The sequence below is a fragment of the Lactuca saligna genome, chromosome 7 (genome assembly GCF_052625555.1).
Source record: "Lactuca saligna cultivar CGN05327 chromosome 7, ASM5262555v1, whole genome shotgun sequence".
In the NCBI taxonomy this organism is placed as follows: Eukaryota; Viridiplantae; Streptophyta; class Magnoliopsida; order Asterales; family Asteraceae; genus Lactuca; species Lactuca saligna.
The window spans coordinates 38,819,899-38,891,987 of NC_136423.1; the positions used below are offsets into that span (position 1 = coordinate 38,819,899).

A 72,089-nucleotide genomic window follows, 5' to 3' on the forward strand; every position below is an offset into this window, starting at 1 on the left:
TCCGATCTTCAAACCATGCGATAGAAATCCATCTACGCGATCAGATTCAATATATTCTTTCTTTAAGTTCCTTCACTTTTCTTTGATTCTTAAAACATCACCATGTGACCCAGTCACATCATGTATCAAGAATCTCAAAATAGAAACTTAGTAGAGTTAGATAGTGGACTTTACCTGAAGTAAAGTCAAACTTATTGACTTTACCATCCTTAGGTAAGTTTGGCAGCTTCGTAACCAAAGCCCCTTCCTTTGACAATAGAAACATATGGTCCCTTAGGTAATAGTACATGGGACTATCTCGGACTTAGCCTTTCTATTTACCATTTGGTCAACCAATTTGACTATGGCCAATCCTTTTTCATTGGGAAGAGAATGCTTTTCTGGATTTCCTATGTCACTATTGTCCCTGTCCATAAAGTTTTGGGAAGTTGATCTCCTAATAAAATTTGCTTTACTAGTACACCAAATCATTTCTGATTTAGCTGCACCAAGCAAATAGATAAGATTATTAAGGGTCTTATCATAGTCTATTTCATAGGATTCCCACAGGAATTCACTATGTGACTTAGAAATTGATTGAACATCCACTTCCTTTAGACTTTGACACTCAACTCTCCCGGCTTGTCAATACGTGACTTCATCTCCAAGATGTGATCACACATAGACCTTGCTTGCCAATAGGGATTGAGTAACCTTAAAATTTTCAAGAACTTGTGGGTTAGGGAGAATAATTAGAGGAGGTGAAAGAAGTAAAGTTCCATGAGATTTGGGAAGATCATAGATGTCTGAACTTCGACATCTTTTGGGAGATATTCAAGATACCTCATCTAAACTCCTTAATATGACACCCAATATGAAATATCAAGGCTAGGACCCAACAAACTATTTTATAACTTAGAAGAGGGAATCCGTAATCCAAGCTATAAAATATTTGAAGGTAGGTGAATGACGATTCACCAATTTCCACCAAGATAAACGAAATGTATTATTAGGTTTTAATTGGATTTGAAACTCCTAGATCTTTTGAGATTCACTGAACTTTTCAATGCCATGTTTCAATCTTGAGTGTGCCCTTCAGGTTTTTTGACTGGGATGTCGAGGATCACAAAACAAGGTGTGAAGTAACAATGCAAATTACCTGGTATCCTTAAGTGTTTACCCCTCAATCGATGTGCCGGTTAACCACACATGCTCCATCGATACTATGATAAACATTAAGTTACCCTTTTCCTACCTTGTTAAATACGAGTTAGTGTGCCGGTTAACCACACACGCTCCACTAACCGACTTAAACAAAGTGCAAAGTGCAATTTCATGGATTAGCACCTTATTCACATTTTCCTAAGTAACTAAGATTGGGTATTTATAAGAGTTTAGTTACTTAGTATTTATCATTAATACTTTTAATGAAGGGAGAATTCTAGTCCTTGTCCTACCCGTTCGACTAACGACCCTCCACCGGTCAAAGAAGCGGTGGGTGAGAGTGGACACCCATTAAACTGCCATTTTATAGGCAGTAACCTTATACCCCCCTTATAGACCAGCTTCGTAAATGAGGCATATTAACGGTAAGACTGACTTTACTCTTATACATATATATATATATATATATATATATATATATATATATATATATGTATATATAAATATAATTAACTTATAATATTATAAAGTATAAGGGTTGAGTTTTAACTTTTAAAATTCTAAGGGCTTAATTTGGAATTAAAGTATTCATGGGGAAAACTTTACAAATTCCAAAACTTGAGGGCAAGTTTTGAAACTATTCAAAACTAATTAATTGCATAACTTATGTGTTTAAAGTAGTTTTAATTAAAAGACTCTTAAGTTCCATAACTTGAGGACAAGTTATGGAAGACTTTAAACTAATAAAAGAATGTAACTTTTCTTTATTTTGTAACTTATGGAATTAATTAAGGTTACACATTTTTTTTATTTAATGAAGAGACTCTTGAACCTTCATAACTTGAGGACAAGTTATGGAGTCATAAAACCATTTAATGAGGACAAGACTCTTCATTTTGTAACCTATAAAAAGTTTTATGAGTTTTAAGAAAGTTAAGTGTGAATTTTCAAGTAACTTGAGGACAAGTTACAAAAACACATTTTAGAATCAACTCTTAGATTAAAATGGATTGAAAACATATTATCACATAATTTTCTATTAATCTAAATCAACTCATATGATCAAAATAATTCAAAATAATAAAAAACTTTTGGATTCCATAACTTATGGAGTTTAATGTTTGTTCAATGATGAAACTTTTCATGTTCCATAACTTAAGAACAAGTTATGGAATTCTTTAAAACATTAACACAAATTTTTGTAACTCCATAAAAAACTTTTAATCATTTTATTTTTAAAACCCTTTCATATCCATAACTTATGGAGGTTTCAGAAAAACTCTTTAGATCAACCTTTTAAAACTAATAAAATAATCATATCATTTTATCTTTTACTAAATTTGACATAATTTAACTCATATAGCAAATTATTCAAATTTTACAAATAATTAGTTTTTCACAAAAGCAAGTAATTATCTTAAAATTTGGCAAACATCAATTTTTTTTCCAACTTTGAAAATAAAATATTTGCATCAATATAACAGAAAACAACCTATGACTATGTTACCACTGTTGGGTTTTGAGCATTCTAACACTCCTAAGTGTACATGCAACCCTAAATACCTTGGATCTATGTTTTCTCTATTATACATGCAAATATGAACATCTAAGGTATTATCCTAATCTAGCATACAAAACAATGAATATAACAAGATAGAATACATACCTCTTTGATGTAGATTATTTTCATGAAGCTTGAGTGCCTAGTGCCCCAAGTGTGACACCTCAAATGGTTAACACAACATCATATTCACTTGGAAAGACTTGAGAGAATTCCACACTTCATGAAAATCGGCTAGCCCTTCTCTAGATGATACTAGTGCCGATTTTGGTCAAGAATAAGATGCATATATAGTTAGGGTTACACCATGTAAACCCTAATTGACATGGCCTTTCATTTCCATGATCCATGGGTACAAATACACCATGGAGCATCTTATGGGTTTTAGCCAAACTTGACAATCCATGAAGCATTAGCCTACTATATATGTATGGATGATTTACACAATCAACCCATATATTTAATTAGTCTTCTTTTGATCACTTAATTAATTCTAATTTAATTCTTGATCAATACTAATTAAATAATCATATTAATATATTAGAACTTATAATAAATTAGTAATCCTTAAGTGTTATTTCTCTCATTTTAGTCTATCCAAAATGCATGATGCCATGCAACCCAAATGGACCATGCCGATTCGGGTCAAATCTTACCAATCATAGTTATGGATTTAGACATTAATCTAACAGGACCAGGGGTAGGTCAGCCATTTGACCTAAGGGTATTTAGGAGTGACTAATCTATGTTTATGGATTTATAGCCGGAGGATTGCCGGTGCAACAGTCAGTCGTCTAGCAAGCAAACCTTCAGCAACTACTTTTCGAGGTGAGTTACCTTCCAGTAGCGGTGGGTCTACGGCCACAATGTCGGCCCATTACTAGGAGTTGTATGATTAGATGATTTTCTATGTGATATTCATCTAGGTTTTCTACTACCTGATATGTTTACATGCTAGTATGATATGATGCTATGTGCTAATGATAGTAGGGGAGATAGTCCCAGTATCTGGTCGAGAGGATCGAAGGGGAGACCAGCACCCATATATGCTAGTCAGTATCCGGTCGAGAGGACCGAAGGGGAGACCAGCACCCAGATATGCTAGTCAGCATCCGGTCGAGAGGACCGAAGGGGTAGGTCGGGCACCCATATATGCCTGACAATATATGTATGTTATGTGGTACGATGGGGGAACTCACTAAGCTTCGTGCTTACAGTTTTCAGTTTTGGTTTCAGGTACCTCTTCATCGAAGGGGAAGGAGCTGGTGCGGTAGCGGCACATCATACACACACACACACACACTGTTTTCCGCCTTACGAACTTGTTCTAGGATTTGTATTATGATATTTGGTTGTTTTCATATTTTGGTTTTAGACACGATGTATATTATGAAATGGCTTGATCAGACAATGTTTTATTTACAAATGTTTTCCAAAGTATTGATTTTAAAACAAAATTTTGGACGTGAAATTTTGGGTTGTTGCAAGTTGGTATCAGAGCCCTGGTTTGAGGGATTCGGACGCACCTTCGGGGGTCTGAACTCAAACCGAGGGATTAAAGGATTTCAAAAAAGAAAAAAGTTTTCTAAGTGATTCAGTAAAGAGTTTTAAGAAAGAATGAAGTGTGTGATGTGCGCGACCGACCGAGCTCAAGTAAGTATTAAGTACCCATACAATTTTATGTTATGTCTATCAGTTTCAGTATAACAGCATGCTAGAATAGGACTAAGAATCTAGGAGTGATGCCTTATGTGCCTGATTTATGTGCTTCATCTTATGTGAATTGCATGCTAGTATTGAGTAGACAGCAGTAGAATAACCTGTTTAGATTATGCCTGATAGTATGAGCTTAGCATTGTGTGCTAGTACAGTTTCTCACTATGAGAGCAGACTTGCTTGAGCAGTTTTCCTGCATCCAAATGTTGCTTGCTTTATGCTTTATGGGACTCTGAGTGATGGGAATTAACCATTAGGTGAATACGTCACGTCACATGTGGTCAGGGTTGGATAATCTCAGAGTGCTGGATTTGGCCCTATTGCGCAGCTCTTGTCTGAGTCTAACCGTTGTAGGGACGAGTCTGTTACTCGAAGGATTATCTGAGCCTTATCACATGTGATGGTATTCAGGTAATGGCTAATTGGCATTACAAGGAGGCCTTCAGCAGCTGAGGACCGGTTTGGGTAGGGCCATAGATTTTCCTTATGGTAAGCCTAAGATGAGGATAACAGTGGTAAAAAGGGATGTGGTGGATTCAAGGCAGTCCTTGAAGAAGGTACGGATAGATGAGGAAGGTAGTATGGGCCCGTACTACTGAAAGAAGAGGCTCCGTACCCGAACTGAGGAAGGTTGAGACGAGACCAGGAACTTGTAGTAGATGTGATCCCTCAAGAGGTATCAGTATCACTAACGGTTGGTATTATGTATTGCAGAATGGTGGCACTACGTCCAAAGCCAGCAGTTGGCAGTTCAGGAGAGGGATCGGGTTCGGGATCAGGTTCTGAGCCAGTAGACGAGAGGCTACGCGAGTTCATCGCGTCTGAGATCACTAGAGGCATCCTTGAGTCGACCCCCATCATCTTTGGGTCGATCAAGGAAGGGATAGTTGAGCTGATGAAGGATCGCCTCAGGGGATTCAGGAGTGACCTGAAATCTGGCCAGTAAGGATCTCGCACACTATCCTTCAAGGAATTTAGGGGCAGTGGTGCGCTGGATTTTCATGGGGAGAAGGACCCCATAGCTGCCAGACAATGGATTGCAGACATCGAGTCTGCACAGTTGACTAGCTTCTGCCCCGAGGGGTCGAAGGTGAGGTCTGCAGCAGGATGTTTGAGAGATAGAGCTAGAGACTGGTGGGAGTCTGTTGGTGACTCATTGGGAGCCTTGGCTGTTGAGGATATGACATGGTCAGACTTCGTGACCGAGTTCCGAGCAGAGTTTGCGCCAGCTGTAGAGCTTCAGCAGCTAGCCAGGGAGTTTTTGGATATTAGGCAGACCACGGAGACTGTGGCGGAGATCACTGCCAAGTTCCGGGAGAGGGCGTTGTTGGTGCCCCAGTACGCGGGTGATGATGATATGAGGAGGATCCGCTATCATGACATGCTACGAGCTGATATTCGGGAACATATCAGTTTTTCCACTTGCCCTACTCTGGAGTCCATGATTGCCAGGGCCAGGGAAAGGGAGATCGACTTGGAGCACATCCGGAAGAGGAAAGCAGAGGAGGGGCACGTTACAGGGGCTTCGGGGAAGAAGCCCAAGGGACCAGACACAGGGCCGAAAGGCCAACAGGGGCAAGGCTGCTGCAGGAAATGCGGCAAGACGCACGAGGGAGCATGAAAATTGGGCTCATCAAGCTGCTATAAGTGCGGCAAGATGGGGCACTTCCACAGGGATTGTACCTCCCCTGCACCTATGATATAGACATCAGAGTTGTTGTGTTTTCACTGCAACCAGAGGGGCCACAAGAATGCCAAGTGCCCCCAGTTGACAGCAGCAGTGCCAGTGAAGGTGACAGCTCTAGCAAACCTGCAGATTACTGATGGCCGACAGGGAAAGGCAGAGGCTCCAGTGGTGAGGAGCCGGACATTTCAGCTGACTACCGAGGAGGCATGCGCCGCACCCGATGTGGTGACAGGTATGATTCTTTCCCTCTGTTTTATTTATATGATTTTATAATATTGATATGTGCCCTGTGTATATGTGATTAGGATCATTCCATGTGAGCGGTATCCCGGTACAAGTGTTGTTTGACCCGGGTGCCACCCGATCGTTTGTTTCTCTTGCGCTTAGAAAGAAATTCACTGAGTCTTCAGGCATGTTGGATTGCCCTTTATAGGTAGAGATTGCCGATGATCGATCGGTGCGAGGGTCTGTAGTGTTACGAGATTGCGTTCTGAGGTTATTTGAGGAGCGCTATTTGGTAGACTTGGTTCCTATTCCATTGCGTGGGAACAAAGTGATTATAGGTATGGATTGGTTGAGCCCTAATGGGGCGGTTATAGATTGTGCACAGAAGTTGATGCGGATCAAGACCCCAAGTGGGGGAGAGCTGGTGATCCACGCCGAGAGGCCACAACATGGACCCACAGTATGTTCAACAATGAGAGCTAGGAGCTACTTTCAGCAGGGTTGCGCGGGATATGTTGCGTATGTCATGGATACCCGAGAGACGGGTAAGGCGACGGTGAGCGAGGTTCCGGTGGTGCGGGACTACGTAGATGTGTTCCCAGAGGAGCTTCCTGGGATACCTCCGGAGCGACAGGTGGAGTTCAGGATCGACCTAGTCCCTGGTGCGGCTCCAATATCCAAGGCACTGTATCGGTTGGCTCCTCCTGAGATGCAAGAGTTGTCTACACAGCTGTAAGAGCTATTAGACAAAGGATTCATTAGACCAAGCAGTTCACTGTGGGGAGCCCCGATCCTGTTTGTAAAGAAGAAGGACGGGTCGCATTGGATGTGTATAGATTATCGGGAGCTGAATAAGGTAACGGTGAAGAACCGTTACCCACTCCCGAGGATAGATGACCTATTTGACCAGTTACAGGGAGCATCTTGGTTCTCCAAGATCGATTTGCGTTCGGGTTACCATTAGATGAGGGTCAGAGAGGAGGATGTGCAGAAGACTGCTTTTCGGAAATGATATGGTCATTACGAGTTTGTGGTGATGCCTTTCGGGCTCACCAATGGTCCTGCCATGTTCATGGATCTCATGAATCGTGTGTGCCGACCGATGTTGGATCGGTCCATGATTGTTTTCATTGAAGATATCTTGGTTTATTCCAATACGCGAGAGCAGCATGAGGAGCACCTGTGTGAGGTTCTGAGTACTTTGAGGAGGGAGAGCTTATATGCTAAGTTCTCTAAGTGCGAGTTCTGGTTGCGCGAGGTGCAATTTCTGGGGTACCTTGTCAACCAGGACGGGATAAATGGATCCGGCCAAGGTAGAGGCCGTGATGAGATGGGAAGTCGCGAGGTCTCCATCCGAGATTCAGAGCTTCTTAGGATTGGCGGGCAATTATCGGAGATTCATTCAAGGCTTCTCCAAGATAGTCGTACCCCTGACCAGGCTAACGAGGAAAGTTGTGGTTTTTCATTGGGGGCCCAAGCAGCAGGCCGAATTCAAGACATTGAGACAGAGATTGTGCGAGGCGCCAATCTTATCCCTGCCAGAGGGCATGGAGGATTTTGTTGTGTACTACGATGCATCTATCTCGGGTTTGGGCGCAGTGTTGATGCAAAGAGGGCATGTTATTGCTTACGCTTCGAGGCAGCTGAAGCCTCATGAGGCGAATTACCCGATGCATGATTTGGAGCTGGGGGATGTAGTGTTCGCCCTCAAGATTTGGCGTCATTATCTCTATGGGGTTCGCTGTACAATTTACACGGACCACAAGAGCTTGAGGTACCTTATAGATCAGCCGAATCTGAACATGAGACAACATCGGTGGCTTGATGTGGTGAAGGATTATGATTGTGAGATCCTTTACCATCCGGGGAAAGCCAATGTGGTGCCTGACGCGCTTAACCGTAAGGCAGCGCCGATCCGAGATATCTGCCTAAGGATGACAGTGGTGACTCCGCTGTTGGAGCGGATTCGGGAGGCTCAGCAGGAGGCTATGAATGAGGAACATTGGAAGAGTGAGCGGATTATGGGGCAGGTTTCCTCCTACGACTATGATAACCGAGGGCTATTGACTCTTCACCGTAGGGTGTCGGTCCCTTATCATGGAGGCGTGCGTCAGGTTCTAATGGAGGAGGCGCACAAATCCCGGTTCTCCATTCACCCCGGGGCGGCGAAGATGTATATGGATCTTAGTCTGGATTATTGGTGGCCCTGCATGAAGCGGGATGTGGCATGGTACGTGGAGCGGTGCTTCACCTGCAGGAAGGTCAAGGCCGAGCATTAGAGACCACGCGACAAGATGCAGCCGTTGGATATTCCGCTTTGGAAATGGGAAGACATCACGATGGACTTTATCACCAAGCTTCCCAGGACCGTACGGGGGGTGATTTCGATCTGGGTCTGTGTCGATCGATTGACAAAGAGTGCCCACTTTATCCCGATTCAGGAAAGCATCTCGGTCGAGAAATTTGCCGATATCTATATCAGGGAGGTGGTGGCGTGGCACGGAGTGCCAATTTCGGTGATTTCGGATAGGGATGTGCGGTTCACATCCAGGTTTTGGAAGAAATTCCACGATGAGTTGGGTAGTCGTCTGCATTTCAGCACCACCTTTCACCCGCAGATGGATGGCCAGAGCGAGCGGACCATCCAGACTCTGGAGGACATGCTGCGGGCATGTGTTTTAGACTTCGGAGGTAGCTGGGATACCTACCTTCCGTTGGCGGAGTTCTCGTATAATAATAGCTATTATGCGAGTATCGACCATCCTCCCTTCGAGATGTTGTGTGTGAGGAGGTGCAGGACCCCGATATACTAGGGCGAGGTTAGCCAGAGGGTCATGGGGAGCACTGAAGTAGTGATCAAGACGACAGAGAAGATTCAACAGGTCCGGAACAGGCTTCAGACTGCTCAGATTCGGCAGAAAAGTTATGCTGATAAGCGCCGATCAGACCTGGAGTTCCAGTTCGGGGATATGGTTCTCCTGAAAGTGTCGCCTTGGAAGGGCGTCATCCAATTCAGGAAGCGGGGCAAGTTGGGTCGCAGGTTTATTGGACCGTTTAGGGTTGTAGCCCGGGTGGACAAGGTGGCGTATCGGCTGGATCTTCCAGCCGAACTCAGTCAGATCCACAACACTTTCCACGTCTCCCAGCTGCGGAAGTGCCTGGTGGACGACGCAGTGGTGATACCCTTGGAGGACATTCAGGTTGATGACAACCTGAATTACATTAAGCGGCCTATAGCGATCCTTGACCGGAAGTTGAAGGATCTGAGGAACAAAAGAGTGGAACTCGTGAAGGTGAAATGGTAGCACCAGAAGGGGTCAGAGTGGACGTGGGAGCCGGTGGACAAGATGATGGAGCATTACCCCGAGCTGTTTCAGGAGCGAGCAGTAGACTTTGAGGACGAAGTCTAAAATAAGTGGGGGAGATTTGTAGCACCTGATTCTTGGTACGTATTCTTATATTTAATCCTTTTATTGATTTTCAATTTTGGCCTTGGACTCGGCGTGTCGAAGGACTAACTCACCGAGTAGAAGTGGGATGAGACACGGAGTTTAAGTTGCGGACTCGGCGAGTAGCCACTGTCTGGAGAAAAACCGTAATCCAGGGGTTTGCACCCTATTTAAACACTCTAACTCGGCCTCCCTTGCCCATAACACTTCCAGAGAGCTGTTGAGCGAAACCCTAGCCCCCCCCCCCCCCCCCATTGTTATTGCGAGTGATTCTTGGCTTTGTGAAGGAAGTTTGGAGCTTATAAGAAGAAGGAGGAGGTTGAAGAGTTCAAGGAAGGGAAGTAGATCCGAAATCTACACTGTGAGAAGCTTCCATTCAGGTAGAAAAGTTCCCACCTTGATCACTAGTTCATTAGATCCCCTTTTTGTTCCTAATTGATGGTTTTCAAGCCCTAAAACCTCAAACTCCATGTGGTTATGCTCTATGTTCTGAAAGGACTTTAGATATGGGCCTTATGGACACCTTAGAAGTGTAAAGTCTCTGTGGTTGAAGTGATTGAGGTCCCTATTGAGCGTATGACCTCATAAAGAGCTTGGATTTGCCTTTTGGAGCTCATAGGGCCATGCATGCACATAAAGTTTGCAACTTTACGTGATAAGCATACCCTAGGAGCTTAAATCTATGGTTTAGAACCGTTGCATGTCTCAGATTTGGTCTGTATGGGAGGAGGGTTGAAGGGACTCAGCGAGTTCCAAAGTGGACTCGGCGAGATCTATGAAGGTGGTCTTAGACTCGACGAGTTGGATGAACAACTCGACGAGTCCTTTGAAGATTGCCTGGAACTCGACGAGTTGTTCTTCAAACTCGACGAGTCATATGAACTCTTACTGAGTTAAGAGGGGTTTAAGTGTAGAAGGTCCAACCCTTTGTAGCTGCACGCGAGATTAGCAATTTAACGTGTAGCAATAGTCCCAGAAACCCAAATCCTCAAGATGGATGCTCTGGTGAGGATTTGGAAGCAAGTAGGAGATCTGCTCGGGGGACTCGGCGAGTCGGATCGCGAGTCGGTCTAATCGTCCCAAGTAGTGAGTTACGAGTGACTCAGTGAGTGGGAAGAGGGACTTGATGAGTTAGTAGTAGGAGAGGGACTCGGCGAGTCTGTGCCATGACTCGTCGAGTCCAGTCAACTAGAAGTTGACTTTGACCAAGGAGTTGACCTTGGACCAGGGGTAGGTCAGTCATTTGACCTAAGGGTATTTAGGAGTGACTAATCTATGTTTATGGATTTATAGCCGGAGGATTGCCGGTGCAACAGTCCGTCGTCTAGCAAGAAGACCTTTAGTAACTACTTTTCGAGGTGAGTTACCTTCCAGTAGTGGTGGTTCTACGGCCACAATATCGGCTTATTAGTAGGAGTTGTATGATTAGATGATTGTCTATGTGATATTCATCTAGGTTTACTACTACCTGATATGTTTACGTGCTTGTATGATATGATGCTATGTGCTAGTGACAGTAGGGGAGATAGTCTCCAGTATCCGGTCGAGAGGACCGAAGGAGAGACCAGTCGTGAGGTATGGGGACTGAGTTTGATTTTTAATAAGAAGAGCAACATTTTTTAAACAACTTCAACTTTGGGTCTTAATTACTTTAGGACTCGTTGTGCTTCGCGGTGTTTATTTATGACTATTGAATGTTAATCGCGGTGTTTATTTATGACTATTGAATGTTAATAAAGAAGTTTCTAAACATTAAAACTGAAGAGGTGGAATTAGATAAACAACAAAACTTAAGGTATCATGTTTCTGTTAAAAGCAATTATATTAGATAAATATTGAAAACCTTAAGGTATCATGCTTCTGTCAAAAGCAATTATATTAGATAAATATTGAAAACCTTAAGGTATCATGCTTCTGTCAAAAGCATTTATCTAAACAGAATAATGGCGTCTTCGGTAAAACTAGCTGGTAGCTGGTGATTTGTAGCGGATAGCTTGTAGCTTGTAACGTTTTGTTAAACGCTACATGAAGTAACATTTGGAGTTGGAGCGTTTTGTTTAAACTAAACGTTAGAAGCGTATAGTGTCGAACAAGGTTTTTTGTTCAAAACGGAGCGTTTTATCAAACGCTAGAAGATAGAAGTTTTCAAATGCTTCCAAAAGCTACGTACCGAACACGCCCTAAGTCATAAGTGGTACTTATTACATATCATTAAAAATGATTTTTTTTTTTATATAAATAAAATACATTTTAAATAGTTTTATTCATAATTAAAATTATATTATTATATGATTTAATAAAAAAATTAAATATCTAGGTAACCGAATCATATAAATTAACGCTATTTGTTTAATGTATGATTGAACTTTTGTCATTCTTTTATTAAACTTTTGAATTTTATTGTTTATTAAATTGATTATGTTAACATATGATAGTAATCTCAAAATATGTTGAATGTTTGTTGAATATATATATATATATATATATATATATATATATATATATATATATATATATATATATATATATATATATATATATATATATATATATATAATATTTGTTGAATATATCTATAATTATATTTTGTTATATTTGTCAAATGTTTATTTTAACAACTTAATTTTTGAAATTGCTATATCAATTTTAATTTACTTCACTTATGGGCGTTAATTTATTTTTATAATTAATTTAACATTTTATTATACAATATCATTTCTTTTTCATTAAATCACAAATAAAAAGTGTTGTATATATTGAAAAAAAATTCACATATTTATTTGAGTCAACAATTATAATTTTACATAAAAAAAAAACTTAAATCATTTAATTAATAATAAAAAGCTTGTAGTCCAGCGGTATCCAGTATTGCCCTCCCTCCTTGAGGTTGAGGGCTCAAGTCTCGTTGTGGACATAGATGGATTTAAAGAGTATTTTAGATTTGTCATTTAAAAAAAAATTAAAATAATTGATTAATAATTATGACATTTTACAATCAAAATTTAATTATTTTTACAATCGTAGTTCCTACGGGCTATAACCAAGTTTTGGAATAAAGATAAAAAGACACCTTATGATTTTAGGGATTACGACATATCAAGATTCCACAACGCTTAGAAGAGTTGTAATCAGAGTCACGAGATGAGACATCCTCGAACTTCGACTTTCCACAATCGATTTGAGATGAGAGTAGGGATGACAAAAAAAGCCCGAACCCAACGGGGAAACCCGAAACCTGATCATTTCGGGTCGGGTAACGAATCGTTATCAGGTTTTTTATCGGGTTCGAGGCAGGGAGTAAGTTATCCTCGCCCTGCCCCGATTATATATATATATATATATATATATATATATATATATATATATATATATATATATATAATATGTTCAAAACCTTTTGTTGTTAATTGTACGCGTTCAAAGATAAAATACTTATTGTGGACAATTTGTTTAGTTATTAACAATCTGGTGTGAATAATCATTTTTTTTATATTTTGACGTATGACACTAAACTTAAATCAAATAATTTTTAATATAAAATCCAGTTTATTTAATTAAAGTGATGCATCATGTTTTTAGTTTAAAAGAGATGCTAGAACATGTATATTTTATAGGATATTGGGGTACCCTAAAAGGGAATAAAAATTTCATTATCAATTGTTGTAAACCTGATAAGATACCCGAAACCCAATGGGGCCCCCCGATAAGATACCCAAAAGTTATCGGGGCAGGTTTGGGAATCCATGCCCCACCCCGTTGCTATTCCTAAATGAGAGACAGTGGCCTCACCTATGGCGTTGCTAATGATACATCCTTTTGGGTTCTTCCATGAAGCCTTACAATGAGATCCTTGATGCTTTATTAGTATGTACGAAGCCCTAACTTTATCAAACGAAGACGACAGTGCTGAAAGAGGAACGGTAGGGCAAGGATAAAGATGGAAACACATCTCCATATCTCGATCAGCTATTTACCTTCTACTAACTGAATCAAATGTTTCTTTCCGAGTCAGATGCCCATAATTGATTTACCAAACACCTTTTGCTGACCGAGTCAACCAAAAATATTTGACCCGACTCGGTCAGACACATATCAAACAGGTCCTTAGTGGTCTAACAAACGAGTTGCTATATTGTTAGACTTGATTATTTTTTCTCAACCTAAATCGTGAAATAAACAATTTGAACGTGGTTCAACATATTTTATTCTTAAAATATAAATAACGTAAAGAAATGATTATATTTAGTTAAATAAGTTACAAATTAAAATAGTTGTTCAAAGTTTAGAAAAAAAAAATACAAATATAAATACAAGTCGATTGTTTTTTATGATAAAAACAAACGAAAAAAAAAAGGATTTTATGTTTTTTTGTTTGGAACGACGAGTATAATGAAAAGTGTACGAGGTGCTATGCTACCAATAAGTTACATTAAAGAAACAATATTAACTCAGTGTTGGAGTCAACCAACCCAATTATTTTTAGGTTTTTTTTTCTCATATTAGAAAACCACAACAAAAATTAAGAGACTAGGTAATAAAAAATAATTGTTTTCCTTTTCTTAACCTCCAATATTTATGTCATTTTGAAATTTCCAAATCACTGACAAGCAACAAATGCATCTAGACATTTCTATGGTAAGGATGTAAGCCTTAAATAATTCTCGCAAACAACTATTGATTCAAAGTTAACAATAGTTGATATGTCTAGATTCCACCACCTTAGACATGAAGTGGGCAAGAAAAAAGAATATGATCCAACGTCTCTATATTGTTACGTGACTCATACTGTCATACAATAAGGAATCCAAATCAACTTTGGAGTTGTCTAAATTGATCTTAGTTGGTAGCTTTTCCAATCTCATTCTCCAAGACAAATCTTTCACCTTGATTGGTACCAAGTTGTTCCAATGAATAAGTAATCTCCCCCAGCTACTTGTTGACTACATAAATGTTTTCTTCTTGCCATGTCATCATGTCAAGCTCTTTCCGTTTGATTATGCTTCTTGACTTGACTTATTATAAAAACAACTAACATCTAAATGAAAATCGATTAGTTATCTACCAAAGAAGATAGAGAGTTGCATATACTAGAAACAAGTCACTAATAATATTTAACCAAGTAACATTGCAAAACTCTCACGATGTTTAAGAATTCGTCTATGATTTTTTTATGGCAATTTGATCGAGAAAGTACATTAGAAGAGAGAGAGCTATTTTTTTATGGCAATTTGGTCAACCCATGTCTATGTTACTCTACAACCATGACTTGATATATGTACAAAAGTCAACACAAAATAAAATCACGTCAACAAGAAAGATTCATTGCAGTTGTATTTCATTGATAACATTTATGCATTCATTCAAGTGCATATTGGTACTAATTGACCATACTAACCTCAACAAGAAAGATTCATTGCAATTATATTTCATTGGTCACTATATAGAAATTAAGGGAAAATGACTTAAAAGCCCAACGAAGTTTCCATACCGTTTAAAAAACTCCAATCATGTTTTGTCTGTTCAAAAAAACCCAACAAACTTAACATTTTATCTAAAAAGCCCAACTAAGTTACACTTTTTCGAAAGTCAAATAAGGAAAACAGATGACGTGGCTTATTACCGTATCGGAAAAATGACTTGTTAGACCAACGAAGTTTTCAAAACGTTTAAAAAACTTCAATCATATTTTGACTGTTCAAAAAAAACCCAACGAACTTAAACAAAACAAAATTTGAATTTTCTAAACGGTTTGAAACTTTGTTGGACTTTTTAGACAAAATGTTAGGTTCGTTGGGTTTTTTTGAACAGACAAAATATGATTGGGGTTTTTCGAATAGTTTGAAAACTTCGTTGGGCGTTTAAGTCATTTTCCTTAGAAATTAAAGTAAAAGCACAATAAGTCAATAATACAGTGAAAATATATTGCTATCTATTACAATTAAACCTTTTTATCTATTTATTATTACATTTTTTAATAATTTGTCGTATATGTATGGTAACAAGTAATACTTTAGTGTTTTGTTGAATCAAACGTTTCACGAATTGGTATAAAAATAACCGTTAGTCGAACCGGAAAAGCAAAAGTGAAACGATCATTTTCCTTTTGTTTTACTTCTTTCTTTTCCTTTTTTCCTTTTAGTTGTTGTTGCACGTCTTTTTGCTGACTTTTTTTAAAAGGTCAATAAAATAGTACTAAATATTTTTAGTAATGGCCTGATCCTCTCAACATTGGATCCACAACTCGCCTTTACTTACTCCCTTCCAAGTTATAAATAAGATATAATATGAACTAAACCAACCAAATTTTAACTTATATTTTAATTTCATATTAAAAATAATATATATATATATATATATATATATATATATATATATATATATATATATATATATATATATATTACCTCTTTGAGATTTTTAATTAAACATTTTAAACTTAAAACTATAAAATTACTTTATAACTTGTGCATAAAAGCAAAATGGGGATATTAGTACCATGGTATCTCAAATTTAATATTATAAACATGTTAAATTTATTATTGCATTAGAGGTAAATTATATATATATATATATATATATATATATATATATATATATATATATATATATATATATATATATAATAAATTTACCCAAATTACTTAGACGAGTTAATTGTTTAGCACAAAAAAAGCATGTCATTATGATTATACCAATTCTTGAAACGTTTGATTCAGCAAAGAGAAATTAAATTGTTCTTAATTTTTTATGCTTACAAATATTCTTATCCACTAATATTATGACACGTGTCATTATTTCACAATCCAATTTGATTTGATTTGATATATTACTAACTAGGTGTAAAACTCATGTATTATATAGGTTAATTAAAAAAATTAAATATAAATGTTTAAATATTTAAAAACTTTGGATTTATAAGAAATAAGAAAAATAATGAATTATTATAATTGATTTTTTTTATCTTTTAAATTTAAATAGATAAACAAAATAAACTAATGGGCTTTAATTTGGAAATTTTAAAATAAGAAAGTAAAAAAGCCATTTTACATAATATACCATACGATAATACAAACTTAAGGTTTTTCTTTTAAACAAAAAACTTAGAAGTAAAACAGCCATTTTACATAATATTTAGCAAAAAGCTCCAAAATACTTTAACAAATTTACTTAATTATTTTTTACAAATCGTGAATTTCATATATGTACAAACAAAATATCATATTTGTTCACCCTTAAACCTATATCATATTTACCTTTTTTAACTTTTAAAATAATATATTTATCCATTTTTTTAAAAAAAAATTAATCATGTTCTAGATTTTATAATCATTTTAATATTTAAAAATAGAATAGATTAACCAAACCTTAAATAATAAAACTATTTTGACATAAAATAGATTGACCTTATTGCACTCAACTCTCTTAACCCTCGCATTGTAACACATATTTGGGAGTGTAAGGGTGTGGGGTATCCTCACGAGTGGTTTATATATGAAAAGAAGATCACGTAGATTTTTACCATTTCACAACCAAACCACCAGGTTTTAAAAATGGTGTTCACCGTTGGATTAGTGGTGAAGATGCAAAAAGAAGAGAAAGATAAAGAGAGACCGTGTAGCACCTGGTTCCTGGTATGTAAATCTTATTTGAGTATTTTCCATTTTTAGCCTTGGACTCGGCGAGTCATAGGACCGACTCGCCGAGTAGGGACGGGACGCGGGATACGTTTAAGTTGGCGACTCGGCGAGTCCATATCCTGGACTCGGCGAGTCACCGCTGTTGGATGAAACCCTAAGTTTCAGGGGTTTGCACCCTATTTAAACAACATATCCGCCCCAACTCTGTCCCCATTCACTCTCAGAGCCCTGTGTCTTTCTCTAGCCGTGTTTCCTTGTGAGTTTGAAGTGTCTTTGTGGTGCTCTTGAAGTTTTTGAGGGAAAAGAAGAGGGAATCAAGAAGAGGAGAAGGAGGCCAAGCATCTCTGTGTTATTCTAACGTTTCCACTAAGGTATAGCTCGTTTCCCCTCTGTTTTTAAGCTTATTGTCCCTTATAGCTCCATTAAAGTCCTTTTTGAGCCGTTTCCTAGATTGTGTATGCTTGAGGGTTCGTAATAAGTTGATTGGCCTCTAGATCTGGACAAGATTGAGCTCCAGGAGCTCAGATCTGTTAGCTTTATGGACCCATGTTGCTTGTTTACCCAAGATCTACCATTTTGAGTGCATTTGGAACCCTAAAAACCACATTGGTAAGTATCTACACGTAAAGTTGGAAACTTTACGTGTGATTCGTGTCCTAGGAGTCCAGATCTGTGAATGGCATGGACTGGAATCGAGCAAATCTGTGTATTTTATGAGTGCATGGCAACGACTCGGCGAGTCTGCTCGCAAGTCTCCGAGTTGTCCCCTTTTTGCTGTATCGAGTTTGAGCAGTGAGTTACAGGGTGTGACTCGGTGAGTTGGAAGCTGAACTCACCCATGGTAGGACTCGGCGAGTCATGGCATGGCTCGACGAGTCCAAGGCAATCTTCATAGATCAAGAACAGACTCGGCGAGTTGTTCATACAACTCGGCAAGTCTAAGCATGAGTGTTCATCGGATGAAGATGAACTCGGCGAGTTGTTCATACAACTCGGCGAGTAGGATGAAGGACTTGAATCTCAAGTCTAGAAGGAGAGCTCATCGAGTCAGAGCCCAACTCAACGAGTAGGGTCGGGATTCAGGTCAGATGATTCGCTAGGGAATCGGCGAGTCGGCAAGCCAACTCGGCGAGTCGAGTCAACTGAAAGTTGACTCTGACTTGGTTTTAAGACATGATCAGGGGTAAAATGGACATTTTACCCAAAGGACAGTTAGTAGTGTTTGATTGAGTATGTTGTGGGAATTGCAACCGGAGGATTCCGGAGCAGCGGCAACATCAGTAGGCAATCAGTTCCCGATCAGATCAGCAACTACTTTGAGGTGAGTTACCTTCCAGTAGTGGTGGATCTACGGCCACAATGCCGGCCCACCAGTAGGAGTTGTATGGAGATGATTGTCTTTGTGATATTCATCTAAGGGATTACTACTATTTGTGTTGCATTTACGTACTAGTGATAGTAGGGGGAGATAGTCCCCAAGATATCCGGTCGATAGGGCCGAAGGGGTAGTCATACCCAGCCATGTTAGATAGATTCTGATATTGTGTTACATGTTATGTGGTAGTGGTAGAGGGGGACATGGTTTCCTCAGTATCTGGTCGAGAGGATCGAAGGGTAGGCCAGCACCCAGATATGCTAGGCAGTATCCGGTCGAGAGAACCGAAGGGGAGGCCAGCACCCAGATATGCTAGGCAGTATCCGGTCGAGAGGACCGAAGGGGTAGGTCGGGCACCCAGATATGCCTGACAATTTACGTATGTTATGTGATTATGTGGTATGTGGTACAGTGGGGGAACTCACTAAGCTTTGTGCTTACGTTTTTCATTTGTTGTTTCAGGTACCTCTTCAGCCAAGGGGAAGGAGTCGGTGCGGTAGCAGCATGTTACACACACCCTCGTTTCCGCATCTATGTGTTTTACCTAGGATTGATACTCTGATATGTTGACCATTTATCTTTGTGAATGTGAAATGGTTTAACTGAACAATGTTTTAATTACTAATGTTTCCTAAAGTAATGTTTTAAAAACAAAATTTTTAGATGTGAAAATTGGGTCGTTACAAGTTGGTATCAGAGCCCAGGTTTGAGGTATTCGGACTCACCTTCGGGGATGTCTGAACTCAAATCGAGGGATTAAAAGATTTTTAAAAAGAAAATGTTTTCTAAAATTGAGAAAAGAGTTTAAGAAAGAACGAAGTGTGTGATGTGCGCGACTGGCCGAGCTCAAGTAAGTATTCCCCAAAGTACCCATACAAGTTTATGCTATGTTTATCAGCTTTTGTAGAATAGCATGCTAGAATAGGACTAAGGATCTAGGAGTGATGCCTTATGTGCCTGCTTTATGTGTTCCAGCTGTATGAGAATTGCATGATAGTATATAGTAGACAGCAGTAGGGTAGCCTGATAGGGCGTGCCTGATAGTGTGAGTTAGCACGGTGTGCTAGTTCAGTTTCTCTCTATGAGAGCGGAATTGCTTGAGGTTGTTTCCCTTGTCTGAATGCTGCTTGCTTCGTGCGACGTGGGACTCCGAATAATGGGAGTTAGCCATTAGGCGAATACGTCATGTCACATGTGATCAGAGTTGAATAATCTTAGAGTACCGGATTTGATCCTACTGCACAGCTCTTGTTTGAGTCCAACCGTTGTAGGGACGAGTCAGGTACTCGAAGGATTATCTGAGTCTCGTTGCATGTGATGGTATTCGGGTGATGGCTAATTGGCATTACAAGGAGGCCTGCTGCAGCTGAGGACTGGATCTAGTAGAGTCAGAGATTTCCTAGGGCGAGCCTGGGATGAGTATAGTAGTGATCATCCTTAGTGAAAGGGATCTGGTGGAGTCGAGGCAGTCCTTGAAAAAGGTACGGATAGATGTGGAAGGTAGTATGGGCCCGTACTACTGAAAGCAGAGGATCCGTACCCTAACCAAGGAAGGCCAAGACAAGACCAGGGAACTTGTAAGTAGCGGTGATCCCTCAGGAAGTATCAGTATCTCTAATGATTGTTATTTATGTATTGCAGAATGGTGGTACTTCGATCGAGACCGGTGGATGGCGGTTCAGGAGATGGGTCAGGTTCGGGATTAGGTTCCGAGCCGGTAGATGAGGGGCTACGTGAGTTCATCACGTCAGAGATCACCAGGGGTATCCTTGAGTCGACTCCTATTATCTTCGGGTCGATCAAGGAAGGGATCATGGAGTTGATGGAGGATCACCTGCGGGCATTCAGGAGTGATTTGGCATCTAGCCAGTCAGGGTCACGCACACTGTCCTTCAAGGACTTCAGGGGCAGTGGTGCGTTGGATTTCCATGGGGTAAAAGACCCCATTGCTGCTAGGCGTTGGATTGCAGACATCGAGTCTGTACAGTTGATTAGCTTCTGTCCCGAGGGGTCGAAGGTGAGGTATGCAGTAGGATGTTTACGGGACCGAGCCCGGGATTGGTGGGAGTCAGTGGGTGACTCGTTGGGAGCCTCAGCTATCGAGGCTATGACCTGGTCGGACTTTGTGACTAGGTTCAGGGCAGAGTTTGCACCGGCTGTCGAGCTTCAGCACCTGGCCAGGGAGTTCCTGGACATGAGACAGACGACGGAGACTGTGGTGGAGATCACCGCCAAGTTCCGAGAAAGGGCTTTGTTGGTGCCCCAGTATGCTGGTGACGAGGATATGAGGAGGACTCGTTATCACGATATGCTACGAGCTGACATCCGGGAGCATGTTAGCTTTTCGGCTTGCCCTACCTTGGACTCTATGATTGCCAGGGCGAGGGAGAGGGAGATAGATTTAGAGTATATCCGGAAACGGAAGTCAGAGGAGGGTCAGACAGGAAGGGCTTCGGGAAAGAAGCCCAAGGGATCAGATGTGGGGTCGAAAGGCCAACAGGGACGGGGACGCTGCCGGAAATGCAGCAAGTCGCACGAGGGGGCGTGCAGGATGGGATCATCAGGCTGCTACAAGTGCGGCAAGTCTAGACATATCAGCAGGGATTGCACTGCTCCGGCAGCAGTTATTCAGACATCAGAGTTGCTGTGCTTCCACTGCAACCAGAGGGGCCACAAGAGGGCCAGTTGCCCCCAGTTGACAGTTTCAGCGCCGGTGAAGGCGCCAGCTCCAACGACCCTGCGGATCACGGATGGCCGGCAGGGCAAGGCAGAGGCTCCGGTGGTGAGGATCCGAGCATTCCAGTTGACTACCGATGAGGCACGCGCCGCACCCGATGTGGTGACGGGTATGATTCTTTCCCTCTATCCTTTGTTTTATAATGTTATGATATTGATATGTGCTCCGTATGTATATGTATGCATTAGGATCGTTCCATGTGAACGGCATCCCAGTTCAGGTATTGTTCGACTCGGGTGCATCTCGATCGTTTGTTTCTCTTGCGCTTAGCAAGAGGTTCCATGAGACTTCAGGCGAGTTAGATTGCCCTTTAGAGGTAGAGATTGTTGATGATCGATCGGTGCGAGCATCGATGGTGTTTCAAGATTGCGTTCTGTGTTTGTTTGAGGAGCGTTACCTGGTAGACTTGGTTCCCATTCCATTGCGTGGGAACAAGGTGATTATTGGCATGGATTGGTTGAGCCCTAATGGGGTGGTGATAGACTGCGCGCAGCAGCTAGTGCGGGTCAGGACCCCAAGCGGGGGAGAGTTAGTGATTCATGGCGAGAGGCTGCAGTGTGGACCCACTATATGTTCAGCAGCGAGGGTTAGACGCTATCTTCAGCAGGGATGCGCAGGATATGTCGCGTATGTGATGGATACCCGGGAGGCGGGTAAGGCGACAGTGAGCGAGGTTTCGGTGGTTCGATATTTTGCAGATGTTTTCCCGAAGGAGCTACCTGGGATACCTCCGGAGCGACAGGTGGAGTTCAGGATTGACCTTATCCCCGATGCGGCTCCGATAGCCAAAGCACCGTATCGGTTGGCTCCTTCCGAGATGCAGGAGTTGTCTACGCAGCTGCAGGAGCTGCTAGACAAGGGATTCATTCGTCTGAGCAGTTCGCCTTGGGGAGCCCCGATTCTATTTGTGAAGAAGAAAGATGGGTCGCATCGGATGTGTATAGATTACCGGGAGTTGAACAAGGTAACGGTGAAGAACCGTTACCCACTCCCGAGGATTGATGACCTCTTTGACCAACTTCAGGGAGCATCTTGGTTCTCCAAGATTGACTTGCGTTCGGGTTATCATCAGATGAGGGTTAGGGAGGAGGATACGCAGAAGACCGCGTTTCGGACACGCTATGGCCATTATGAGTTTGTGGTGATGTCGTTCGGGCTCATTAATGCTCCTGCTGCGTTCATGGACCTCATGAACCGCATTTGCAGACTGATGCTGGATCGGTCTGTGATAGTCTTTATCGATGACATCTTGGTTTATTCCAAGACTCAGGAGGAGCATGAGGAGCATCTGACAGAGGTGTTGGAGGCCCTGAGGAGGGAGAGCTTGTATGCCAAGTTCTCCAAGTGTGAGTTCTGGTTGCGCGAGGTGTAATTTCTTGGACACCTCGTCAACCAGAACGGGATTCTGGTCGATCCGGCCAAGGTCGAGGCCGTGATGAGATGGGAGGTTCCGAAGTCTCCATCTGAGATTCGGAGTTTCCTAGAATTAGCGGGCTACTATCGGAGATTTATTCAGGATTTCTCCAAGATAGCCATACCCCTGATACGGCTGACGAAGAAAGCCGTGGTCTTTCGGTGGGGACCCGAGCAGCAGGCTGCATTTGAGACACTGAGACAGAGATTATGCGAGGCGCCGATCTTAGCCTTGCCAGAGGGCATAGAGGATTTTGTGGTTTACTGTGATGCGTCCATTTTAGGGTTGGGCGCAGTTCTGATGCAAAGGGGGCATGTCATTGCCTACGCTTCGAGGCAGCTCAAGCCTCACAAGGCGAACTACCCGACGCATGATTTGGAGTTGGGGGTTGTGGTTTTTGCCCTCAAGATTTGGCGACATTACCTCTACGGGGTTCGTTGTACCATCTACACGGACCACAAGAGTCTGAGGTATCTCATGGATCAGCCGAATCTGAACATGAGGCAGCGTCGGTGGTTGGATGTGGTGAAGGATTATGATTGCGAGATCCTTTACCACCCGAGGAAGGCCAACGTGGTGGCCGATGCGCTTAGCCGCAAGGCGGCACCGATCAGGGACGTATGCATGAGGATGACCGTAGTGACTTCCCTATTGGAGCGAATTCGGGAGGCTCAACAGGAGGCTATCAAGGAGGAGCATTGGAAGAGCGAGCGCGTGGTGGGTCAAGTGTCCTCCTTTGATTATGATAGCCGAGGACTATTGACACTACACCGTAGGGTGTGGGTGCCGTATCACGGAGGCGTGCGCCATATTTTGATGGAGGAGGCGCACAAGTCCCGATTCTCTATTCATCCCGGGGCGACGAAGATGTATAGGGATCTTCGTCTGGATTATTGGTGGCCCTGCATGAAGCGGGATGTGGCATGGTACGTTGAGCGGTGCTTGACCTGCAGGAAGGTCAAGGCCGAACATCAGAGACCGCATGGTAAGATGCAGCCGTTGGACATTCCACTGTGGAAATGGGAAGATATCACAATGGATTTTATTACAAAGCTTCCCAGGACCGCGCGTGGAGTGGATTCAATTTGGGTCATCGTGGATTGACTGACTAAGAGTGCTCACTTTATTCCGATTCAGGAGAGCATATCGGCCGAGAAATTAGCCGACATCTATATCAGGGAGATCATGGCGCGGCACGGGGTGCCGGTATCGGTGATCTCGGACAGGGATGTGCGTTTTACTTCTAGGTTTTGGAAGAGATTTCATGACGAGTTGGGCACTCGTTTGCATTTTAGCACCGCCTTTCACCCGCAGACGGATGGCCAGAGCGAGCGGACCATCCAAACTTTGGAGGATATGTTGTGGGCATGCATGCTAGACTTTGGTGGTAGCTGGGATACCTATCTTCCCCTGGCCGAGTTCTCATACAACAACAGCTATCACGCGAGTATTGACCGTCCTACTTTTGAGCTGTTGTACGGAAGAAGGTGCAGGACCCCGATATGCTGGGGTGAAGTTGGCCAGAGAGTCATGGGGAGCACCGAAGTGGTGCTCAAGACGACCGAGAGGATCCAGAAGGTCCGGAGCAGGCTTCAGACCGCTCAGAGCCGGCAGAAAAGTTACCCCGAAAAGCATCGATCCGACCTGGAGTTCCAAGTCGGAGATATGGTTCTCCTGAAGGTGTCGCCTTGGAAAGGCGTCATTCGATTCAGGAAGCGGGGCAAGTTGGGCCCGAGATTCATCGGACCGTTCAGGGTTGTATCCCGGGTGGGCAAGGTGGCGTATAGGCTGGATCTGCCAGCCGAGCTCAGCCAGATCCACAACACTTTCCATGTTTCTCAGCTGCGGAAGTGCCTAGTGGACGATTCAGCGGTAGTGCCGTTAGAGGATATTCAGGTTGATGACAGCCTGAATTACATTGAGCGCCCAATCGCAACCCTCGACAGGAAGTCGAAGGATTTGAGGAACAAGAGGGTGGATCTAGTAAAGGTGCAATGGAAGCACCGCAGGGGTTCGGAATGGACTTGGGAGCCGGTGGACGAGATGATGGAGCATTACCCCAAGTTGTTTCAGGATCAAGCAGCAGACTTCGAGGACGAAGTCTAAAATAAGTGGGGGAGATTTGTAGCACCTGGTTCCTGGTATGTAAATCTTATTTGAGTATTTTCAATTTTTAGCCTTGGACTCGGCGAGTCATAAGACCAACTCGCCGAGTAGCGACGGGACCCGGGACACGTTTAAGTTGGCGACTCGGCGAGTCCATATCCTGGACTCGGCGAGTCACCGCTGTTGGATGAAACCCTAAATTTCAGGGGTTTGCACCCTATTTAAACAACATACCCGCCCCAACTCTGTCCCCATTCACTCTCAGAGCCCTGTGTCTTTCTCTAGCCGTGTTTCCTTGTGAGTTTGAAGTGTCTTTGTGGTGCTCTTGAAGTTTTTAAGGGAAAAGAAGAGGGAATCAAGAAGAGGAGAAGGAGGCCAAGCATCTCTGTGTCATTCCAACATTTCCCCTAAGGTATAGCTCGTTTCCCCTCTGTTTTTAAGCTTATTGTCCCTTATAGCTCCATTAAAGTCCTTTTTGAGCCGTTTCCTAGATTGTGTATGCTTGAGGGTTCGTAATAAGTTGATTGGCCTCTAGATCTGGACAAGATTGAGCTCCAGGAGCTCAGATCTGTTAGCTTTATGGACCCATGTTGCTTGTTTACCCAAGATCTACCATTTTGAGTACATTTGGAACCCTAAAAACCACATTGGTAAGTATCTACACATAAAGTTGGAAACTTTACGTGTGATTCATGTCCTAGGAGTCCAGATATGTGAATGGCATGGACTGGAATCGAGCAAATCTGTGTATTTTATGAGTGCATGGCAACGACTCGGCGAGTCGTTTATATGACTCGGCGAGTCTGCTCGCGAGTCTCCGAGTTGTCCCCTTTTTGCTGTATCGAGTTTAAGCAGTGAATCACAGGGTGTGACTCGGTGAGTTGGAAGCTGAACTCACCCATGGTAGGACTCGGCGAGTCATGACCTGGCTCGGCGAGTCCAAGGCAATCTTCATAGATCAAGAACAGACTCGGCGAGTTGTTCATACAACTCGACGAGTTGTTCATACAACTCGGCGAGTAGGATGAAGGACTTGAATCTCAAGTCTAGAAGGAGAGCTCGTCGAGTCAGAGCCCAACTTGACGAGTAGGGTCGGGATTCAGGTCAGACGATTTGCTAGGGACTCGGCGAGTCGGTAAGCCAACTCGGCGAGTCGAGTCAACTGAAAGTTAACTCTGACTTGGTTTTAAGACATGATCAGGGGTAAAATGGACATTTTACCCAAAGGACAGTTAGCGGTGTTTGATTGAGTATGTTGTGGGAATTGCAGCTGGAGGATTTCCGGAGCAGCGGCAGCATCAGTAGGCAATCAATTCCGGATCAAATCAGCAACTACTTTGAGGTGAGTTACCTTCCAGTAGCGGTGGGTCTACGACCACAATGCCGGCCCACCAGTAGGAGTTGTATGTAGATGATTGTCTTTGTGATATTCATCTAAGGGATTACTACTATCTGTGTTGCATTTACGTACTAGTGACAGTAGGGGGAGATAGTCCCCAAGGTATCCGGTCGATAGGGCCGAAGGGGTAGTCATACCCAACCATGTTAGATAGATTCTGATATTATGTTACGTGTTATGTGGTAGTGGTAGAGGGGGACATGGTTTCCTCAGTATCCGGTCGAGAGGACCGAAGGGGAGGCCAGCACCCAGATATGCTAGGCAGTATCCGGTCGAGAGGGCCAAAGGGGAGGCCAGCACCCAGATATGCTAGGCAGTATCCGGTCGAGAGGACCGAAGGGGTAGGTCGGGCACCCATATATGCCTGACAATTTACGTATGTTATGTGATTATGTGGTATGTGGTACAGTGGGGGAACTCACTAAGCTTTGTGCTTACGTTTTTCAGTTGTTGTTTTAGGTACCTCTTCAGCTAAGGGGAAGGAGCCGATGCGGTAACAGCATGTCACACACACCCTCGTTTCCGCATCTATGTGTTTTACCTGGGATTGATACTCTGATATGTTGACCATTTATCTTTGTGAATGTGAAATGGTTTAACTGAACAATGTTTTAATTACTAATATTTCCTAAAGTAATGTTTTAAAAACAAAATTTTTAGACGTGAAAATTGGGTCGTTACAGACCGATGTTGCTGTCATTTTCCTATTGAGTATCTTCTTCCGTTTCCATGGAGACGCCACAACCAAACCACCGGGTTGGGGGCGATGTTCACGCGTCCTTAGCCCCTCCAACTCAGCGCTTCACGTGTGGAGAGCTATTCATTCCGGATAGCCTAAGAGTCCAATATATACAGTTTGATTGGTTTACTCTTGTGGTTCACCTAAAAGTTTGAATGTCGTGTTTCCATCTTTGTTTTTAATTAATCTATTTAGTTATAACCTAAAACTAATTGTTATGAATATCACTTGTATATGAAAGAGGTGGCGCCATGTATGTAAATTTGTTACCATGCAAAGGAGGTTCAAAACATGAAGACACAAAAGCCATAATGTGAGCATACTCATTTATTTTATAAAACGATCTATAAATCTATTAAACCACGTTTATAATTTTCTTATCAGGAGGTAATTAAAAGAGCTCATTCTTTGAGGAGGTAATTAAAAGAGCTCATTCTTTGCTGGTGACTTCTCTCTTATGATTAATTCGTTAGGACATAAATTAAGGACAGATTCAACACATGTAACTCTTGTATTATTATAAAATAATAGTTTAGTAAGATTATGATTAGATGATATTATAATTATAGTTCTGTTACTATGCTAGAATGGGGATGAAATAACATCATTATTTTTATTAAAATTACGTTTGACATAAAATGGAACGTAGTAACAGATTTTGTAACGTCAGTGTTTCCCGTTAGAAAATTAATAAAATGATGTAATAGTTAAGGTCAACAATTGTAACCTTTTTGATATAACAAAGAAGAAATATATGTTCTATGTGTAATTATTTATAGTATACGTGCTTATAGCAATATAATAAAATAAAAATAAAATACACGTCTAAATAGAATAACAATTAGGACGAATATCATTGATCAAAGTTGAAGTAGTCGTAACAAGGAATCTAGAGATATAAGGTATGCCTAAATCGGACTTATAACGAAAATGTTATGATCCATTGAAGTTTCGCGATTCGACAATACGCGTCGTAAAAAGTAAAAATTTTTAGGTTGCTTTTTAGCATTACTGATCTAAACAAAATTCGTAGTAAACATGGAACCGAGAAGTGTGTATATAGGGAACATTCAAATCTGACTTCATGAAAGGAAGTTATGATTTTTTTAAGATTCAGCATAACAGTATGCAACTCAGAAATCGAATTATAGATCGGTTGATTATTAACTTAAATTATCTAAACGAGAGTTGAAAATCTTGTTAATAGGAGTTCAAAGATATAAAGACAGTCGGAAACGGATGTCCGATGACAAAGTTATGCATTTTATATGAGTTTTAACAATCTAAGCCTATGTGAAAAAAAAAAATTCAAAATTAGCCGACAGAGTCTAAACGAAAGTTGTAGATCCCCTCGATAGCTACGCGTGGATATAAAGAACGTAAAAAATATAGTGCATATAGCGAAGTTATGTAGGGTGTTGTTTGTTTTTTCGAAAGGAAAATGCTTGATGTCTGCGGACCACCTCTGCAACCCTATGTAACAGAAAATGTGGAACAAACGGCTATAACATTTAATAAAAAGTTTGTATGTTGTTTAACGTCTATAGACTGTCGCAGTAAGTTAAAGTAAGGCGTGAATAGGTGTGAAGTAGTTGGTTTAGTGTTGCGCCACACAACACATGCACAACAGTTTTTAAGTCACAAGTCTTCTGAAAAACAAACAACTGCAAATGGTCAAATGTTGCGCGTGTGCTGCGTAGCGTAGCAATAAGTGGTATGAAGTGGTTTTTTAGAATAAACAAAAATCACCTAATTTTGAAGTTTGAGATTCGTTTCACGTGTCTTGCGCACAACCTTTTAGAAGCCAACCATATCGCCTACACAGATCCAGAAACTTGTCAACACACTTGAGGAGCCACATCAACCATGTGCACGACATGCATGGACCTTGCGTGGCGCGCATATCTGGGTTCCAACCTATAAATAGCTCATTTGTGCTCCTTCCATTCCCTATATCTCCTCTGCAACTCTCTCTCAAATTCTACTTCTTTTGGTCTGAGATTCTCTTATTACTTTGTATATTTAGGCAAGTTCTGAGGTCCATAGGAGCCCGACATTTAGTAGCTATCAACCCGAAGTTCCCCCAGTGTAATTTCCAGACTTTTGTCTAGGGAATCCTATTAAGTTAGCTTACACTCTATCTCATTTTGATGTAATTTATATTTAAATTCATAGTCGTTGTTAAGGACTAGAATGTCATGTTGGCTTGGTTGTTGGATTTTAGAAAATCTATTATGCTGAAAGATCATGCCTCCCAACTGTCCTGTCTGACTGATCCTTACTTGATATAACTATAAGTATTTATTGGAATTGATGGTTCTAGACTATTTTCAGTCATGTAGCATATTAGGCTATGACTTAGTGACAATAATACAAAATACAAAATATAAAAGAATTTAATTATTATGGGTTGAAAACCCTATTGCTCACCAGGTTTTCAAGTTTGACTCACTCAGTTTTTTGTATTACAGGTAGTGACACGAGAGTACATGTGTGATGATCACATGAGATATTTATAGATTATAGACCAGTAGAATAATATATGTTTGTAAGGCATGTATTATTTACTTTTATGCTTATGTACTGTTTTAACGATTACATCCCAACGTTTTTAATATAAATAAAATATATTTCTTTGGAAATGTTTTGATAATATCTTTATCATATTTTTTGGAATAAATTCCGAAATATTATATTTCAAAAAGGATACTCTAATTTTAAATAAGCATAAATAACTTTTTTTTTATGACCGTGAAATTAGGGATGCCACAGATTTAGATCTATCATAGTGAGTGACTTCATTTTCCTTGAAACTTACATCACTACCACTTGTTCTCTACTTGTCCTCACTATAATTCCCAAAGGATCAACAATTGCGATCGATGAGGAGTAAACTACCAACGAATTAGGACCGATGTTTGTGGTATTATCAACAATTGTAGATTTACGTCGTCTCCTTAATACACTTCAAGAGTTCAAGAAAGGTTAATCTAGTTAAAGGAAATACCGCCAATCCATTTTATCTAAAAAGAGTTTTATCATTTAAGAGCAATATGACCAATCTACTCCTTTTTTTTTTTTTAAATTAAAATTATTATAAAATCTGAAAACCGATTAAAACATTTTAAAAATTGTTTATAAAAAGATTTTCTACAAATACGATATTTCAAATATTAAAAAAAATAAATATGATATTTAGATTTAAAGGTGCTCAAATATGATTGAAACATAATTAATGATAATGTATCATTTGTGAATGATCATATAAATCCCATAGTAAAAACTTATTTAATACCTTCGATTATAATTAATTAAAAATCACAAACTCAATAGGTTTAATTATTTGATAAAACACAATTAATGATAATGTACCATTTTTGATGATCATATGATACAATTTTTTTTGAATGATTATATGATACAATGGTTTGATTAAACCTCAATTAATAATGTCTAAATTTGTTTGACCTTTTTAGTAACAGAAATTAAATATTATCCTATATTTTTTTTCTTCCTATTATCCTTCTACCCTATCAAACAGGTGGATTAAATTATTATTAATTTTATTAAATGCGACATATATCAACATTTAATTTCTCGTTTAATAATGCAAGCCCTTCAACACGGGTCAAATGAAAAATAAATTCATAAATAAATATATCCTTTTATATGACTGTTATAGTTTAGAAAATTAATTCTTTAATATTATATTTTTATTTTAGTAAAGCTTTTTTACATAATTTTATACATTTTAAAAGCTTTTAGATACACATATAAAATATTTATATATAAATAAAAACAATAACTTTTACCTTTCAGATAATAGCTACCATCTCGATTAGTTTTGCCGAACACCTTCATAATAAATGGTTTTGCTTGAATAAACTTGTTCAAATTTCAAGAGCTTTTAACTTTTATATATATATATATATATATATATATATATATATATATATATATATATATATATATATATATATATATATATATATATATATATATATAAATTTATTTTTAACTATCTTTCACTTAATAAACAAATTTAATAAAATGGTCATTGTGGTTATCCTATATGGATTTTGTCAAAAAAAAGTTTGGTGGTGTCCACAAATGTTAAAATCAACTTTTCGGTTATTAAATGTTTTAAAATAACAATTTTATCTTTACTGTAACCAAACTATATAAGAACCATTTCTATATGTATTCTTTTTAATTTTATTGGATTATTATGCATTAATTCTTTTTAATTATTCATTTTTTTAATTTCTTTTTATTGGATTAATTCTTTTTATTGGATTATTAAATATTAATAAATATTATTTTTAATATATATAATTTATATATTAATAAATATTATTTTTTTTGGATAATTAATTTATTTTAAATAATTCTTTTTTAATTTATTTTTTATTGGATTATTATATATTAATAAATATTATTTTTAATGTATAATATTTATATATTAATAAATATTAATTTGTTGAATTATTATTGTTATTTTATTTTATTTTTATTTGATTTTTTTTTGGAGAACACCACCACAATTCTAATTTATTTTAAAAAAATATCACCCATCCCACTAATATTGGGCTGGGTGATGGTGTTGGTTTTTTATGGGTGTTGAATCCATCAAAAAATAAGACTATGTTTGACGTACTAGCTGAAAAGTTAGTTGATAGCTGGAAAGCTAGCTGTTATATGAAAAGATAGTTAATAGCTTAAACGTTAGCTGATAAAATTTGACGTTTGGTAAAACTAGCTGAAAAGAAAAGATAGATTGAAGTTATTAAATGACATTAAAGGGCATTTAAAAGAGTATGTTTTCTATAATTATTTAAAGGGTATATTTAATATTTTTTTAAAAAGCTCATGAAAAGATACTTTAAGTAGCATTTTAAAAAACTAGCTTATAAGTTATTTTTTAGCTGTCAAACATGACAACTTAAAAAAACTTGAAAAATAAGCTAGCTTTGGCGCACCAAACACAACCTAAATCCTATTTGCATGTATGATTTAAACATAATAGTAAGAGTGACAAACATGGTCAATTCTTAGGGATTGGGTTTTACTCCATAAATACACAAAAAATAATCATATTTTATTCTAGGGCATAAAAAGTAAATATGGAGAATTTGAAACAAGTAAACTAAACTAACATACAGTAAAATAAATACTAGAAATAAGAGACACAATATGGTTCCAAGTTATTCTCACAAACTCAGAAGCATAAAAACATGCAATTTTAGTTTACATCGAAGTTAATCCTATCACATAACCAATTCGATGTGTGTCACTTAGCCTCAATTAATAAAATTATTATGAGTTTTACAAATCAAGTAACGAGAATGAACTAAGCCCAATTCAAACAGCCAACATGAACCGAATCAAGAATCAAACGTTAGGTTATAACAAAACTAAAACGACTAAAAAGAATAATAACATAACATCAAATCATTTAGTTTACTATTTAAAAAGTGAGTTCTAACTACAAATTCGGATGTGTTAACTCAACTTGAAAAATAATAAACTAAAAATAACATAATCGAAGTTTGTATTATAATCGTATAATTGTTGGAAAACATGATCATAAGTTATGATTGTGTAATATTTACTCGACCACATTTTAGGTTGATCAGACTTATTAATGAGTTTACAAAATAATAAATCATATTTGTCTAGCACTTGATAATAAGTTTTTCAAGAATTACATCAAAATCTGCTTTTTTGGCTGATTTTAAAAGTTAATAAAATGATTAATAAAATATGTTATAATGATGCATAAAAAGCAAACTAATAGTATTGTCAAAAATATGTTATTTTCAAAATATTTAAAATAAATTAACAGAGGTGGGATGATTGGATTTTTTTTGGTTTTTGATCTAAAATAATAAAAAGAAATTAAAAACAATTAAAAAATTAGTAATCCAATAATTTAATATTATTAATATATAAATATTATATATTAAAACTAATATTTATTAATATATAATATTCCAATAAAATGGAAATTAAAAGAAATTAATAATCTAATAAATTAATATTTATTAATAATGTATAAATATTATAAATTAAAATAATATTTATTAATATATAATAATCCAATAAAAAAATTAATCCATTAAAGAAATCAATCAAATCAAAATAATAATCCAATAAAGTAATGTTTATAAATATATAAATATTATATATTAAAAATAATATTTATTACTATATAATTGAATAAAATTAAAAAGAAGAAATGCATAAATGGTCCTTATAGTTTGATTGCAAAAATAAGCACTGAGAGTAAAATTGACATTATAAAAAAGTTAACAGCCAAACTGTTAAAATTAACGTTTTTGGACCATAAACGCATAAGGTATCCAAAATTGGATCATCGATGTACCACCAAATATTTTTAGACAAAAACCATATAATTTTGACAACCACACATACAATTTTTGTAATAATAATAATAATAATAATAATAATAATAATAATAATTTAATATTTTTATTAATAGAAAGACACTAGTAATAAAATTAAAATAAACATTATTATTAAAAAAATATATTTTTTTAACCATAAGGTACATAAATTATTTGAAAATTTAAAATTATTACGTGATGTATATTGTAAAACATAGACATTCATTCAAATAATATATATTGTTTTCATCCGATAGTACATTATGAGACGTGGTTACGCTAAAATGACGAAATAATAGACTATTAAAACTTGTTTTGTAAATCAACATTCACATAATGAGAGGATTGAACATGGACGATAACAGTAACTATCTTGAACATGAACAATAACAATACACCATTGGATACTCTCAACTAAACTATTATTGTGGTCGTGAAAATATAAAATTAGGTTAATCCATAAAAATATAAATAGTTCAATGAATTTATCCAACCATACTCGATTGAGATAATCAAGAACTCCTAAAAATGAAACAAGTAAATAGTTAGCATCGAATACTATATTATTTATAAATATAATATTTGAAAGCAATTTAGTTCTTTTATCAACAACGACATAACTAAGAGATACAAACATGTACGATAGACGTCCTCATACCTCTAAACACACCATCCCGATCACACATTAGTCTCATTTTCGATATGTAGTCACTTGATTTCATCATTATTCTTTTAATAACAACATACTCAAGAGACCGTATACTATTTTTCACTTACTCAATTAAATTTTCATGAGTGTTGAAGACATAATGAATTATAAAAAAATCAAATATAAAAATTTGGTAATGCTTATAAACATATAACAACCAAAAAATATATTAATACTATACAACATAAAAAATGTTATTTGAGTGTTACATGATCCATTTAACTACTTCCCAATTATATTTTCAACAACCAAAGAGAGCTTTTTTTCACCAGGAGAGCATCCTGCCACCAAAGAGGGACCCTAACACATTAGGAACAACATCACTTTTAGGAACACCAACACTTTCAAATACTCTATCAGAAATTTATATCATAATGTTTCTTCATAATATTTTATCACAATGCTCTATCACAATGCTCTTTCAAAATACGCTACCGGCTACCACAAGGCTCCGTTTGAATTCTCTACCACAATGCTCCGTCATAATTCTCTATCAGATTGCTTAATGCTCACGTCATATTGAATAATCATCACCTTGACTTGAGCATATTATGAATGACATCATAAACCAATAACTCTTTGTCTTGTACTCCCATCTTGCCACGTTGGGACTAGCACCTGCAAACATCTACCAAGTCTAAGCAAATATTGAATTCTCTCTAGACAACAACCTTGTCAACATGTTTGTCGAATTTTACTCGATATTAATCTTTTGAATGAAAAACTTGTCACAAAACATGATAGGTTTCTCCACATTTAAACAAGACTTTACACAAGACCATACGCCAATGATCTTCTTATGACCAGATCACCTTCATTGTCTCAGTCTACGGATCCAACCAAGTCACTATGTCGTGCATTAGCATCATACACCATACGAACTTCAAATGTTCCCTTCAAGAGTTACATGATCCATTTAACTGCTTCCTAATGATATTTTCCTAGATTGCAGTGAACCGCCAAAGAAGTACCAACAAGTTTATACTTACCATAGGATGACTGCAATACTTTTTCAATATAGTGAGAAATACATAACTACCCTGCTCTTTTATCCCTTTGAATCTCCATCCTTGTTTTATTCTTTACCGCTCCTAAATCCATCATCACAAAATCAATCTTTAAAAGTGCCTTCGATTCATCTTTTTCGACATCAACATCAAAAGACACTTCTCATGGGTTGTACAAGGGATTTCTCACATCTATGTTATTCCTCATTTATTACAAATCTTTGTGGGGTTTATGTTACAAACTCCACCTTCTGGCTAGCACCCAGATCATTTCATGCAACACTTGTATCACCTCCTATCTAGTTACACATAGCAGATTCATCAAGGGTCACATTGTTGGATTAAGTGTTTAAGCCCATAACTATAACGGATATGTACTTGACCTAATAGTAGCATGATCCTTTTGGGTTGCTTTCACCATAACAACTTGACTGGATGAATTTTGGAGAAAGAGGTTAATTGTGATTTTTTCTGGAAATCCCCTTGAGGGTTGAGTTCAAATATTTTAACCTGTTAATTATGCCCCATGTGTGAAAAGTTTTGTCTGGAAATCCCCGTTGAGACTAAGTTTGTCCTATAAAAAAGCTCAAACTCAGATCACCATTGAAATATTATTGTGAGGCTTCTGCTTAATCGTTTGCGGTCTCGAAAAAAAAATATGTAGAATTTAAATACTCTCTCTGTTCCATATTAATAGTCTATGTTTCCTTTTTGGTTTGTTCCAAAATAATAGTCTACTTCTAAAAAAAAATATCTCTTTTACCAAAATACCTCTTATTATTAATTAAACTATCATGAAATTAAATACAATTATCATGAAATTAAATGCAACAAAAAGATAAATCTGTCATTTCATTTAAAAAAGTTAATGATAATTAATATTTTTTTTAATTTATGTGTTTTTTTGTCATTGAACAATAATTTTGAGACGAGTGAATACTAAAACCATCTCCAACTCACTTTCATTTTTTCCTTAAAAAATGGAGTGAAAAATAAGGTAAATAATCTTTCATCTCCAACCCTATTTCATTTTTACCCAACTTTTATCTGAAAAAAATATATATTTTATTATTCCAACTTTTATAAATGATCAAATACACTCTTTCTATTAATTATATTTTAACAAATATATAATCTATATTTTTTCATTACAATTACAATGATATTAAATAAATAAGATTATATTTATAACACTTAATTACAAGCTTTTGTAAAATACGTTAACGTGTTTTAAAATTTCAATATATATTTAGATTTTAATATGAATTTAATAAACAAAAAACAAACATTATATTTATAACTAATTAATATAATTTAATATATAACACACTATTATAGATATTAAATATTACACTTAAATTATAATTAATAGATATAAATAAACTAAAAATATATAAATATATAAAAAAGGATTAAAATCAACAATTCAAAGTTTATCCTATTTTGAGAAAAATAAATAATATAACACAAAATATAATGTGATACTATTTATTTTTTAAAAAAGTGAGGGAATAAGAAAAAAATAGAAAAAATAATAAAAAATAGGAATAACTAGGAGATCCTCTAAATAAAGCATTTCATGAACAAATTCTCATCTCCACCGACGCAAACAAAACAGCGACTTTAAATTCACACAGAATCTCCCCTATTTGCTATGCACCCACAGTTGGATACAACCCATAAACCCCACATCTCCTCTGCATACCCCATTCTGTACCTATAGAGAGAGATAGGAAGAAGACAACTTTTGGAGAGAGAAAGGGGAAACAAAAGATCAAGAATCTTTCATACCCAGATGGAAGATTTCAGATCCAAATCCTACAATGCAAATGGTATGCAAATTCAGCCTTACAACAGGAATCTCCAAGATTTCAGATGTTACAGTACTTCTTATGCATCATCATCTTCTCACACCCAGATGGACAACAACACGAATCCAACTGCTGACAAATTCAAGAAACATGCCAGCAAGTCAACGAATGGGTCAATGTCCAAAAGTTGGAGCTTTACTGACCCTGAATTGCAGAGGAAGAAAAGGGTTGCTACCTACAAGGCTTATACAGTGGAAGGAAAAGTCAAAGGGTCGATTAAGAAAAGCTTTAGGTGGATTAAAGATAAGTATTCACAGATGGTTTATGGTTTCAGATCATGACACAATCAAGTTTCTCTTCTGATACGTGGGAAACCCATGTTGGATCTTTGGTTTTTGTTCATCTTTATGTATGATTTTGTGTTTTTATGGTGTTTTTGAGGATGGAGTTGTTAAATAATGAGAAAGCATTTCATCTTTTTTTATTCTTGTTTCTTGATGATCATGTTTCTTTTCATGGTATTTTTTGTGTTTTCATCTTCCTAGAATCGTTCTCCAGAAGGTGTTTAGATTTTCCTTACCGTTTTCAGTGGATGCTTGGTTGTTCCTTTTACGTATTTGACAAATTTTAATTATTTAATAAACTGATAGATTTTCCTTATGAAACAAAAATAGTAGCATCTCAAACTAGGTTAATAAAAAATGATGAATAATCTATTTTATTGTTGATACTTGATAGTATGAAACTGGTTTTTCAAGTTTTTAACCTTTTTATAATTAAACTATTAAAAGTTGACCATGTCACGTCTTAATCACAACTAGCCGGGGTGCCCCGCTCCGCGGGGGTCGGTTAAGACCAGTAAAGTATGTTGCTATTGTTTGCAATTCACTCATTTACAAATACATAATAGTCAAATATGTTGTAGTATGGCTCCAGTTGTTTTGACTATTTATAACAACAAATAATACAGTCTATGTAACAAATTATTACAGTGAATTGGTTTTTGTAAATCAAAACTTACAACAGTGAAAGTACATTGTTTGTTATCCCCTGATACTAATTACAGTTTCACTTACAATTGTTATCCAAAAGGTATGTCATAAGAACCGTTCATGTGCAAAATCTCACCTCTCCCAATAAATGTTGGGAATCCCTGAATAAAATTGTACAAACCAGTAAAAAAGAATGTAGAAGATATTCAATTACAGGAAAAACCATATCCAAACAGAAAGTCAGGAATTAAGATTACACTCACCAGTACTTTAAATATGGTTGCTATTCTTAAAGGCAGTATGTAGGGATCAATTTGCAACTGTGGGAGAATAACCAATAGGTAAAGGCTAAATTTATAAATTGATGTTCTTAATCATATCTATCAGTTTTACCCATCATAGTTCAAACTAAATAATAACATCATAAGATGCAAGAAAGAAGAAAACACGTGACTTATTGTTATTTTCTAGGTTATTACCTTTACGAAAGTATTCACTCACCTTTTTGACAGCATCCATTCTATTATACACTTGGGCATTTTCACAAACAATTGGCATGCATTGTCTATGTATTAGAAACAAATAATAAAATGGATAGAAAGAAACCTCGCAACAAACATCAATCTGTGGACGTTTACCCAAATCAAATTTTGTAAGCTTATCAGATATGAAATTGTGTTATACAGTTCCAGCAACACATAACCACGAACAGTGTCAAGATTGTAACCTTCGCGCCGACCTCCAAGGGGAATAATGAGTTTTCTAAAAAAGATTAACAGGTAAGAAGACTCAAAACATTTAAAATCATCAACATGTAATAATAAAACCGGAGGAGAGAAAGTTAGTACCTAAAAATACAGATAAATAGAAGATGATGAGAAGTAGAATAGGTGGAGGAATATTTGGTGAAAAAAATAACCCTACAGTTTTATAAGTGTAGCTGAGATTTACCTGGCGATAGCTGCGGATCGATAGATCCATGCATCTAGCTTCTTCTGCAATTGCAGGTATGCAATCTGGTTTTGTGAATTATAGCCAAATCTAATGTTGAGTTTAGATTAGAAGTGAAACCATGTAGGTGGCTATGTCAAATATGGTGAGAAAATGAATCAAGAAAAAGACACAAAAAACAATCATTTTTAAAAATCCAAATAAAAGAATTGTTAACGTGCACTCAACCTGAACAGTGGAAACCATTCGGCTGATTCTTGTAGGGTGAAATCAAATATAAAAATGACAGTTAGAAGGAGGGAAGAAACACTAAAGGATTAATATTTGTTTTTAACAAAAAGGCATGTCTAAACAACACAAATTATGCCTCAATATATATATATATATATATATATATATACACACACACACACACACATTAAAGGCAGAAATATGGAGAGAGATACAACCTTGAATAACTAAACAACATAAAAATATTAGTGTTTCTGTATATATTTTGAGCTGCAACTTCTGTTGTTTATACATGCCTTTTAGTTAAAAACAAATATTAATCCTTTTTTTTGCCACTGATAACACATTTTTTTTAAATGCAACACTATCATATACTAAACAACCAAAAAGAAGAAAAAAAAAGATACCTATAAGGGACAACATAAGGAGTACCTGATACCACCTCCAACATGAACGACCATCCTTTTCGCAATTCTTGCGTTTGACCTAAATACAAATCTGAATGACATTAAATTTGTGGCTCACACACATACACACAACCAATAAAATCAATGGAATATGTCAACAGGAATTATATCTTTTGGTCCCTGTGGTATATCGTCTTTTTTCTTCTTGGTTCCTATTTCAATGTGATCATATAGTTAATGAAGATTCGTTTTTTAAATATATCCAAGAAAATATATATAGCACACTACAGGGACCAAAACTGTAAATTAGGATATTAATACTTGAATGGCACGGTTCCATTTTTTCCGACATTTTAGGAAATTAAGAGCTTTGGCTGCTGCTATGAGTGGGAATTTTGACTCCCAAGCCGTCCATTAATCAAGTGCTCCATAAACAACTTCTTTCTCATTTGGCAACCCACAAACCTGTAAATTCACAAATCAAGTAACTTTAAAACCGAATTTACTATAATCCCAAAAATAAAATTACACTATCCTCTTCAATATCAGAAAATGGCCTAATAGCATTTTTGGTCCCTGTAGTTTTTAATTTCAATAATTACATTTTTGGTCCATACAATGTATAATTTGCACTTTAACTGTAGTTTTTAGTTTGGGGTAAATACAGTGAATCAACCTGATTAAGAAAAAAAATGAAAGTTTTAGACCAATGTTAAATTTAAATTGTTTTTTTTTCCAAAATTTTAAATCTTGTTATTGATTTATAAAAATCTTGCCTCGTTAATTATTTTTCGTACCCAATGTATCTTTCCTCTTTGTTTCAATAGTTCTTAATACAATCATCGTTAGTTTATCATTTCATGCTAAAGAGATGGGAAAGAGAACTTACTTAAAGATAGGCTATATCTAGGAAAGAACTACTTGACCCAAGTCTTCAATTGGGTAGCCTCTGTATCTTAACATCCCTTTATTAGATAAATAAACTGATGTAAGGAGAAAATAAATAAAACCAGTTATATCATTATACTAACCATTTATAGCTTCACCATTTCCTTATGTAATTGCAAGGAATTCTCTCTGTCTCTCCCATAACATGTGAGAGGACCTACAGAGACATAGCACAAAACATAACTCACTGTATCATACTCATACATAAGTAAGTCAATCATTACAGTGTGTAAACATTTTAAATCACAATGATGTAATAAATAAGAGTTGGGAAGCATACTGCGAATTTCAGGGGGTGACATAAGAGGGTATGAAAGAATAACTGAGCAACATATAATAGCGATTAACAGTAGATTGAGTAACATTTCTTTCAACAACCCAAAAAAATGTATTTGATTGAGAACCCAACGACAGATTCTTCAACAAATTGGCAGCTTCTGTATAAAAATAGATTAAGGATATAGAGTTTAGTGTTCCTTTCACAGAAATTCAGCTTTTAAACTAATCCATCAAAAATATGCGTTATAAAACAAAGAAAAAATGAAAAGGGAACATCAACAATAACAGGAATTTTATCAAACAGTTGGTGGGCACAGGGCATTGCAGTGTTACATACCAGATGGAGAAACGGTGATATAGACAGAAAACGAAAACTCAAGTAGGAACATCCAATCTACAAAATCAGTCGAGTCGGTGTGAATAAGAAACAAACGATCTTAGAAATGTCAAACCGAATTAAGAACCAAACACAAATTACATAGCGATGACAGACGAATTCCATGTGGAAAACAGTTGCAGATGTTGAAGGCGTGAATCGGAACTTTCAGCGTCGACGACCCATTCTTGGTCGATCGTTATTTTAGGCATACATTACCACCGCCGCCACATATTGAATCTTTATAATCGAGTTGACAACGGTCAAGTGCCGTTGCTGGTTGGGGGCTTCCTCCTTCCGTGTGATGAGGTGGTCTCCGCCTAGGGCGGCGCCGACGACCACTGTCACAGACGGTCGGTCCATGGCGGGTAAATGGAAGATGATGAGAAGTAAAATATGTGGAGGAAATCATCGGTGACAGTTTTGCAGCAAGAGTAGTAGAAAGTTGGAAGCGGGCGAAGAGTTTTCAACAGCCTCAGTGGAGGTGGGTGGGAAAAATCAAAATCGCCTCTATATAAAACACGTCCGATGGCTGTTCGTCGGGTTCTTCTGCAGTGGTGGACATCGACACCGAAGAAGAGATATCGACGAAGTTTGGGGAAGAGGAGCGGTAGCAGACGAATAGGAAGATGAGAGACAGAGAATAAGTCAGTGAAAAGGTAAGATGAAGCGGTGATGGGGACGTGGCAGAAAACAGTGAAAGGGTTTCGATGACGATGCGAATAAGGATGTAGAGTAGGACACATAGCACGATACTAACTTGATTATGTGTACGCCTGGTATACACATCGACCCAACGACCCAGTCCCATCCATAATCAGAGGACCAAAACTACAATCTCATCCATAATCAGAGGACCAAAACTGTCAAATCCTTAGCAGTTTACTGTAGCTAAGGATTAACAATTTTAATATATAGTATAATAATCCAAATAATTAGACATTTTCAAATAATCAGTATTAAAGAGTACTATATACAGAAACATTTCGTGTATTACATTCAAATCAGTAATCAGTAAAATAATAATAATGAAAACTTAGATATCTTTTCATATGATCGTTTTTAAAATTCGAGAATACACTCAAATCTATAAAATAATATTATAGAAACTTAGATTTCATTCATGACGCTCAAGAGTAGTCCCATCAAAGTTACCTATTTTCTTTTTGAGTTTTTTCCATTTTTCAATTAAGGGCTCGTCGTTATTTTCCCTATCCTTTATGTTTAGACTATTTTTAATCTATTTTTTTTTTCTTTCTAAAAATAGAGTAAAAGATAGGATAGCTAGAGTTTCATCTTTCATATTATTTTATTTTTTACTTTATTTTTACACACACAAATATATTTTTAAAATATTTCATTCTTTTAACTTACATAGATAGTTAAATATATAATTCTATTAATTTGATTTTAACAAAGATATAATATATATTTTTTGTTCATGACAATAATGTTAAATAAATAAAGTTATATTTATAACACTTAATTATAAGCTTTTGTAAAATACGTTATCGTGCTTTAAAATTTTAATATGTACTTAAATTTTTATATCAATTTGATAAACATGCAAAAAACAAACTTTATATTTATAATTAATTTAATTTAATATATAACAAAATATTATAAGTATTATATATTAAATTTAAATTAAAATTAGCAAATAAAAATAAACCAGAAATGTATAAATATATAAAAAAAAAACTAAAATGGAGGAATAAAGATATGGTCCGAGAATAATGAAGAAAAATAGGAAAAATAATAAAAAATGAAAGTAAGTTGGAGATGTTCTTACTACATCCTTATCACCACACCATTAGTTTTTGAAAATACTTACCACTCTACATCATTTATATTTTTTTAATATTAAATTAAATAAACAACATAATTATTAAATATAAATAAATATTTTACTAATATAAAAATTACATCAAACAATAAATCTTAGAAATTTAAACCTACATTACAAATTGAAAAGACATAAAAATTTGAACTTACAAATTTAAACCTACATAACTAACGTGGTCGCTGAAAATACAAGAGTGGAGGTTGTCGGGTTTGGTTCTTTCGAGAGAGAGAGAGAGAGAGAGAGAGAGAGAGAAAGAGAGAGAGAGAGAGAGAGGTACCAAATAAGGACAGTGATAATTCTTTTATTCTTTTATTATTTATGTAAAAATTTCAAAAAGAAATTGAGATGTGTCATTTTATAATTGGTAATTAACTCTTAACCTAGTTATTTATTTTGTAATGATCATTCTAGTGTGTGTGTGTGTATATATATATATATATATATATATATATATATATATATATTCAAATGTTTCTAACAAATATTGTGTGCATATATAGACCAATCAAAATTTAGGAAAAAAGAAATCATTAATTAAATAATAAAGGGTAATTTAATCATTATGTATGTACAATTAAATATATTCCAAAACTATAATGCCTAAAATAATTGGTCAATTTCCCTTTAATAACATTTAAATCAAGATGTTTAGTTTATAAACACCTAAAAAACCATCGTCAGTTTCCTCATCATCACCACAAAAACGTCGACTTCGACCCAAGCCCTAAATCCTTCAATCGTTGACCACAGAACAGGAGTGACATTCTTTACCGCCAATCCTCCACTAGTCGTTGTCATCACAAAACACATATGCATCCCTCATCATCATCATCATCATCATCATCCCTTGTTGACGCTACTTCCTCATCCCCCTCCACCGTCGGCTCCGTAATCCATCGATGCAAAAAAATCATCCATCACACTCTACAATCGTAAAATAAAATTAGCCACCCCCTTCACTATCGGTCTTCCACCAGCTGCCGCCACTAGTGCTTTAACACCCCACACTTATTGTCGGGACAACTTACGTCCTTTAGTTTGGTCAACTGATGTCTCAACCTTCATCATTGACGAGAAAATTTCCACCCTCACGCCAAACACCATTAAAAGAGCATAAGTCATCTAGTATGAATTTGTTTCACCTTCAATCCTGGTGTGGCTTTACTTTCGTTTTTCTTCTCTAGTTTTCGCTTATTTCACAATTAAATCGTATGATTAACAATTCCCAATTCTGAAAATTCACTAGTGGAATCAGATATGCGTTTCTCTTAATTCAAGTTTGGTATAGCTGCATTTGATTTCTGATTATCTCAACATCTATAATCAATTTCTTTTGAATATTTTGGCTATGATTGAATTTACTATTGAGAATTTTTTTCTGCATAATTGAATATCACTCTTGATTAAGAAATCAAGTACAATGTGGTACCCTATTGTTTTCTTCTTTATTGATGGTGTTCATAAGCCTTACAAGTGTTTGTTTTTTACTTTTCCTCTCTTGCAATGTATAAAAAACCCAACCGATGTTGTTTTTAAAAGAAATTAGTGAATTATGATGTGAAAGTTGAGTATGAGATGTGAATGGATTTGTGTATAATCTAACAAAATTTGATTTCAATCTCCGTATTTGACAAGATAGGAAAAGTAAAAAATTGCATAACCATAGTTTGCATTATCATAGAAGCGGGTGATGAATTTAAGGATGTTGATTTAGAATTCTAATTTTGGTGATTTCTGATTTCTAATTTTGGTAATTTCGATTCTTTGATTTATGATTTAAGAGTCTTTGTGTATAAATAATTACAGGGAAATAATTTCTAAATTTTGTTTTATTTTTTGTCATATAGAAGAAAAAAAGACTATGATTTAAATGCATTATGTGGTGTATCCTATCAGAATTTATTTATATAAATGCATTATATAAGAATTGTCTTTAAGAATGTTTGTTAATAACAAGTATATTTGTTTAATTGCTAATACTAATGAGTAATGCATGTTATTCTTTCATAATGTCTTCAAAAAGGAATCAAATATTGATCATACAAGAGAAAGACTTGGAATCGAGTTCAAAAACAAGTATATTTGCAAAGAATTTCATTCTTACTATAATACATCACATTTTTGTACGAATAGTTGGAATCAATTTGATTATTTGGACCATTGAAGAAGATCAAGTGCATTTGTTCTTTAATTGTATATTTAAGAATGCAATTTTGTAAGACTTTTATTCATTTTTATGACATTCTGTTAGAATATATGTAACTATATTAAAATGTATAAGACTGTTATTTTGTAAGAATATGTATTAAATTTTTAACGTCCCGATTTTTAACCCAAAAATTTTCATTTTATTTATTTGAAAGCATTCAATTATATCGGAGTATAATTACATTATGCGGAAACATATTATGAATGCATGTATTGTACAGTCATGCCTTGCTCTTCAGTACTCGAAAACATTTGGAACAACTTGGGTAAGCGTTAGGCTTAGTGAGTTCCCCAAAATATCACATCCCACAATATATATATAATGCATACACATAATGACCTTCAACATAAAGTTGGTCAGCCCTTGGCCTTCAGCGTAAAGCTGGTCCGCCTTTTTTTTGCCTAAAACATATAGTTGGACCATAATTTGGCCTTTATCATAATTTTAGCCTTTCCTCAACTCCGCATATAATATATTAACATACATATAACAACATTCCATATAACAGGAAACTAACTATCCTAGTCTATTTGCCAACCGGTATACTACATGCTAACTATACCCTAACTGTAACGTCTGATTCCTGATACGCATTTAATTATAATTTATTTATTTTTGTAGAGCTACTTGACGAGTGGGGAGCCCCGGACTTGTCAAGTAGAAACGAGATTGGACGTGGGGTTTTAAGCAGTCTACCCGGCGAGTTGAGAGCCCTCAACTTGGCGAGTAGGTCTGCTAGAGTGAAACCCTAATTTTAGGGCTTTGCACCCTATTTGAGCATCTTAATCCCCACCTTGTGGCCTCATATCCATCCTCCAAGTCCTAAACCCTAATCCACGAAACCCTAGAGCATTTTGTGAGTGTGAGCCATTCTTGAGTAATTTTGTGTGTTCTTGAAACTAGAAGAAGAAGAAGGAGCTAGAAGGTTCAAGGAGAAGATAGTGGATCCAAAGACTTCCTTCCATCCTCATCATTTTCCGGTAATCAAGTTTCTAACTTGGCTATTAGTTCATTAGATCTCCTTATTCTTATTTTATGAGGGTTTTGGTTCAAGAACCTTGATCTTTGGGACATGGACGTCCCAAGTGGCTTACCTTTCAAATCTAGGGTCTAGTATGGGTTTCATGGCATAAAGGTGCAAAATTTATGACCATAGAAGCCCCATGCAAGCTTAAAGATGTTATTATGGCCTTTTAAGCCCCAAAAGGCCATGCATGGAAGTAAATTGTGAGATTTTACATGTGTTCAGTTGGTGTCTAGGACCTAGATCTCAGTTTTCATGCTTTGGATCAGAGTAATAAGGATTTTGGACAAAGATCTGTGTCCTAAGGAACTAGGGTTTTAGCTAAACCCATTAAGAAGTATTATTAGCAGGTAAAGTGGTAAAGTTGGAAACTTTATTCTTAAAAGGGCATTTCTAGTGTGTAGATGGAGTATGGACCTTGGATCTGGAGAGTAGAGACTTGATCTGTTAAGATGGCCCAAACAGACAAAGGAACTTGTCGAGTCCATAAAGGAACTCGATGAGTTGAGTCGTGTTGTCCCGGTTCAGCTTAAGATAGAACTCGATGAGTCTGTGAAGGGACTCGACGAGTTGATTTGCCAAATCATGACTATGAGCAGCCAGGGAACTCGGTGAGTTGGATCGCGAAAGACTGACAGCTATCTGGGCGTTCTACTAGAGGATAGGGCACCAGATAAGTATTAACCTATAATACTTTAACCTGTTAATTCCTATGATGATTTGGTAATGAAAACTATATGCTTCAATAATCCTAAAGAATATATCGAGAGATCTATCAAATAAGGATTAGCCAGGCCAGACAGTTGGGAGGCAGGACCATTTCGGCGTATAACCTTTCTAAAATCCAACATGACTATTTTTGACACCTCTCCAGTAAGTAGAACAATCAGCATCGTAACTGGAATTACTAACGAATCTAGCATTTATAAGTTCCTAATAACGACTATAATTTTGAATATGAGTTAACCTAGAAGTCTAGTAAGCGTAGCGTTACTTACAGAGATTCTTAGGTGGAAAGATGAATAGTCGTGGGCAAGACCTCGATGTCGAACACTTCAATTTGCCCGATTCACCGCCTCAGAGCTTCGCTAAAGCATTCCGAAAACCGAAAAGGTCAGACTCAAGGGGCAGGGGTTTTCTAGAGAGAGATATGAGAGAATAGGATGATAAACAAAGTAGTCGGGGCACTCTATTTACAACAATATGTGTACAGTGCCTAGCGTGTGTGCCATGCACACCTGAGACGTTTCTCCTCCCGTTTTTTGCCACGTGTCGCAAATATGATGGTCCACGCCCACCTTCTAAAAGGTGCGCGTTGTGCAACCTAGCTGCACGTGATGCTTCTTGTAAAACTTCAAAAAACTGTATCTCCTTCATACGAACCCCGTTTTCGACGTTCTTTATATTTTCGGAAAGCTCTCGACGAGGGCTACAACTTTCCTTTAGATCCCAACAGCTAATTCTCAATCTATCAAAAATGTATATTTTTGATAGGATTAGCCTATTAGTGAACGTTGCAAAAAGCATAACTCCCACATATAGATTCCGTTCTCGATGTTCTTTATAGCAACAAACTCCTATTGATGAAGTCTTCAATTCTCATTTAGATTATTTTTCTTAATAATCTACCGATCAAAATTCGGTTTCTGCCCGCACACTGTTGTACTGAAATCCTAGAAAATCCTAACTTCCTCTAACAAAGTCAGATTTGAATGTTCTCTATACATATGAATTTGCTTTTCCGAATACTACGACGTTCGTTTAGATTATTTATCCTAAATAATATTTTATCTACAATTTCTATTTTAGATTATACTATAAAGCGAGAAATAGGGTGTTACAAATTTGTATTTAAGTTCAGGTGTCTATAAATAGATATAAATAGATATAAGAATGTTGCTATTACTCAACTAGGGGTTCAAAAAATGATTTTTTAATAATATTCTAATAGAATATCATTCTGACAGAATCAAAGAATATAATTCTAACAAAATAACATTTTAATACAATAAAATCGGTTTATGCTTACAAATTACATTTAAAATCGACTTAATTCTAAAAAAAAAAAAGCTGATTTTCTAAATCAAGAACATTAACTATCCCTTAAATCTGGATTGTTTTAAAAAAAATTGTCTTAATTGACTAAAATACCCTTATGATGAATTTAGATGGTGTTTTTATTTTATTTTAATTTAATAATATTTATTAATTAATTACTTAAAATAAATAAAATGATTGATCCATAATTAAACATACATACACATAATACTTATCAAAAACACAATAACCTAACCATATATCTTATTTACTCTAATAAATAAAAGTTTTTTTTGCCATATATCACACTCTTATTCAATTTAACAAATATTATTTTATGGTTATTTTGAATTAATTTTTTTCCAAATATCATTTTATAATTTTTTCTATTTTATTAAATTACACATAATGGTTTTATGTAATAATTGCAAAAAATGTATAAATATATGTATATCAATTTCATTAATGAACTTACCTTTTAATCTTAAAATTTTCATATTAAACCTCATTAGTTTCTTTTGTTTATTTATTTAAATTATTTGTTTTAATATAGAAGATAAAAAACATTTCAATTATAATAATTAATTATTTTTTATTTTATTATAAATTCAAAATTCTCAAATACTTTGACAATTATATTTAACTTTTTAAAAAAACAACTCATATAATACATGACTCTCACAACTAGTTATTCTAATAAATGAATACGTTTATTATAATGTTAACAAGTGTTACAATATTATGAATCCTCATTAATATTATATATCAATTATCATGCCACATCTCAACCTATTAATTCTCTGTTTTAAATTTTAAAATTTAAATTTCTATCTCTAATTCCATTACATTAAATTAATAATTGATTCTTCGTTTTAAATTTTAAATTTTAAATTTCACACTCTAATTACATTAAATTAATAACATTAGAATAAAAATAATATAAAATTAATATTATATATATATATATATATATATATATATATATATATATATATATATATATATATATATATATAAAATTTTACAGAAATATGTGTGTTACTTTGACCGATTTAGTATTTATTGGTCCGATTTTGTCCGTCTTTGGTCCGAATTGATTTGATTTGGATCGAACTAAATTGCAGTTTTATGAACAAAAGATAAAAAAATGAATGTAACCGGGTTATCCACTCCCGGAACCGGAACCGCCGGTTCCAAACATTTAAGAACTGCTTAGAACGGTTCCGGTTCATGTTCTAACTTTCTAGGAACCGTCAGTTCCAATCCGGTTCCGGTTCTCGCCAAATGAGGCGGGTACCCACTTATGCTCATCCTTAGAAACATTGTGAGAAATGATATATAAAAAGATTTAGAGAGAAACAAGTAGATAAACAAAGACGGAAAAAGTGTTCAAATAGAGTGGTAAAGTGCAATTTTTGAAGTCCATGGTCTTCTTTATTTTATTTTTTCAATCAAAAATAGTTATTTTATAGTGTTTAATTGATGCAAAAGGTCATTTTATTGAATATCTATGTTTTTAATCATATATAACAAATTAAAAGCTGTATTCCATCTATTTGAGAGTTTGCGTATCTATTTAAAAAAAAAACTCAGGAAATAAATATAAAAACGGATTATCAAGAATTACCATATAATTCTCAACAAACAACCACCGAAAATGTTAAACATAAAATAATTATGGCATTGATTAAGGAAAAAAGAAAATTGTACATGTAAGACAAAGGAATTAGGACCAATTTTGACAAACAAAAAGAAGTTTAAGGGTTAAAGAAAATAGAGCCACATTTACATTTCCAGCCTTCAGGCTCATAGTTGGCATATTGTGGACCAACTTGAGCTGTAGGGACCTGAACAGGGAAACATGGGGTGCACCCTCTGCACTTGTGTTCACATCTTGGTGGTCTTGACCCAAGCCTACTTAGGCCTTCTTCTTCCTTCACCATATTCCCAATGCTACCAATTCCCTTTTCATATGTTAAAAAAAACTATTAGATTGTCCGTTTAATGACCATTAAAAGATGTTAGATCAAAATGTAGAAAGTGGTTTTAGACATAAATATTTTATTGTAGAATTTGATTATTTGTCGTATAATTTGGTTCTGTGTTTAAATTTGACATTTGAACGATGTGTTTTGATTTTTATTGGAAATAGAAACTGCTAGTTGATTTAAACCGTTTGTTGTTTTGGGTACTTGTAATGTATTTTTATTTATGTGTATTTTTCTAACATCCTATTTTAATTTCTTTTTGTTACAGCATATTTATAAAAATCTAACACATTATAACAATATCATCTTAATACAAAACAAATTCTATTGCTATAATTGATTAATTTTTTTTTTAAATATAATGTGGCTGAATTTAAAATAGTGTAATTTGGTAGAAATTTCAAAATATAATATCATAATAAGAAAATAAAAATAGAAAATACACTGATATAACAGAAAAAAATATAGAAGTAACCTCCATCTTTTTTCCACCATAAATTTCAAACCAACCAAAACTGAACCACTAACAGTTAACATTAGATGGTTTAAATCAATAACGTCTTTATATTTTATTTTTACGTAAATTATTTATTTAAATTACACATCAAATAAACAACAACAACAATAACCTGTCGCATGAGAAAAGGTGGTTGATGAGATGGTAAAATTTCACCTGCAAAAAGAAGCACCATTACTACACACCAAAGAACCTTCAACTTTTTTAACAAATGTAATTTGAGTTTTCATGACAAAAAAAATGGTTTAAAATACATAAAACAAACTCTACATAACAACAACTTATAAAAAACGTAATTAGATCATTTAACAGACGTTGCTTAACCATGTAGAAAAATGGGTAGGAAACTAACCTTGTTTAAGTGTATCATGTGAAGGTGGAAAACGTATATTTCTTGCACATACACCACCACTCATCATCATCATCATCATCATCATGATATGCCAAACTATAATCAGAAACAACCAAATTCTTTTATCCATTTCAAAGAGAATTACGTTGTGTGGGGATGTGGGTGGGGTGGAGTAGTAAATATACTAAGTATAATACATATACATACATAAATGATACATATATATATACATACAAATATAAAATCTTTTTTGGGTAGAGATAAGAGAGACAAATTAAATGGGGTTGTCAAAGTGATGTATGGACTGCAAAATTTTGCTTCATTTTCAACCTGAAATGACAAGTCACATTTGATAGTGTATATTTATAGCTAGAACACAAATCTTGAAGGATGATGTTGTACACAGTGTATAGAAAGTAGTACGGATCATAGCATTCTATTTGCATGAAATGGAAGAGCAGGAAGAGCAGAAAAAGCGAAATCTCAGTTTGAAAAAGAGAATCTCAAGTTGAGTTGATGTACGTACGGTAACTGAAGGCCTGTGAAGACCATACTATAGATGGTGATACATCTACAGTATATGCATCGAGTGGCAAATATATTAACAATTAACTTTATATATTCATTACAAAAGTTTTTTTTTTTTTTTTTTTTTTTTTTTTTTTTTTTTTTTTTTTTTTTTTTTGGGTAGGAAAACATTTGATTTCTAGTTTTAAAAAAATCTTAAATTAACTTTGGCTTATATTTTGGCTATCAAAATAAATAATCTGACTTGGAACAAAGTAAAGGAATTTATGGTATGGACATGTTTTCTTATGTAGGATTTATTTGTAAATGAGCTCGATCTTATATATAGTTGTTAGGGTTTTTATGGTTTTAGCTATTCATACTTGTTAGGGTTTTTATGGTTTTAACTATTTGTAAATAGCTGAGTAGTTGAAGAGTTTTTCGGTTTCCATTCGTAGCATAGATCATATCGGCTGAACCGTTCTTTGTGCCAATTTTCTCCCATTTTTTTTATTGTTTGCTCAACAAGTGATGAAGTGATATCAAAGTCATGACTATTCATGTGGCTTATTTTTTTTGTTGAAGAGATGCCCTTTTACAAGTTTGATTCAGAGAACGTTAATGGATTGAATGACTTCCATAACCTTCATGTTATGGAAGGTGAAGATGAAAACTCTTCTAGTCCATGGGAGTCTAAAGACATTGGAAGGATAGACAAAATAGGCAAAGGAGATGAACGGGAGGTTGTGGATCAAACGACTGTTGTTGGACTATGGGAAAACTTTGTGACAAGTATCAACATAACTCTTTCACAAACTAGTTATATCAGAAGCAATGTTTTAATACCCTGCGGGTGACAGAAAGTAATAATGTAAAAGATCTTTTGGAGAATTTTAGTCGTATTATTCTTGATTTACAAGACGCTAAAGTTAAAACTGAAAATAAGGATCAAAATTTTATTGTGTTGTGTTCTCTGTCGAATTCATATGAGAATTTCGTTGATACCATAATGTATGTTAGAACAACGATTATTGTTAATGACGTGAAGGATACTTTGTTCTCTAAGGAACTAAAACATAAGTTTTTTTTTTGTAGCAAAGAGGTTTTTGGTTAATTGTTGTTAGTAGACACTAATAGAACACAAGATAGAGAGGGTTGAAACATGGGGAGGTAACATTGCACGTCTAAAGCTTTCGCTAAAGTTAAATAATATCAGTGTTAAGAATACAAACACTTTAAACAAGATTATCCACAACGCAAAAAGGGGAATCTTATCCAGTAACATTGACAGTGTTCTTGTGGTTTAAGATAGCTTCGAAGAAGGAGACATATGCGACGTCTTGATTGTATGTATAACTAGTAGACACTTTAGATCTTAGACATATGTGCATCTCATCATATTAATCTCTCATATGATTTATTTGTTTCTTTCAAGAAATAGAATGTTAAGGTAAAGTTGGGTGATGATGGGATACAACGTATCAAGGACAGTGACACAATGTAGATTAAAAATGCATTGATGATAAGGTTAAAATTCTAGATTGTTTGTATGTCCATGATCTTTGGAAGAATTTGATTTCTTTTGGAACTTTAATAAAATATGGACTTAACTATTTTGGTGAAAATGATCGGATAAATGTAAGAAAGGGTGCTCTTCTGATGATGAAAAGCAAACTTCAACAAGGAATTCATTTCCTACAAGGCTGATTGGTGACAAGAAAGTGGTTGTATCTCATTCTTTAGAGCAACATGATGACAAAATAAAGTTTTGGCATCATCAATTGGATCACACGAGCAAGAAATGTATATCGATCTTGAGTAAGTATGAATTACTTGGTAGAGAAGTAACTAAAGGAAAGAAACACAGGGAGAAGTTTGGTTCTTGTAAGCATACAACTAAATAAATCCTTGATTATATTCACTTAGATTGTGGGGCCCGTATCTGGTGAAATCAGATGGTGGTTTCTTGTATTTTGTGAGATTAATTGAGAACTTATCTAGAAAGGTTTAGTTATGTTTTCTAGAAAAAAATACAAAGTGTTTAGGAGGCATAGAGAGTAAAATAAAATGGTTGAGTAATGGACAAGTAAACAGATCATGAGACTCAGAACGAATAATGGACTAGAGTTTCACAATGAACTTTTGATGACTTTTATAAAAGGCAGTGCATTGCATGACACTATAACATACTAAAATATGGTCCTAAAAATTTTCGTTTTAATATAAGATAAAATAGTAATTTTCCACATCATCCAAACATTCGAAATAAACCAATGTATCAATTTTCATAAAACATAATATATCATCATAACAAAATCACAATTATGTGTGTGCAATGCAGTCACCTTGAGTTCTACCCTCTAGAACCAGAAGTACCTAAAACATAAACTGAAAACTGTAAGCACGAAGCTTAGTGAGTTCCCCCAAACTACCACATACCAAACATAAATTAACAAATAGTGGGTCCCGCCCAGCTTTGGACCACGTCCGACATCAGGCCCCCTCGACATCGAGCTGAGCTCAGTAAAATGGGCCCCACTAAATTGATGAGTTTTGAGCATTAAAACATTCCTATGGTGCACATGCATCCCTAATTGCTTTGTATCTAGGTTTTTCTCAAGTTATACATGCAAATTAATTTTCCAAAGCAAGAATCCTAATCTAGCATATAATTTTCGGATTCAATAAAAAAACTAGGGTTAGAAGAATACCTTTCTTGTTAACTAGTATAAACAAGCAATCCTTTCCTTGATCTTGATCTTCAAGAGTTTAGTGCCTCAAGCGTTGCACCTCTAATGGAGTCATAAACACCACAAGCGAAGAATAAGGAGGAGAGAGGCATAAATCGGCTAAGGTTTCGTCTAGGGATTCCAGTGGCCGATTTCAAGAGCCTTGGGGTTCCTTTTATAACTGAGGCTGCTAGGGTTTTCAACTGGATAACCTAATTCCATTGCTTAGGCCCTAAAAAATCCACAGACCCCCATATGATAGGCCTTGGACGAAAACTATATGTGTTTCCCATATATTTTGATCCACCCCTTCTCAAAAGCCACTGTCGAACTCTGATCTAGTAAACGACGCGTCTTTAGATAAAGGATCATATATTCCTCTGTTTTGCAAGATATCGTGTGGACAAAGACATGGAACATAATCATGCTCAATGTTCAATAGTTTGTTTCTCGATTTCCGATTTGTTTGATATAGAAATTTATTGAACACATCAATTGAGTCCTGACCAGGCCCGACACATAAGTCAACACAAAATCATCGAGGGGCCCAAGATATTGCTTGTACCCTCCTAGGATAAAAGGAACAGATAAAATTTGACTTATATGCTTGTACTACTTAATCATCAAATCGTACACAACAAAACATTTTATAACATTAAGTTACTGATGCATTTACGCATTATCAATGCACAACCAACTTGTAAACAACAACTCATATATCTCGGTTTAAAGATTATATGATATTATCATCTCACAATCACTCGTGATAAATTCCATGAAGTGATTTACATGAGCATATGTTTAATCCAATACTCAAATCTTATTTCAGAAGTACTCATGAACGTTGCAGCAAACCTTTGCTATGTCTAAGCACTTAAACAATCTACAAACCAATTCATGACAGTTTTGCCTCATTAATAACTTCCAAAGTATGATCGACTGTGGATAATTTGAACAATCTAATTATTCTGGAAGTAAAGCATGCAAAAGTGAAACAATAGTAAACAGTTGACACAAGATAGTAAACGTTACTCATAAATAAATCTCCATTACTTGATCATCAAATGTCAATTACATTTATCTACTACAAGTTTCTTAACATCTATCTAATCACTAAAACTAATATCGTCCTTTAGGATAATGCTCCTTACATGTTATAAGTGCTTAACCTTGCCCAGACACTTTGTGAGGGTATATGCTGGGTTCTCCTCTGATGATACTCTCTTGACTACGAGGAGTCCCTCTTCTACCCGATGTATGATGAAGTGCTATTTTCTATCGATGTGTCTGGATCTACCATGATCCCTTGGTTCCTTGGTTAAGGCACTGCTCCTTTGTTATCACATAAAATCTCCATAGGCTCCTTTATGGCTGGTACAACTCCAAGGTCTCCAATGAATTTCATCAACCATATTGCTTCCTTCGATGCTTGGCTCACTGCTATGTACTCTGATTCTCAATTTGAATCAGCCGCGGTCCCCTGCTTGGAACTTTTCCAAGGGTACATACCCATCCCGACTAAGAGCGGAAGTTATCTGTGTCGGTCTGAAAGCTGGCGTCACTATACCATATCACTCTCAAGTGATCACTCCCACGAAGTGTAAGTACCCAGTCCTTAGAAAATCGCAGGTACTTAAGAATTTTCTTTATTGCGGTTCCATGAGCTCTACCCGGCTTCCCTTGATATCGGCTAACCATGCTCAATGCAAAAGCCACATCAGGGAGAGCACACGTCATAGCGTACATGATCGAGCCAACAGCGAAAGCATATGTCACTCGACTCATCTCCACTATCTCAACATCAATACTCGGACTCTGAGTCTTACTCATCTTGGTATTGCTTTGGATTGACATTTCCCTTTTCTTGGAATTCTCTGTGCTAAAACGTTTCAACACCTTATCCAAGTAAGTACTTTTACTAAGTCCTATTAGTCTTCTACTTCTAATTCTCAAAATCCTTATCCCCAGAATCTAAGCAGCTTCTCCTAGATCCTTTTTAGCAAAGCACTTCCCAAGCCGGGACTTAACCTCCTGCAAGGTCGGGATGTCATTTCCTATGAGAAGTATGTCATCAACAAAGAAAACTAGAAAACTAACTATACTCCCACTAGCCTTGACATACACACAAGACTCATCGATAAATACTAACACTGACCAATCCTTCATCAATCTGCATACATGGTTTCTGAGATCCATGAACGCAGTAGGAGCATTGGTGAGCCCAAATGGCATCACCACGAACTCATAATGGCCATAACGAGTCCGGAAAGCCGTCTTTTGCACATCATCGTCCCTGACTCGCATCTGATGATAACTCAAATGAGAGAGGCTAATTTCGGCTATAGTAACTCTAGGGTATTGGTCTAGTTGAAACTTGAAGCCCTGAGGTCCCTTATATAGCTGAGCAGCTAGGGTTTTAGTCAAAACCCTAATTGGATGACTTAGGCCCTAAGTAGATTGAGAAAATTCTGGAACAGGACCCCTTGGATGAAATTAGAGTGTGCTTTCACTCCCAATTTTGTCCCCCTTATATCCAAGAGAGTTCACAACCCAAAACCAACTATCACACAATTGATAGTTCAAGTCCCCTTTATTCAATTAATCTCTTTTAGCCACAAAATTAATTCATAATTAATTCTTGACTAATATTAATTAAACTATATGATTTCTCTTTTAATATATTATTCATATAATATATTAATAAACCATCATAACCTCTTTTTTTTCTCTCTCTCTGTCTCTCTCTCCACAAATCATCCTGTCAAGTTGCTTTCGTGAACGCAACCCAAAAGAACCATGCACAACCAGGTCAAGTACATACCAAATATAGTTACGGGCTTAGACACTAATCTAACAGTCTCTCACTTGGATAAGTCTAGTAACTATAAGTACAAATTCAGAATCCGATTAGCCATTGTAGCTCTCAAAGATGCTGTCGAACTCTGATCTTATTAGTAACCTATCATTTGGATAATGGATCTTATAGTCCTCCGTTCTAGATATCGTGCGGACAATTACATGGAACATAGTCATACTTATTGTCCAACAGTTTGTTTCTCAATCTCTGATTCATCTAACATAGAACTTAATTGAACACATCAATTCAATCCTGACCGAGCACGACACATAAGTTAAACCAAATCATCGAGGGGCCCAGATATCGCTTTTACCCTCCTAGGATAAAAGGAATAGATAAACTTCGAATTATATGCATTTACCATTCACTGATCAAATCATGCATAACAATGTGTTTTATAACATAAAGTTACTGATGTGTTTACGCATTATCAATGCACAACCAACTCGCAAATAATAAACCATATAGCTAGGTTTCAAGGCAATATGATATTGTTGTCTTGCGATCACTCGTGATATATTCCATGAAGTGATGCCAGCAAGTGTGGGTTTAATCCAATGCTCAAATCTTATTCATAAGCACTCATGAACGTTGCAAAAAACTTTTGCTATGTCTAATACACTTTTAGACAATCTACAAACCAATTCATGACAATCTTCATTCATACCTACTCCCAAAGTATGAGCGACTGTGGAGCGTTCGAATAATCTTATTATTCAGGAAGTCAAAACATGCAAAGTGAAAAAATAGGTAAAAAATTAACATAAGACAGTAACTTTACTCATAAATAATACTCCTTTATTTAATCATCGAATGCTAATTACAATTTATCTATTACACGTTTCGAATCTATCTAATCTAAACTAATATTGTCCTTCAGCCCAATGCTCCTAGCGTGCTGCAAGTGCTTAACCCTACTCAGTCCCTTCGTAAGGGGATCTGCTAGGTTATCCTTCGACGATACCCTATTCACTACAAGGAGTCCCTCTTCCACCCGATGTCGAATAAAATGATATTTCCTGTCGATATGTCAAGATCTACCATGATCCCTCAGTTCCTTGGTCAAGGAAATCGCTCCTTCATTATCACATAAAATTTCCATGGGCTCCTTTATGGCTGGTACAACTCCAAGGTCTCCACCGAAGTTCTTCAACCATACTGCCTCCTTTGACGCTTCGCTCGCCACTATGCACTCTAATTCGCACGTTGAATCAGCTACGGTTTCCTGCTTGTAACTTTTCCAAGTTATTGATCCTCCATTTAGGGTAAAGACCCAACCCGACTGCGAACGGTAGGTGTCCCTATCGGTTTGAAAACTAGTGTCACTATAACCTCGCACCCTTAAGTCATCACTGCCACTGAGGACTAGAAACCATTCATTGGTCCTCCAAAGGTACTTAAGAATATTCTTAATTGCGGTCCAATGTGATTTGCCAGGGTTCCCTTGATATATTCTGACCATGCTTAAAGCGAAGGCCACATCAGGGTGAGTGCAAGTCATAGCATACATGATCGAGCCAACTGCGGAAGCGTATGGTACTCGACTCATCTCTGCTATCTCAACTTCAGTACTAGGGCTTTGAGTCTTACTCAACTTTGCATTACTATAGATTGGTAACTCCCTTTTCTTGGAATTCTCCATACTAAAACGCTTTACTACCTTGTCCAAGTAAGTATTCTGACTAAGTCCTATTAGCCTTTTACTCTTGTTTCTCACTATCCTGATTCCCAGAATATAGGAAGCCTCTCCAAGGTCCTTCATAGCGAAACACTTCCCAAGCCAGGACTTAACTTCCTGCAAGGTCGGGATGTCATTTCCTATGAGCAGTATGTCATCGACATACAATATGAAGAAGCTAACTATACTCCCACTGGCTGTAACGCCCCGTTTCTGGTACTTATTTGATCTACTTTTATATCATTGTATTAGTGACTCGACGAGTGGCAGCCCTAACTCATCGAGTAGATACGAGGTTGGGACGCGGGTTTAAGTAATCTACACTCCGAGTCCGCGCTTGGACTCGACGACTAGGCTGGTCTGTATGAAACCCTAATTAAAGAGTTTGCACCCTATTTAAACAACATTATGAGCTTCAGGTCCAACCTCCATCACCTCTACAGCATTACTTTCGAAACCCTAATTATCTTTTGGCAAGCTTGAGCTTTCTTAGTGACTTGGAGGGTTTTTGGTGCTTTGTGTATCTAGTAGAAGAGTTGGAAGGAAGAAGGATCAAGGAAGAAGGACTAGATCCAGGAGCAACATCAGTTTCTCTTCACTTTTAGGTAATCAAGCTCAAAACTTGACTTGTGGTTTTATAGATTTTCTCCTTTGCCCCTTTATGGAGTTTTGGGGTCACTAAGCTTGATCCTTAAGACTTGGACATCCCAAGTCGATTCAATTTCCGATCTAGACTCTAGCACCAAGTTCATGGCATAAAGATGCAAGATTTATGGCCATATTAACCCATACACCCCTTTAGAACTCATTTTGGGTCCTTAAGGCATATACTTCCATGCATGCATGTAAAGTTCATAACTTTACGTTCTAGATCAATCTTAGAGGCCCAGATCAACATTTTGAATGAGAGTTTTATGCTAGAAATCGAGTTATAGACTTGGACAATAGGCGACTCGACGAGTTGTTCTCAGTGTTTGGTTAAGTGTCTTCATGGGAATTGTAGGCGGAGAGTTACCGGAGCAGCAGTCTGGCAGTTCCCGATCAGCATTTCAGCAATCAGCCTTACGAGGTGAGTTTCCTTCCAGTATGAATGGGTCTATGGCCATAATGTCGTGCTGTTTAGATAACAGTAGTTTAGTATGCTTGATGACTTTGTGATTCAGGCATGTCTATGTGTTATGAGTTCCGGACTGTGGTCCGATGCAGTATGCAGTATATTTGTTTATGTTATATGTTATTATTATGTTATGCTATATTCAGTTCTGGATAGCGGTTCGATGCAGTGGGCGAGGCCCTGGTTATTTTCGGACTTCGGTCCGATGCAGTGGGTAAGGCCTTAGTTAGTTCCTGAATTCGATCCGATGCAGTGGGTGAGGCCCTAGTTAGTTCCGAACTTCTGTCCGATGCAGTGGGCAAGGCCCTAGTTAGTTCCGAACTTTTGTCCGATGCAGTGGGCAAGGCCCTAGTCAGTTCCGGACTCAGTTCGATGCAGTGGGCAAGGCCCAGTATGTGCTTTATTTGATATTGTATGGTATGTGGTAGTTTGGGGGAGCTCACTAAGCTTCGTGCTTACAGTTTTCAGATTTGGTTTTAGGTATTTCAGCTAGCAAGGGGAAGGGCTCGGGTTGATGGCATGGCACACACCACAGTTTTAGCCTAGGAGTTACACTCTGATATTTTGACACGATCATGACATCAGATTTGATTTGATACATTTATTATTACATTTTGAGATAATCGAGTTATGGTTTTGTTATATGATATTTGGATATTATAGTTTTAGTAATGTTTTCAAATGAGAATTTTGGCTTGTATTATTGGGATGTCTCAAGTTGGTATTAGAGCCTTGGTTTAAGGGATTCGGGCACACTCTCGGGTGTGTCTGAACTCAAACTAAGGAAATGGTATAAGGTTTTCAAAAGAAAAACATTTTTGAAAGAAAATTTTGAAAAAGAAACTTAAAAATATAAGAATTTTTGAAAAAGAAAAGAAAAGGTGTGGTGAATGCGATCAACCGAGCTCAAATAAGTATTCCCAAAATACCAATACAAGTTTATGTTATGATTATCAGTTTCAGTAGAATAGCATGCTAGAATAGGACTAAGGATCTAGGAAGGATGCCTTATGTGCCTGCTGTATGTGTTTCATCTTTATGAGAATTGCATGCTAGTATCGAGTAGATAGTAGTAGGATAGCCTGTTTAGGTTATGCCTAACAGTATGAGCTTAGAATCGTATGCTAGTATAGATTCTTATTTGAATAAAATTGCTTGGGTTAGAATTCCCTTTTTGTCTGAATGCTACTTGCTTGGTGCTTTGTGGGACTCTGAGTGATGGGAGTTGGCAATTAGGTGAATACGTCACGCCACATGTGATCAGGGTTGAATAATCTCATAGTGTTGGATTTGGCCCTATTGCATAGCTCTCGTTTGAGTCTAACCGTTTTAGGGATGAGTCCTTTACTATAATGATTATCCGAGCCTCGTCACATGTGATGCTATTCAGGTAGTGGCTAATTGGCATTACAAAGATGCCTTCAGTAGCTGAGGATTGGGTGCGGGTTGGATGTTCCCTAGGGAAAGCCTAGGATGGGAGAAGCAGAGATCAGTAGTAGTAGAAGGGACTTGATGGAGTCAAGGCAGTTCTTGAGGAAAGTACGGATAGATGTGGAGGGTAGTATGGGGTCGTACTATTGAAAGTAGAGGATCCATACTCGAATCAAGGAGGGCTGAGATAAGACCAGGGAACTCGTAGTAGATATGATCCATCGAGTTACAATTGTATTATGATGTTGTCATTATGTGTTTTAAGAATGGTGTTTTTGTGCCCTAGACCAGCAGTCAGCAGTTCCGGTGCTGGAGAGGGATCAGGTTCTGGCTCGGGGTCAAGCATTTGGATGAGCAGACTAGGGAATTCATTTCTTTAGAGATCACACGCATCATACTTAAGCAGAATCCTGTAATATTCGGTTTAATCAAGGAGGGTACTTTGGAGCTTTTGGATGAGAGGATGAGTACGTTTCGAACTGAGGTGGTGGCCATGATGGGGTCACGCACGCTCACATTCAAGGAGTTCAGGGCTTGTGGAGCTCCAGATTACCAGGGGGGCTGAGACCCCATTGAGAGTACCAGATGGTTAGCTGATGTGGCCAACGCTTTCCGTACTAGCAGATGTCCCGATAGGGACAAGGTTCGGCTCGCATCCTGTCTTTTGAAGGGCAGGGCATGTGATTGGTGGGAGGAGGTCAGGCATGTCATCGGGGATGAAGCAGCTCTTGATGCTATGACCTGGACAGATTTCACAACTAGGTTCAGAGCCGAGTTTGCATTTGTTATTGGGGTGCAACAACTTGCTAGGGAGGTCCAGGATCTCTTGCAGACGATAGAGACAGTGGCGGAGATTACCGTCGAGTTCAGGGAGAGGGTTCTTCTCGTTCCTCAGTACGTGGCTGATGAGGAGATGAAGAAGGCCTGATACCATGAGATTTTGAGGAGTGATACCAGACAGTTTGTGAGCCGTTCCAGCTGTAAAACGCTGGACGACATGATTACGAGGCCCCGTGAGAGGGAGATTGATTTAGAGATGGAGAGGAAGAGGAAGAGGAAGCCAGAGGTTGTATTTGGCACAGGGAGTTCGGGAAAAACACCCAAGGTATCCGATTACAGACCTAGGGGACAACGAAGCCACGGTCGGTGTGGCAAGTATGGGGGGTTGCACGATAGATTGTGCAAGGCAGGGAGTTTCGGCTGCTACAAGTGTGGTTGGACTGGGCACATGAGCATGGATTGCACCACTACTACCACTACGACTCCCACCTCAACATCTGATCTGATTTGTTTTCAGTGCAATCAGAGGGGCCACAAGAGGTCCTAGTGTCCGAGCTTAGCAGTAGCAGGGAAGGTGGCGGCACCTGCCCATGCTACTTTGAGGATTACAGACGGTCATCCGAGTCGGGCTGAGATGCCAGTGGCGACGAGTAAACCTTTCCAGATGACAGCAGAAGAGGTGCGAGCGAATCCTGATGTGTCGATGGGTATGTATTTTCCTCCCATATCTGTTTTTAGTATTGATTGTTTCTCAGGGTTATGTGTTGTGTATAGTGTTGTTCTTAGTGAACGACATTTCAGCTACAGTATTGTTTGATTCAGGGGCTACCCGATCATTTGTCTCGCTTGTTCTTAGCAAGCGATTTAACAGAGTTCCAGGGGAGCAGGATTGCCCACTCGAGGTTGAGATAGAAGATGACAAGACTGTCAGGGTCGTAAGGGTATATAAGGGTTGTTCACCGCAGTTATTTGATGAGTAGTTCTCAGTGGATTTGGTTCCTATTCCCCTATGAGGGAATAAGGTTATAGTAGGTATGGATTGGTTGAGCCCCAATGGGGTAGTAATTGATTGTGAGCTGCAGTTAGTGAGGGTTAGCACTCCTAGTGGGAGAGATTTAGTGATTCAGGGTGAGAGGTCACATCACAGACCGATTCTTTGCTCCGCAGTGAGAGCGAGGCGCTACTTTCAGCAGGGTTGCGCGGGGTACGTCGCCTATGTTATGGATGCCCAGGAGAAGGGTAAGGCGACATTTGACGATGTACCAGTAGTATAAGAGTACCCAGATGCATTTCCATAGGATTTCCTGGAATACCTCCTGAGAGACAGGTTGAGTTTAGGATTGACCTGGTTCCTAGTGCAGCTTCGATAGCCAAGGCACCATATCGGTTGGCTCTTCCAGAGATGCAGGAGTTGTCTACGTAGCTGCAGGAGCTACTAGACAAGGTTTTTATCAGGCCGAGCAGTTCACCGTGGGGAGCCCCGATCCTGTATGTGAAGAAGAAGGATGGGTCACATCGCATGTGTATAGACTACCGGGAGTTGAACAAGGTAACAGTGAAGAACCGTTACCCACTTCCGAGGATAGATGACTTGTTCGATCAGCTTCAGGGAGCATCTTGGTTTCCCAAGATTGATCTACGGTCTGGATATCACCAGATGTAGGTCAGGGATGAGGATATGTAGAAGACCGCTTTTAAGACCCGCTATGGTCATTATGAGTTCGTGGTGATGCCGTTTGGGCTCACCAACGCTCCAGTTGTGTTCATGGATCTCATGAACCATGTTTGCAGGCTGATGCTGGATCGGTCTGTGATAGTATTCATCGATGACATCTTGGTTTATTCCAATACTCAGGAGCAGCACGAGAAGCACCTGAGAGAGGTGCTAGAGACACTGAGGAGGGAGAAACTTTTCGTGAAGTTCTCCAAGTGTGATTTCTGGTTGCGCGAGGTGCAATTCCTTGGACACCTCATCAACCAGGAGGGTATACTTGTATATCCGGCCAAGATAGAGGTTGTGATGCAGTGGGAGGTCCCGAGGTCTCCATCTGAGATTCAAAGATTCCTAGGTCTGGCAGGGTATTACAGGAGATTTATTCAGGATTTTTCCAAGATAGCAGTATCGCTCAATCGAGTGACTAAGAAGTCAGTGGTGTTTTGCTGGGGGTTCTGAGCAGCAGTCAGCATTTGAGACGCTCAGGCAATGACTGTGCGAGGCACCGATTCTTACCCTGCCAGAGGGAGTGGATGACTTTGTGGTCTACTGTGATGCTTCGACCACAGGTATGGGAGCAGTGTTGATGCAACGAGGGCATGTGATATCTTATGCCTCTAGACAGTTGAAGCCTCATGAGGCTAACTATCCGACACATGATTTAGAGTTGGGGGCAGTGGTGTTCGCCCTCAAGATTTTCCGACATTACCTTTATGGGGTCCGTTGTACCATTTACACAGATCACAAGAGTCTGAGGTGTAACATCCGGATTTTTACCAGGTATCTTGTAAATTTAATTTTGTGGTATTGTGAGGGGGACTCGGCGAGTTGGAGCTCAGACTCGCCGAGTAGGGACGCGGATTTGGGCGATGGAGCGCGCCTGGACTCGGCGAGTCCAGGATATGGACTCGGCGAGTCTGCGCTGTGTAATGAAACCCTAAATTTCCGGGTTTGAGGCCTATTTAAAGGGCCTTATGGCCGTCATTTGTGCTCACCCAACCCTCAGTGAGAGACCCTTGTGTTCTTGAGCGATTTGTGAAGAGAAAGGAGCATTTCTTGACCTTGTGTGTGTTATTTAGCAAGAAGAAGGAGACTCTAGGCAAGAGGAAGCAAAGGAGGTTGCTATTTCGTGGATTTGGGGCTTAGATCATCACTCTAGAGGTATGATCTCAGACTATTTTCTGTTTGGTGAAGCATTATGCAATTTAGGGCTTATGATGGTCATTTATGGGATGATTTGGTGCCCATCGGTTCCCTCCTTGAGTTGAGGTTATGGATCTGGACCCATAGAGGTCCAGAGAGTCTCACTCATCAAGCTTTATGGTCATATAGAGGGTGTATGTGCATCAAGATTGTAACTTTACGTGCTAAATGAGCTTGGAGGGACTGGATCTATGGATTAATGGACTGGATCTGACCTTTAGAGCAAGATTGAGTCAGTGCATGGCACGGACTCGCCGAGTCCGAAGAACAGACTCGGCGAGTAGCATGAATGTTGCCCGACCACACAGTGAGTGGCCTCACCGAGTTGGGGAGGGTGGACTCAGTGAGTCAAGGGGGAGTCAGAATGGACTGGTGGATTGAGTCAAACTGGACTCGCCGAGTTGTTTTGAGACTCGGCGAGTTGAGTCGTGGTGGCCCCACAACTCATGCCAGGTGGAACTCGTCGAGTTGAGTGAATGCTCGACGTGTCAAGGGAGGATTCCAGGGAAATTGGTGTATACGCCCAGACTCGCCGAGTCGCCTTGGTACTCGCCGAGTCCGGTCAGAGTTGATCGTTGACCGTTGACCAGAGTTGACCAGTGTTGACTCCTTATTGATAGTCAACCTTAGAGATATAAAGTGTTAATTAGAAGTATATGATGTTATAGGAGGATTAGAGCTCGGAGGATCGAGCACGAGGGATTTCCAGGATTCGTGAGATACCGAGATACGCAAGGTGAGTCTTCTCACTATACTTTACCTTGAGTAGGTAACCAGAGTTATGTGATAGAGTATTTGTATGCTATGTATGTTGTGTGTTGTACTGCATGATTTCTATGTGATTTATGTGGTGCATGTTTATCAGAGCTAGAACCTGAGGGTTCACAGAGTTTGGGTGCACGGACCCACAGAGTTATAGCCTAGAGTGGCTAATATGTGTTATATGTGGTATTTTGGGAAACTCACTAAGCCTTGTGCTTACAGTGTTGATGTTATTTGTTTCAGGTACTAGTGATGACCGCGGGAAGGCGCCGGCTTGATCCGTATACACACACGTTCGGAGCTTGATATTATGATCTTGGGATTTTGTACTGTTTTGTTGGATAATTAAAACGGTTGTTTTTATGAATATCGATGGAATTATGTTTTATAAAAATTGAAAAATTTGTTTGAAATTTTCGGTGTTACAAATTGGTATCAGAGCCTTGGTTTGAGGGATTCGGGTACACCTTCGGGGGTATTTGAACTCAAACTGAGGAATTGAAGAGATATTTCAAAATAAAACCAAAATTTTCTAAGAGTAAAAGATTTTCCAGGAAGAAACGTGTGTACGATCAGCCAGCGCCCGAACGGTGAATTCCCAAAATACCTTTATATTATGTGATAATTATTATTAATGTGATGTGTTTGCATGCTAGAGTAGGCTAGGTATTGCTAATAGGACTAGAGTGGCCTGTTTTGTGATGCCTTAGCCTAGGGAGGGGTGAGCTGCTATGAGATGCTGAGAGTAATTAGGTAGCAGCTAGGGCTTTGTGTGAGATCTATTTCAAAGTGATTTAAGTATAATAGAGTACTTGGGGATTGGGATCCGAAGAGGAAGATTTGGGGTGTGTACTGAGACGGTGCGGACAGTAGTATTGGGCCCGTACTACTGAAAGCGCCGGTGCGGTACACAGTCCAAATAAGAATCTTGGGATGCCAAGGATCAAGGAGGGGTGGATTGTCGAATGTAAGAGTGTTCGAGTGAAGTCTAATTATCACATGTTGTGTTTCAGAGGTTGATCATGGTGAGGACACGTCATATGCCAGAGGATACCGGAGCTAGTGATCAGGAGATTCGACAGATCATTCATGAGGAGGTGGCTGCGGTCATCAGAGCTGAGATACCAGAGATGTTCGGGTCTATTAAGACCGCGTTGATTGAGACATTTGACGAGCGCTATGCCGCTCTTTCTGAGGCTGCGGTTGCAGCGGCTACCGCAGCGATTGCTGCGGCAAGACCCCAGGGAGGTGATGCGACATTGTTTAGGGAGTTCAGCAACACCAAGCCACCAGAGTTTGATGGTACGCAGGATCCGGTGGCAGCTATGAGGTGGATATCTGATATGGAGGGATGCTTCTTCACTTGCTCGTCCCCCGAGCATTTGAAGGTTCGGTTCGCGCTGAACCAGCTTCGCTTAGGAGCGAAGGACTGGTGGAAGTTTGTGACGGCACACTTCACACCGACTGAGCTTTCGGCAGTGACCTGGGAGAGGTTCACAACCATGTTCCGAGATGAGTACGTTCCTCAGGTGGAGAGGGAGCGTCTGACACAGGAGTTTCTGACCCTCAAGCAGGGTACCGTGTCAGTTACAGCGATTACGAGGATGTTTCATGAGAGGGTGATGTTCTGCCCTGAGCACGTGTCCACCGAGCAGGCACGTATGAGCCGTTACCTGAGCATTCTGAGATGGGATATTCGGGAGTTCGCTGCGAACTCCTCGTATCGGACATTTGCCGAGCTTCAGGAAAATGCTCGGAAGAGGGAGATTGAGCTTGAGACTCAGGCCAGGGAGGAGGCGGAGTCTCTAGGGAGGGATCGGCGGCCGGCACAGTCCCAGCCGGCAGCCAAGCGGGCCAAGCCCGCTCATCCCAGACCCGGGAGCCAGAAGGGCCGCACTTGTGGAAAGTGCGGCAAGGGTCACGATGGAGTCTGTCGAGCAGGGTCTTGCTACAAGTGTGGCAAGGAGGGGCATATGGCCAAGGACTGCCCCAAGGGATTTGCAGTGTGCTTCCACTGCAACCAGACCGGACACCGGAAGGCAGAGTGTCCGCTGCTGCGCGGATCATCTCAGGGGTCTGCTCCCGCCGCCATCAGAGCTACTGCTACAGAGAGTCGGCCCGTGAAGGCCGAGGCACCGAGGGCTCGGGGGAGAGCCTTTCAGCTGACTGCGGAAGAGGTCCGCGCTGCACCCGACGTTGTGGCTGGTACGCTTCCTTTTAATTATTTATTTATGGTGTTGAGATATTATGCTTATATTATGCTATGCATAGGTACCTTCCTTGTGAATTCTGTACCTGCTTTAGTGTTATTTGACTCGGGTGCGAGTCGATCTTTTGTATCTTTGACATTTAGTCAGCATATCAGTGTTAGTCGTGGGGCACTGAATCGGCCCCTGCAGGTTTCCATAGCCGCCGACAGAGTGATTTGTGCCACAGAGGTCCTCCGGGGATGTGTATTGGAGATTTTTGGGGTTGAGTTCCCGATCGACCTGATTCCTATTGCGATGGGTGATGTCTGTGTTATAGTGGGCATGGACTGGTTGAGCCGATTCGGTGCGGTTATCGATTGCGAGCGTCAGCTGGTGACTATACGAGATCCTAGTGGGGGAGTTCTTTCGGTTTACGGCGAGGGTACACGTTCTGGATCAGCCTTTTGTTCGGCTGCTAGGGCGAGGCAGTGTTTACAGCAGGGCTGTAAGGGTTTCGTGGCGTATGTGATGGATACGCGAGTGATCTCCGAGAGACCGAGTTCGGTGGATGAAGTTCCGGTGGTGCGTGAGTTTCCAGATGTCTTTCCCGAAGAGTTACCAGGTGTGCCTCCCGTGAGGCAAGTGGAGTTTGGTATCGATTTGGTTCCGGGAGCCGCGCCTATCGCTAAGGTGCCGTATCGCCTTGCGCCTCCAGAGATGCAAGAGTTATCCTCGCAACTTCAGGAGTTGCTGGGGAAGGGGTTTATTCGGCCGAGTAGCTCGCCGTGGGGAGCACCCATCCTGTTTGTGAAGAAGAAAGATGGCTCGCATCGCATGTGTATTGATTACCGGGAATTGAATAAGCTGACGGTCAAGAACCGTTACCCGTTGCCGAGGATCGACGATTTATTCGATCAGTTACAGGGAGCATCTTGGTTCTCCAAGATTGATTTGAGGTCGGGCTATCATCAGGTGAGAGTGTGGGACGAGGACGTCCAGAAGACAGCATTCAGGACGCGTTATGGGCATTATGAGTTTGTGGTGATGCCTTTTGGGCTCACCAATGCCCCGGCTGTGTTCATGGACCTCATGAACAGGGTATGTCGGCCGATGTTGGATCGGTCGGTGATTGTGTTCATTGATGATATTCTGGTATATTCGAGATCTAGAGAACAGCACGAGGAGCATTTGAGGGAGGTTCTTGGAGTTTTGAGATCGGAGAAACTTTATGCAAAGTTTTCCAAGTGCGATTTCTGGTTGCGGGAGGTCCAGTTTCTGGGACATCTCGTTAACCAGAAGGGGATATTGGTCGATCCGGCCAAGGTTGACGCAGTGATGAGGTGGGAGGTGCCAAGGTCACCTTCTGAGATCCGGAGTTTCCTTTGGTTGGCAGGGTATTATCGGAGGTTTATTAAGGATTTCTCCACGATTGCGGTTCCACTCACCAGATTGACCCGGAAGGGTGTTACATTTTTATGGGGTCCCGAGCAGCAGACCTCCTTTGAGATGCTTCGCCAGAGGTTGTGTGAAGCTCCGGTATTAACTCTTCTGGAAGGGATGGAAGGTTTTGTGGTATTCTGTGATGCATCGATTTTAGGACTGGGAGCGGTACTGATGCAGAAGGGACATGTGATAGCATATGCATCGAGGCAGTTGAAGCCTCACGAGACGAGGTACCCCACACATGATTTGGAGTTGGGGGCAGTGGTGTTCGCCCTCAAGATTTGGCGGCACTACTTGTATGGGGTTTGTTGTACGATTTACACGGACCATAAGAGCTTGAAGTACTTGATGGATCAGCCTAACCTAAATATGCGGCAGAGGAGATGGTTAGATGTGGTCAAGGATTATGATTGCGAGATCTTGTACCACCCGGGCAAGGCTAATGTGGTAGCCGACGCATTGAGTCGCAGGGCGGAAAGTACTCCACTGAAAGCTGTATGTTTGAGATTGACCGTGATAGCTCCAGTTCTGGACGCCATTCGTGGGGCTCAGGCCGAGGCTGTGCGTCCGGAGATGCAGAAGAGAGAGCGGGTCGTTGGGTTGGTTTCTGAGTTTATATCGGATAGTCGGGGTCTTATGACTTATCAGGGCCGGATCTGGGTACCGTTTGTGGGTGGTACGCGTACTACATTGATGGAGGAGGCTCATAGATAGAAATTTTCGATCCATCCCGGGGCTACAAGGATGTATTTGGACTTAAGGAAGGAGTATTGGTGGCCTTGTATGAAGAGGGATGTCACATGGTTTGTCGAGAGGTGTTTGACCTGTCGAAGGGTAAAGGCCGAACACCAGAGACCGCATGGCAAGTTGCAGCCATTGGAGGTTCCCGAGTGGAAGTGGGAACAGATCACTATGGATTTCATCACCAAATTGCCGAGGACTGCCAGAGGAGTCGATGCAATTTGGGTGATTGTGGATAGGTTGACAAAGAGCGCTCACTTTCTTGCCATCAATGAGAGTTCTTCGGCGGAGAAGTTGGCGGAGATTTATGTGAGAGAGGTTGTATCTCGGCATGGGGTGCTGATCTCGATTGTGTCCTAGATGAACGGGCAAAGTGAGAGGATGATTCAGACTCTCGAAGACATGCTTCGCGCATGTGTCCTAGATGTCGGTGGCAGTTGGGATACATATCTTCCATTAGCGGAATTTTCATATAACAACAGTTACCATGCCAGTATTGACCGTCCTCCCTTTGAGATGCATTATAGGAGGAAGTGTAGGACCCTAGTCTGTTGGGGTGAGGTCTGTCAGAGAGTCATGGGGAGTACAAAGGTAGTACTTAATACCACAAAGATGATACACCAGGTCCGTAGCAGGCTTCAGACTGTGCAGAGGCAGCAAAAGAGTTACGCCGATAAGCGACGCTCGGACTTGGAGTTCCAGGGGGCGATATGGTCCTCCTGAAGGTGTCACCCTGGAAGGGTGTCATCCGCTTCCGGAAGCGAGGCAAGTTGGGCCCCAGATTCATTGGTCCCTTTAGGGTTTTGGCCCGGGTGGGTCGGGTTGCGTATCAGCTAGATCTTCAGGCAAAGCTCAACCAAATCCACAACACTTTCCACGTTTCTCAGCTGAGGAAGTGCTTAGTGGATGAGTCAGCAGTTGTACCATTGGAGGATATTCAGGTGGATGGCAGCCTAAATTATATCGAGAGGCCCGTTGCGATCTTGGATCGAAAGACAAAGACCTTGAGGAACAAGGTGGTTCAGCTAGTAAAGGTGCAGTGGCAGCACCGCAAGGGATCGGAGTGGACATGGGAGCCCGAGGAGGAGATGAGAGAACACTACCCAAAGTTGTTTGCAGAGACAACAGACTTCGAGAACGAAGTCTAAGATTTGTGGGGGTGAATTGTAATGCCCTGTTGCTACGTATTTGATCTACTTTTATATAATTGTATTAGTGACTCGACGAGTGGCAGCCCTAACTCGTCGAGTAGATGCGAGGTTGGGACGCGAGTTTAAGTAATCTACTCTTCGAGTCCGCGCTTGGACTCGACGAGTAGGCTGGTCTGGATGAAACCCTAATTAAAGGGTTTGCACCCTATTTAAAAACCATTATGAGCTTCAGGTCCAGCCTCCTTCACCTCCAGAGCATTACTTTCAAAACCCTAATTCCCTTTTGGCAAGCTTGAGATTTCTTAGTGACTTGGAGGGTTTTTGGTGCTTTGTGTATCTAGTAGAAGCGTTGGAAGGAAGAAGGATCAAAGGAGAAGGACTAGATACAGGAACAACATCAATTTCTCTTCACTTTTAGGTAATCAAGCTCAAAACTTGACTTATGGTTTTATAGATTTTCTCCTTTGCCCCTTTATGGAGTTTTGGGGTCACTAAGCTTGATCCTTAAGAC

At 38.4% G+C, this 72,089-nt stretch overlaps 2 protein-coding genes across 2 annotated transcripts; one reads left to right on the forward strand and one right to left on the reverse strand.

Annotated features, from left to right (window-relative positions):
* Positions 1 to 36,908: 36,908 nt before the first annotated feature.
* Positions 36,909 to 37,606, forward strand: LOC145005404 (uncharacterized). Its single transcript, XM_078964484.1, has one exon. It carries the CDS (start codon positions 37,107 to 37,109, stop codon positions 37,461 to 37,463), a length of 357 nt encoding a protein of 118 aa, XP_078820610.1. The 5' UTR covers positions 36,909 to 37,106; the 3' UTR covers positions 37,464 to 37,606.
* Positions 37,607 to 50,106: 12,500 nt separating this feature from the next.
* On the reverse strand, positions 50,107 to 51,454 carry LOC145006432 (EPIDERMAL PATTERNING FACTOR-like protein 6). The gene is made up of 3 exons (XM_078965517.1): positions 51,280 to 51,454; positions 51,040 to 51,083; positions 50,107 to 50,386 (listed from the first exon to the last, which is right to left on the reverse strand). Exons 1-3 carry the CDS (start codon positions 51,407 to 51,409, stop codon positions 50,180 to 50,182), a joined length of 381 nt encoding a protein of 126 aa, XP_078821643.1. The 5' UTR covers positions 51,410 to 51,454; the 3' UTR covers positions 50,107 to 50,179.
* Between the last annotated feature and the right edge of the window lie 20,635 nt (positions 51,455 to 72,089).

Coding starts and splice junctions, on each gene's coding strand:
- LOC145005404 (XM_078964484.1), top strand. CDS start 37,107: ATGGAAGATTTCAGATCCAAATCCTACAATGCAAATGGTATGCAAATT.
- LOC145006432 (XM_078965517.1), bottom strand. CDS start 51,409: ATGGATAAAAGAATTTGGTTGTTTCTGATTATAGTTTGGCATATCATG. Junction 51,084..51,279: donor ACATGATACACTTAAACAAG/GTTAGTTTCCTA, acceptor TTCTTTTTGCAG/GTGAAATTTTACCATCTCAT. Junction 50,387..51,039: donor CACCTTTTCTCATGCGACAG/GTTATTGTTGTT, acceptor ACATATGAAAAG/GGAATTGGTAGCATTGGGAA.